The following is a 72089-nucleotide window of genomic DNA, read 5'->3' as shown; positions in this document are numbered from 1 at the left end:
TGAACCAACTGATACATTACAGTATACACTTGGTATTGTTTTTTTTTTTTTTTTTTTTTTTTTACTTCTTGCAACTTGCAACCTGATTGGCTGGGAGATGAAAAAAACACTTAAGGTCAATTAGTGCTTTTCTGAACAGCCAACTTTGGAAGCTCCACTGTGACAATAAATAAATAAATACAGCCATTTAAAGCACCTTTTTTGGTTTTGTTTTTTACTAATGAAATATGAACCCTACCACTATGCCCCAAAAACAATGAGAAACCCCAGAGGTAGAAAAGTTAGCCGTGTCAGCATAAGGTGTGAATTCTGGCTCAGTCTCAGCTGCACCACTCCAGCTCATAATTGGTCTCAACTAGAGATGTATTTTAATCGCAGTCATAAAGTTATCATTTCTGCTTGTACCTGTTCATATTTTTGATGGCTCCAACAGCATTCCAATAATATCTGTATGCATGTACTGTAGAACACATTGTATGTTCCTTATATGATACTGTCATTTATGTATGGTGTAGATGTAAATTCTTCTGAAATATCAGAATTTCCTGTCCATGCACAATTTGCTTTATGTTACTATTGTGATGTTCCAATTGATGTATTAACGTTTTGCCCAGTCCATAAAGACATATTTCTTAAAACTTATATTACTTAAGAATGATGCAGTTGTATTTGAAATCTACATAGATTGTATTTATTTTGATAACAGATCAAATAAAATGTCCTTCCCTTTACACACTCAAAATCCGGGATAAATATTTGCCTCACTCTGCTAACAGCCTTTAGGGGAAAAGGTTGGTGTTTTATTTTATTTTATTTTTTTTTAAAGTTGTTCAATCTATGAAGAGGAGTGTGTAGTTTCAAACTGGATCAAAGTCAAAATTTTCCACTCAAATAATCTGAAATACAAATGACGGGTTTTTAACAAAAAGCATTCTCATAAGAATGTCTCGTTTTAAATATATATTTTTTTAAATAAAAAAATTCATCACAATTATTGACACCCTAGAATACATAAAATGAATACAAATGAATTGTACAGCAACAAAACAAAACAAAACAAAACAAAAAGGTATTTTCAAGTGCTTTCTCCAGAATGTCTATTCCAGTTTCCCTGTGATGTGAGAAATGTGTGGTTTCACACATGTAAAATTTCTTCATCACTCACAAGAGTCAGGGAATGGTTATAACAATACATCCGCAGTTGAAATACATTTAAGTTCAGTCAAAGCCATATATATATATATATATATATATATATATATATATATATATATATATATATATATATATATATATATATATATACAGTGAGGGGAAAAAAGTATTTGATCCCCTGCTGATTTTGTACGTTTGCCCACTGACAAAGAAATGATCAGTCTATGATTTTAATGGTAGATTTATTTGAACAGTGAGAGACAGAATAACAACAAGAAAATCCAGAAAAACGTATGTCAAAAATGTTATAAATTGATTTGCATTTTAATGAGGGAAATAAGTATTTGACCCCTCTGCAAAACATGACTTAGTACTTGGTGGCAAAACCCTTGTTGGCAATCACAGAGGTCAGACGTTTCTTGTAGTTGGCCACCAGGTTTGCACACATCTCAGGAGGGATTTTGTCCCACTCCTCTTTGCAGATCTTCTCCAAGTCATTAAGGTTTCGAGGCTGACGTTTGGCAACTCGAACCTTCAGCTCCCTCCACAGATTTTCTATGGGATTAAGGTCTGGAGACTGGCTCGGCCACTCCAGGACCTTAATGTGCTTCTTCTTGAGCCACTCCTTTGTTGCCTTGGCCGTGTGTTTCGGGTCATTGTCATGCTGGAATACCCATCCATGACCCATTTTCAGTGCCCTGGCTGAGGGAAGGAGGTTCTCACCCAAGAATTGATGGTACATGGCCCCGTCCATCGTCCTTTGATGCGGTGAAGTTGCCTGTCCCCTTAGCAGAAAAACACCCCCAAAGCATAATGTTTCCACCTCCATGTTTGACGGTGGGGATGGTGTTCTTGGGGTCATAGGCAGCATTCCTCCTCCTCCAAACACGGCGAGTTGAGTTGATGCCAAAGAGCTCCATTTTGGTCTCATCTGACCACAACACTTTCACCCAGTTGTCCTCTGAATCATTCAGATGTTCATTGGCAAACTTCAGACGGGCATGTATATGTGCTTTCTTGAGCAGGGGGACCTTGCGGGTGCTGCAGGATTTCAGTCCTTCACGGCGTAGTGTGTTACCAATTGTTTTCTTGGTGACTATGGTCCCAGCTGCCTTGAGATCATTGACAAGATCCTCCCTGTAGTTCTGGGCTGATTCCTCACTGGTCTCATGATCATTGCAACTCTACGAGGTGAGATCTTGCATGGAGCCCCAGGCCGAGGGAGATTGACAGTTCTTTTGTGTTTCTTCCATTTGCGAATAATCGCACCAACTGTTGTCACCTTCTCACCAAGCTGTTTGGCAATGGTCTTGTAGCCCATTCCAGACTTGTGTAGGTCTACAATCTTGTCCCTGACATCCTTGGAGAGCTCTTTGGTCTTGGCCATGGTGGAGAGTTTGGAATCTGATTGATTGATTGCTTCTGTGGACAGGTGTCTTTTATAAAGGTAACAAACTGATATTAGGAGCACTCCCTTTAAGAGTGTGCTCCTAATCTCAGCTCGTTACCTGTATAAATGACACCTGGGAGCCAGAAATCTTTCTGATTGAGAGGGGGTCAAATACTTATTTCCCTCATTAAAATGCAAATCAATTTATAACATTTTTGACATGCGGTTTTCTGGATTTTCTTGTTGTTATTCTGTCTCTCACTGTTCAAATAAACCTACCATTAAAATTATAGACTGGTCATTTCTTTGTCAGTGGGCAAACGTACAAAATCAGTAGGGGATCAAATACTTTTTTCCCTCACTGTATATCTATCTATCTATCTATCTATCTATCTATCTATCTATATATATGTGTATATATGTATATATGTATATATGTATATATATATGTTTTTTTTTAAAAAGCTTTTAAAAACTGAAATAGTTGGAAATTTGCCAGGAAGAGTATGCAATTGGAAAAGTCCCCAAAACCAGTCTAAAACATTGAGGGGGATCAGTAATGCTTTGGGGCTGTATGAATTCTGCCAGGATACCAAGATATTTCTCATTTATTATTATTATTATTATTTACTATAGAATACAATTTTTCTTTTTAAATAAGTATATTTACTATTCTGACTATTAAACACTAATATATATTTTATTTTTTTTTTACTATGAACTATAAATATATTTTTTTCATTATGAGATACCAATATGAAAAACTAATATTCTATAATTTTTTCTACGATAACATACTAATATTTTGTTAATTTTACTATGAAATGCTAATATTGTATTATTTTTTTACTATGAACTATAAATATTTTAGAATTTTTACTATGAAATACTAATATTGTGTTATTGTTTACTATGAAATACCAATATTTTATTATTTTTACTATGAAATATAAAAATGTTATTTTGTACTATGAAATACTAATATTCTATTATTTTCTGCTATAACTTGCTAATATTTTATTAATTTTACTATAAGATACCAATATTGCATTTTTTACCATGTAAAACTAATATTCTATAATTTTCTACTATAACATACTAATATTTTATTAATTTACAATGATTACTAATAGTAATAATAGTATTATGTTTTAGTATGAAATATTAATATTACATTTCATTATTTATATATATTCATATTAATACTTTAATGTTTGTACTATTAAATGCTAACATATTGTTTTTATTATACAAACTACAGGATATTATTTATTATTTTACTATAAAACACTAACCTATTATTATTTTTTTAAAAAAACAAAATACAAATATTTTTTATTATAAAAATATAAAATAAAATACTAATAGATTATTATTTGTATTATAAAATACCAATATATTATACTTTTATTTGCAAAATGAATGACACTTTAATTTCAGACATTTGTGAAGAAGAATAGAGGACATTCTGCACCTGAAGTCTGATTTTGTGTTTATTTTTAAACCATTTATTTCTTTGAGAGTTTATCCTCAGCTTTTCCCTCTAGTGGGGGCAATGCCACGTTCGGCTCCTTTTGCACTCTTTCTTTCTTCTGACAACTCTCACTGCTGTCTGGAATTTCACAGAGCTGCTTCAAAAACACACACACACACACACACACACACACACACACACACACACACACACACACACACACAAAATTACTCAACATCTGGCAAAGGAAAGCGTTCACATGGATTTTACTTGGCAATCCAGCACAAGATCATTCAACATCACATCACACACACCCACACACACCCACACACACCCACACACACCCAAACACACACACACACACACACACACACACACACACACACACACACACACACACACACACACACACACACACACACTCCTAACATAACATGATAATACAAAACAGATCAATATAACAAATACCAAAAGTACAGTGTCACAATGTACAACCCCAATTCCAAAAAAGTTGGGACGCTGTGTAAAATGTAAATAAAAACAAAATGCAGTGATTTGCAAACCTCATAAACCCATAGGCTTTTCACAATAGAACATCGAAAACATATAAAATATTGTAACTTAGGAAATAGTGTTTAACACCCAGAGTCTTTATATGAGTCCAAAGGACTTATATAAACACTGTAGGGTGTGAATTCAACACTGTGGGTGTTATATCAACCCTGGTGATTTTGGTGTGTGAGCTGGTCACAGCTGTAACTTAAAGTTTTTTGGCATCTTCAGGACAAAGGCGTTTACCCTTGGTGGTAAACAGTAGGGCTGCTGTTATACTGGAAATGAAAAAGAAAAAAGCAAAGGGAGAGATGGTCTGAAGGTCTTCAGCGATAAAATAAGAACAGCTCGCCATCTAGTGTTCAGTGCTGTCACTGTTATTCTTATTTCCTTTTCCATCCATCCATCCATCCATCTCTCTATACGAATAGAAATTTCTAGCAGAATCCAAATACTTGGTAAGCAATGAAATATTTACATTGGATGAAGAGGAGATAATGTAGAATAATGATACACTTTTATTGCACTTATTTGCAATTATCAATGCTAAATTGTTTTAGGGCTTAGGTCCCCTTGTGCCACCAAAACAGCTCTAGACCGGTGAGGCATGGACTCCATAAGACGTCTGAAGGTGTGCTGTGGTATCTGGCACAAAGACATTAACAGCAGATCCTTTAAGTCCTGCAAGTTGTGCAGCAGGGTGCATTATCTTGCTGAAAGAGGCCACTGCCTTTAGGGAATACAGTTCCATTTGGTTCGCAACAATGTTTAGGTAGGTGGTACGTGTCAAAGTAACATCCACATGAAAGCCAGGACCCAAGGTTTCCCAGCAGAACATTCCCCAGAGCATCAGACTTCCTCTGCCAGCTCGCCTTCTTCCAATAGTGCATCCTGATGCCATCTCTTCCTCAGGTAAGCGATACACACACGCACCCAGCCGCCCACACGATACAAGAGAAAACATGATTAATCAGACCAGGCCACCTTCTTCCATTGCTCCATGGTTTAGTTCTGATGCTCACATGCCCATTGTAGGCACATTAAGCAATGGACAGGGGTCAGCATGGGCACTCTGACCAGTCTGTGACTATGCAGCAAGCTGCAATGCACTGTGAATCACTGCGTACCAGATCTGGAACACCCCACAAGAACTGCTGACCCAGTTGTCTAGCCATCACAATTTGGCCCGTTTCAAAGTCGCTCAGATCCTTATGCTTGGCCATTTTTCTTGCTTCTGACACCTTATTCCCATCCCTTCACTGCAATAGTTAAAAAGTGTGTGTCACCTGTCAGTGGTTTTAATGTGAACAGATTTGATTTTAAATGGTATAATTGTGATTTTTACCCATTAATCTAAATCAAAAATTGAAATCTCTGGTTCATAAAAGTATTCAGACCATTTATTCAATAATTTGTAGAAGCGCCAATATTTTGAGATACTGGATTTTTGATTTCTGTGAGCTGTAAACTGTAATCATCGAAATTAAAACAAACAAACAAACAAAAAAATCTTGAAATATTTCACATTATGTGTAATGAATCTAGGATATATGTAAGTTTCACTTTTTGAATTGGGAAAAAACGATCTTTTCCACGATATTCCAATTTTTTGAGATGCACCTGTATTTTGTTTTCATCCACACACACACACACACACACACACACACACACACACACACACACAGAATTTGTTATGCAATTTTATAACGGACAAATCCATTTTATGAATCAGATGAACCGTGCACATATAAAGTGAGGGTCTGCTGAATGTTGCGCATATGACGCAGAGCGGAAGGGAGGGTTCTCCTACCACACGCCCCCGCTCCCCAACTCCCTCACCGTTTCCGGTTTCCGCGGCCGGCCGTGGTGCTGAACGGACAGCGGCGCCGGGTGCCGCCGTCCTCTTCCCGAAGCGCACGCGCTCACACCGCGATGGCGATGGGCGCGCACGCCAAGAAATGCGGCTCGAGGAGCGTGGCAGTGGAACGGAAGAACCTGATCACCGTGTGCAGGTGTGTTAATAAACTTTAATTAAAACACCCTACATAGTGCACTATTTCTCTAGCAAGGACGTGATACACCTCTCAGATCCCCAGATTAAAGCACCTACAAAAACAAAACAAAACAAAACAAAACAAAAAAAACCGTCCTGTATTTTTTTCCTCCCTTTTTGCTTTCACGCGACTTCCGGTATCCATTTAGATATATCGAGGCTAGTGATATTGTCATATGGAGGTCAGGAAAACAAACCAAAAGAAATAGGCACAGTGACCACATGACCTGGTCTACAGCATGCTTACGATGATAACTCGAATTCCATAGATATATTGGATATTTTTTAAAATATAGTTTTGTCTAGCTAGGCATTTTTTAAATACTAACAATAGCGTATTTATTATACCTCGGTGACTAGCACCAAACCTCGACGTTAGCCTTAAAAAAAGGCTGAAGGACTAAATATATATAAATATGTATACATATAACGACAGGAACATTTTCACGAGTTTGTTGTTTCGTTTGTTATTTGTATTATGAAAACCAGAAAGAGAAAAAGAGCAAGAGAGAGACGCCTTTTGTGGTGACGCGGTTTATGATTAGTTCCCGGATGAGGTCGTTGCCATGACGACAACCTTCCGTCAGGGTAAAAGGACGCGCGCGGAGCGCTCGGTACCAGCTGAGAGAAAGACTGACGTGGAAGCTGTGGCTTTGTGTAGTGGATTTTTAAGCAGTGTTTTTTTTTATTTATTTATTATTTATTTAAACAAAATCCCTCTGTTTTTTTTATATCTTATTTGTAAATGATTTATAATTCAAAGAAAACAATAATAGTGTTAAGAAAAGTAACAAATCACCGCCCCCCCTTGTGTGTGTGTGTGTGTGTGTGTGTGTGTGTGTGTGTGTGTATATATATATATATATATATATATATATATATATATATATATATATATATATATACACACCCAATGTACATGTACAGTATGTAGGTTCAACAAAACAGACTTCATGTGAAAACTGTATAGTAATGTATTTCCTGGTTACACGATTGTATTACCATGTAGTACACATTTATAGAAGGGATTGAGTTATTTATAATCGCCCTATTCGTTGACACCCAGCTGAGGACGGTTCCCTTTTGAGTCTGGTTCCCCTCGAGGTTTCTTCCTCATGTCGTCACAGGGAGTTTTTCCTCACCCCCATTGCCTCTGGCTTGCTCATTTGGGATAAATTCCTACATTTAAAATCTGAATCCTGCTTTGGGACGATGTCCATTGTTAACAGCGCTATACAAATAAAACAGAATCAAAATTGAATTGACATGTAATGGACATACAGTGTGGTGCAGTATCTAGGGAGTAGGGAGCTCTGAATGGCCCGATATTGAACATATAGTGCATTACGTAAGTTTTTATACCCACATATAGTGTGAGGTGCACTCATCTAGAGAATAGCATGCTGTCAGCGGCTGGGTATTGGCTGGGATTTATTGGACACAGTGCACCAAGGCTGTCATTTCACCCTATGTGAATCATAAAGTGGAAGAGGAAGAAATCATCACTGTTTTATACTGTATCCCATGTGAATCTTAACATACCTTATCTAGTGCAGTTATATACTGTAAGGCCCAGGGAGTCATCTGGGATTTGAGAAAGATTTCTGCTGAGGAAATTAGTTGCTTCTTGCAGATTTGAACGGCTGACTGAACACTGGTTCACAGCTGGTTTGTTTTTCTCATTTGTTACAGTCCTGTGTACCAAGCTCTAGGGGGCATTGTTGTTCCACGAGACAGCTGAAGGTGACACCCGTGCCACTTTCTTTTCCGATTAAGCCATGCCATGAATTGTCATGAATTGGCTTTACAGTATAAGATTGGGTTTTTGTCCCTCATTAAAAACATTTATTCTACATTTTTCTTCCCAATTTGATCACCTACCCATTTCCAACAACAAGGTTTTTTTTTTTTTTTTTTTTTTGGCATATCCCAGCTTGTTAGGAAGCTGGAGTCAGAGCGCAGGATCAGCCATGATAGGGTTAAGGGCCTTGTTCAAGGGCACCATACTGGCAGCTTGGCGGTGCTGAGGCTTGAATCACCAAGCTTCTAATCAGTGACTTTAACCATTGAGCCACCACTGCCAATAATGACAACTACCAACCAGGGAGATTGAAGGCTAGCCCTTCCTTCGGGACACATGAAGCCGGCCAACTTCATTTTTGTGAACTGCTGCTCATGCTGAATCACAGGGCAGTGTAACATACTCGGAGGTAAATGCTAGCATACATGAACTACCACATGCCCATGATTATCTAGTGTCACTGTGATTGTAATTTTCTGTTGTGCCACTCAAGAGCACAGTACAAGATTTCTGTCCTTTTCTCAGTCTCCAGGCCTCCAGCTTTTTTTTTTGTCTTATTAACGTCAAGGGAGAGTAAAAAAAATGAGCGGCTGGTGAGGAAACGATTACAGGAACTTGTTTTTGCAGATATTCTACAATACTATATGTAATTATTAATTGATAAATCGTATGACGTGTCTTTCTTTAAGCACGTCCGAAAGTGTGTGAAATTGTCATGGTGTGTTTGTGCGGCAGGTTTTCGGTGAAGACCCTGCTCGAGAAGTATACGGCGGAACCAATCGACGACTCGTCAGAGGAGTTCATCAATTTCGCCTCTATTCTTGAGCACATCCTCAGCCACTGCTTTAAAGGTAAAAAAAAAACAACCCAAAAAACGACGAAAGCATTTACAATCACAGCACTGGAATCAGTAGGCCTAAGCGTGGAAAAATATTTTTTGTTGTTGTATTTTTTTTCGTTCTGTGACAGGAGCGGGGAGTTGGTTCGATGGCCAGCGCAGTTTCTGGGACTTCATCCGTCTGGCCTGCAGTAAAGTACAGAACAGCTGCATCGGCAGCATCGAGAACATGGAGAACATCAGCTCGTCTCGAGCAAAGGTGAGGGTCAGGAGTTCCTGTGGTAAGTTTCAAAGCTTATTAAAAAAAATAGGTCTCAATCTTATTACTTTTGCGGTTTTATTATTGCTATTATCCTTGTTGTTGTTATATGTAGGGCAGAGCTTGGATAAGAGTTGCACTGATGGAAAAACGTCTGTCCGAATACATCGCCACAGCGCTGAGAGACAGCCGCACTACCAGGTCAGACTCTTTATTCACAGTACACGTGCCTAAATTTGACCAATTCTGGAATAAGCATCAGATACAGTTATAGACAGTTATCAACTTACAAAAATAACAACGTAGAAGAGTATAAAGTAATATCTTGTTGTACTTCACTTCAGAAGCACACTTTCGCAAATTTTCTAAAACAGAACAACCACGTTCCTTGGTATATTTTCAATATAATTCATTTTATGCACCCTTTAGTTATTGAATTATTGAGTGGCGTGTGTGTGTTTATGTGTGTGTGCGTGTGTGCCCACAGGAGGTTCTACGACGAAGGGGCCATCATGTTAAGAGAAGAAGCCAGCGTTCTTACAGGAATGTTAATTGGACTCGGAGCAATTGACTTCAGGTGAGACGAGATCCGCCAGAATGACAGATGTCATCAGATCAAAAGGGGCAGGGTTTATGGTCAATTTGATTAGCCAATCACAGACTGGATTGTATGGCATCAGCGCTAGATTTTCTTCGCTTCTATGGTTCCATGTACATTATATTGATTTTTGTAATAATCATCATATTGATTATTATATTATTTTGCATAACTGCACATCCTGAAGTGTTTTATTTCTTTTATACAACAGCAAATAGCTAACGAGTGCAAATCTGTTTATAGTAATTATAGTAATTACGATTAGTTCCATGTGGAATGTCGGGAAAACAAGTTGATTCTCTTGCATTATAGGAGTGATAAACAGTTTCTCCCTCACCAGCATCTCAAAAAACTTACAGCTTATCTTGTCATAGAGAAACCACAAAGTGTCAACTCTTCTGTCCGGAAGATGTTCCAGCTTTACCTCTGACTCTTGCAAAGTGCTGACAAGTGCATTAATATAAACCCTATGATTTGCGGCTGCACGATTGTCAGATGTGATGTTCTTGTAAATTAATCAACATCTTCTGACGGTGTGTTGAGATCATGTGATGCTGAGTTATGTCGTCTTCTCAGTTTCTGTTTAAAGGGAGAGGCTCTGGATGGAAAAACGGAGGCAGTGATAGACTATACACCATATCTCAAGTTCACTCAGAGGTGAGCTCACGTTTACATCACGACTGCTCCGATGACGTTTTAGGTCATATTTATGCAGATGTATAGAAAATGCTAAAGGGTTCAAAATCATCTTGTTTATAATCAAATGACCATTCAGTATTTATTGTTAATTATTTGGTGGGAATGATGGGGAGAATGTACAATGCATTATACAGAACAAACAGCACTTATTTCTGGAGGTCAATATTAAAGTTCAGTATAACAAACGAGGTTTAAATACATTTACCCATCGTTATTGTTCTTGTTCATAAATCACACAAAGTCATCCGCTACACATACTGTACAGCTCACTTTCGAGCATCGGTCATACTGTTTCTCTGTGACACGTCGATTCATTTATCCGTACAGCTATGACTACCTGAGCGATGACGACGACTGCTGCAGCGTGGACAGCAGCAACAGTGACGACAGCATTCCTGAGCATCCCTACATCCCGCTGATCACGGACGAAGAGAGCTTGAGAAACAAATATCGCAGGATGGATCAGAGGTTCAAGATCGTCAACGCCCAGAAGGTGAGCGGCGAGAGTCGTACTGTTATAGTATACCGCTACCGCTGGAAGTTGATTCTTTTCCTATAACAGCACAACCCAAAGTGTTTTATTCCTGTTATAAAACAGCAATTTGCTGGCGATTACACCGTTTAAAAGTTTCTTCATCTGCACCAACAGCACAGGAGTGTCCTCTTCGGCCATGTTTATGTTTATGTACAACGCTGAAACGTGTGACTTACAATGTCAGTGTATTCGAAATATCTTCACCTGGTCAACAGCGGAATTGCAGTGAGTTGTTAGTGAACCGAAAGAGTTGACTCTTATTGGCAAATCGAGTCTATTGCTTTGTAAATCTCATCATTATGAACGTCGGCCAAACTAACTGGACAAACACTAAAATACATTACACCAGTAGGGGGAGCTGAAGTGCAATTTAAACAAATACCTGCTAAAAATGTTTTGGTACATATTCATGCTTTTTTCCAAGCAGTCTGAATTTGAAGATGCTGTGGAGCGACTTTCAGAGCTCAGGTGTGTGTGTGTGTGTGTGTGTGTGTGTGTGTGTGTGTGTGTGTGTGTGTGTGTGTGTGTGTGTAGGGCTATCTGGAGGAGCTTGTGCGATTGCGGGAGTCGCAGCTGAAAAATCTGGAGATGGAAAACAAGAAACTGAACAAGAAACTGGAGGAGATTCAGCTTCAGAGCCATCAGGAGAAGAGAGAATTGGAGTCGGTCGTACTGGAGCTACAGGAGCAGCTGTAAGACATACACAGTCTTTTTGTCTATATATTCTTATGCCACAGCAAAGTCGAATTCAGGATTCTGATGGACCAGAAGGTGTTGATTACTTTTCTGTAACAGCAGCTCTGACACTAGTGCGGTTTGAGCAGTTGGTATGATATGCTGATTATTACTGCTTTTATTTCTCAGGACAAGTCTGATTCCTGGTGAAGTTCATCCTTTGTCTAAGGATATGTCTATTCCTCTTGTAAACCAGTGGCCATCACTCCACACCTACAACAACCAGGAAGAAAGCCTCTACTGCAGGTCAGATACTGATAATACTGATAACTGATAATAATAAATCCAATGTACCAGTAACTTGCCAGTTTTCCATTTTTACTAGACTTTGTTGTTTGTGTTTAAGCCACAGTGGAAGCTTCCAGAGTCCCGAGCTTCTCTCAGCACACATCAGCTTGGACTCGGATTCCCAGAAGGCCGAAGGGAAGCCAAACGGCCAGCCTTGGTGCAGAGCAGGTAAAACCCTCTATATTCAGATTAGACTGAAATCCCAGCATGAATGAGTTCACTTGGAAATGATAGTTCTCCTGCTTTTTTCGCTTGGCCTGCGGTCTTCATGGGAAGGATTATTAAAAACAAAAGACAAATACAGATTAAACAATTTTGCTCTTATGGTTTTCAAAAACATACTTAACGAAGCATTTATTCGCTACAGCAATAAAAGGATGGCCATTAAAATGAACGGAAATCTGAATGAAATACTTTCCAGTTCCAAATGGTTATTTGTGGATAATTAACATAGACATACCTCGCAGCTTATTAAATTATTTTTCCCCCACAAAAAATAAACCAACATTCAGAAAGTGAAAAGAAAAACTAAGTACACTCTTCCTACTTCTAATGAGTAACTAGCAGCTAGGTGTTCCTAATGAAATGTAGACTTTTCATAACATATTTTGCCCAACGATCGCAGTGTAATGATGTTCATAATGAATGAGTTTTATGGTGACGTTTTCAGCCCTACATGACCCTCAGACTTTTTTTTTTGCTTTATGGATTGTAGTCTGAAACCAATCTAAATATCAAATGAAACAAAAGTCTACATTTTACTCTGACAAATGGACTGATGGGTATAAAAGCAACTGGATGAAGTGCCTTGGATGGGGCAGGAGTGATAACTGTCCTGTTCTTTTCTCTTGTCCTCCACAGATAAAAACTATACGCCCTCCATCTTGGGGCTGTGTGGTTCTCTGAGCTCGTTACCCAGCTGTAAGTCTCTACCCAGCCTGAGGTCCACAGAGTGCCTGGTGAACATTAGCGCAGAGCCAAGTCCTTCACTCACACCCAGCTAGAACCACACACACACACATACACACACAGAAATATATTTTAATCAGCAAAGGCATCCAAAGACACAGCAGCCGATAATTTACCCATGTTTAGTGTTCAATGCAAATGCATTACAGCAAATTTACTTGTGTGGTATATTCCTTAAACCAAGTATTGGCACGGGATTTCACACTTGCTCACCTATTTTCTGCTATTGTCGGTATTTCCTTTCTTATGGTTGACTGTTTGCCGTCGTATCTCTGGGTGTCTTTGCCATACACTTTGCCTCGACCGTGGACTATGCACCGACTGCCTAACCACCTGACGCACACCTCTAGCTAAACAAGTCACATTTTCTCAAATCTTAGCACCTGCCATGTTTTTTGTTTTCCCTTTAATTAATCAAGGAGTCTTCTGCAAATAAATGCACAAGATATCATAATGTATGGTTATGACATCATCTTAAGAAGTGGTGATAAAAAGAAACTAAAACAGCTGCCTTTTTCCTCTTTTAATTAATTCCATTTTGAACTGCCAAAAGATGGGAGCAACCATTTCTGTGCCACGTAAATAAAAGATGCATATATATGTATGTATACCTGTACTATTACAGACCAGTACATATATAATCTACAGTACATGTAACTGCCAGTTTGTCTCTTTGTGTTAGCGTCATCAGAATCTGTTCTAACCTCCTTGTGAATGCTGGGAGAACTCACTGGATTAAAGAGTCTAATTAAACCTTTGTTGTGTGATTGAGGGTGAGATTGTCATTAGACAGTTCTTTCAATCGTAATTTTTAATGTTTATTAATTTTAATGTTGTAAAGTCACGTTTATGACACCAGTGGAAACCCGGCTGTTCCTGTTCTAACTGCAATAAAACAACTGCCTCTTTTTGGACCCTTTTTCCTGTTCCAGGTGTACATTGTTGTCTGTCCTTATTTACAGCTGTTTATACAGTGGCTGGCATAAGTTAGAACATTGTTCACAGTGATGCATGGTGGTGGTAGCATCATTTTATGAGCATGCTTTTCAACAGCATAAACTGGGAAACTGGTCAGGGTCGAGGGCAGGATGGATGGCACCAAACACACGGTAACCTTATAATTTATAATAAGTTGATCCAGTCTGCAAGAGACTTGGGAAGAGGTTCGCCTTACAACAGGACGATAACCCAGTAAGCTTTGGCTTACTGCCAAAGCTATACCTATATGGCCAAAAGTATATAGGACCATTACACCCACATGTGTGCCTTCCCCAAATAGTGCCCTCCACAGTTATTGGCAGCCTTTTAGTCAGTACTTTGTGTTACCTTGCTTTACCAAGATAACAGCTCTGAGTCTTCTATCATGCCTGATGAGGTTGGAGAATACATGGCGAGGGATCTGAGACCATTCCTCCATACAGAACCTCTCCAGATCCTTCACATTTCGAGGTCCACACTGGTGGATTCTCCTCTTCAGTTCACCCCACAGGTTTTCTATGGGGTTCAGGTCAGGGGACTGGGATGGTCATGGCAGGACCTCGATTTTGTGGTCAGTAAACCATGTTTGTGTTGATTTTGATGTATGCTTTGGATCATTGTCCTGCTGGAAGATCCAACTAGGGTCCATTTGAAGCTTTCTGGCAGAGGCAGTCAGGTTTTCATTTAATATCTGTTGATATTTGATAGAGTCCATGATGCCATGTATCCTAACAAAATGTCCAGGTCCTCTGGCAGAAAAACAGCCCCAAAACATTAAAGATACACCATCATATTTAACCGTGTGCATGAGGTACTTTTCCATATGGCTACCTCTCTGTGTGCTCCAAAACCACCTCTGGAGTTTATTACCAAAAAGCTCTATTTTGGTTTCATCTGACCATAGAACCCGATCCCATTTGAAGTTCCAGTAGTGTCTGCACACTGAAGACACTCGAGTTCTGCAATTCTCCAGCTGTGATCCCTGGAGATTTTTGGCCACTCGAATCGTCCTCTTCACAGTGCGTTGATTCGTAACATTTCCAGTTGACTGGAACTTCTTAATTATTGCCTGATGGTGGAAATGGGTGTTTTCAATGCTTGTGCTATTTCCTTATAACCACTTCCCATTTTGTGAAGCTCAACCAGGACCAGATTGGCTAATTGGGAGCATTGGGAGAATTACCGGTGGGCCGGTCTGTTTTTTGGACCGCAAGGGCCAGTGTTGTCATGGCACTGGGTTGAAATACGGATAATGTCCCTAAGCTGCCTGCACTATTTTACCACAGCCCCACTCTTTTTATTTATTATTTTCCTGAAGCCCACTCGAAGAATGCAGCCTGCAGTTTAATGATGACGTAATTATCTTTTGACTCCCCCGACAGCAGCACCTTGCTAAAAAAGATCTTCAAACTGACGCGGCCAAATGTCCAAAACTGGGCAGCTTTTTCACCAGCACACCAAATGAGCACGATGAGACGACCGGTAAACTAACGTTAAGCTAGTTAGGAGCAGTGCAAGATGCTAGCAGCTGTGCAAAACAACATTGTCTGCAAACCATTCATGTTTATGTATCAAACTTTTCCTTGTAGCTCTTCAGCAGCAGCAGCCTCTATTGCTCATTGAGCGAATATAAGAATTAGAAGAATTAATATTAATAAAGAGTATGGTGTAGGCTACACCTGCTCAATAAAGAATGCCCTGAGATAATGAATGATACCAGATGATTCAGCACTACATTAGTGAAACTGACTTGACTTGATCAGAAAGGTTTGTAAAAAGGGGAGATTTGTGGTGAGAAATATGACAGTTTGTAAAATTTGATTTACTGTCAGAAGCAGAGCCAGGACCTAGTTGTAGGCTTATGCAGGAGATTGATGCTCTCACTGTGGAAGACACAGGTAAGTGGTTGTACCACAGTGTGTGAATTAGCAAACATGATCACATTAGTTACAATAGGCCTATAACAATTTTCTATGCCCAAGTGTTAGTGACCCATTATGTTTTTTTTATTTTTTATTTTTTATTTTTGTATTTTTTATCAAAAGATACTAGCCTAAATATACAAAGCCCATGATTGAAGGGAATAGGATAAAAGTCATATGAAATAAGCCTGCATATTCTGCCATTTGGATATTTTAGTAGTTTAAATTAAAACGTACTTTCCATGTCAAATCTGTTAAAGCATACAGAATGCTTTTTATTAGGATTAAGGTGCACTCGAGTCTAGGGATACAGAAGGAAGTGTGAAAGGGAGAGCAGAGTCTACTCAGGGACTGATAACAGAGGCAACAATTCAGCAGCAGAACCCAGAACCACAAGCTATGAATAGGGCAGATGAAGATGATTCTGTTAATAGTTTTGATCACTTTGCTCGACTTCAGTCACAAGATATACATACATTTTTTTTTATTATCATCCTCAACAAACCACAAATGTTCCTATACCAAAGGTTTTCAATAGCAAAGATTGAACAAACTGCAAGTGGCTGACTTACTGTGAAAAAACAATCTCTGTACTGTTCTGTTTGTTTGGCATTTGCACCTTTGATAAATGATGGCCCTTTCATCAAGGGAGGCAAGAAACACTGGAAACACATTCACCAAAGGACTGAAATTCTCATGTCTTTGGACAGTTACACTGATAAACAAAGTTGCAGAGACCAGTGCATTGCTCAGGCGTTTATTAATGTTTTAGGGTTGCCCATTTTTCCTTGAAGCTACATTTCTGCAAAGGAAAAAGAGATGAAGCCGTCATTAGAAAGTTATACTGTGTAAATAATTCTCGCAGAGAACAGTGTTGTGGATAAAAATGACATGAAATAAACATGAGGGAGACCTAGTATCCAGTAAAGGGGAGAAGAAGAAAAGACGGGCACCAAGACACACAGAAGCAGTGTGAGGCGGATATTGACTGATATTGAATATTGAATTGGATTAACACTTTAAAGATCTTAGATCTTTAAGAATAATACACTATGGTTTATAAGTCAAAAAAGTCAAAAAGAAGTATACGAGCTGAGGAGTGCTAAAACACACACACACACACACACACACACACACACTCTCGTACAGTCAAGGGCGGGCATGTAGACATAAGACACGCACACACTCTCTCTCTCTCTCTCTCTCTCTCTCTCTCTCTCTCTCTCTCTCTCACACACACATACTATTATAACTTTATAAGAAAAATAAAAAGGAATATTAAGATATTATAAGGGTAATATCTTATAATAATAATATATATATTCTTTATAAAAAACAGAATAATAGGATATGTAGGACAGTAGAAGGGTAATATAATGATATTATGAAGTAGGAAGTACAGTAAACCGTTTTTCAAGCAGTATAACTATATATAAAATAGAGATATAGAGCAAATATGAAAATAAATTATAAACTAGAAATACAGGGTCGCAAGGAAGGCCTTAATTTTAAGAGAGAACCATGAGGAGCCATTTATAAGGGTGGCTGAGTCAAGCTGCCCCCCCGCGCGAGATAATAGTAAGACCGAGGTCACTCTAGATTGTTTTGTCTCTCCATTTTTGATTTTATGGGTTATTCAAATCCCTTGGTTTTGATTCTCTGGGTTATTAAAATCCCTTGGTTTTGATTTTCTGGGTTATTAGAAATCCCTTGGTTTTGATTTTATGTGTAATTTGAAAACCCCTGGTTTTGATTCTATGTGTAAGTGGAATGGCCCTTTTCTGGAACATAAGAGTAAGGTAAATGAGCTCTTTTTTAACCCTATTGGTAGTGATATCATAGTCTTCTTGAAACCTATGGGTTATTTACTGTGTAAATACAGTATAAATACTGGAGCTTAGGCTCAGGATAGCAGATCACTTCTGAGAATTCTCATCGGTGTGGATCTCGTGTGGTGGAACGGAACCAATAAAGCTGGACCCTTGCTTCTTCTCACTCACGGCTGGTGTCTTTTTTCTATCTCCAACTGGGCTCAGAGGTAGATGTGAGTATTGGCTTCTATGTTGAATTTTAAGTGTTTTTGGGTAATAGGCTAAATTTGAGCCAGCAACAGTGCAATACTTGTTTTATTCTTTATTTGTGTTTAAGGATTGGATATCTGTGAACAATTTTGCACAGAATATATATTCAGATTTTGCAGAAAAGGACATTGTGATGTTTTAAAGAATAGTGTTGGAGATTTACCCTTTAACTAATGTTCTCATATTTGTGTTGAAGTTGTAAAGCAGCCATTTCCTTAACTTATACAAAGGATAAAGAGATGATGGTGTCATTAGAAAGTGCCATACATTTTATTTTATTCTTTATTATTTATTTTTTTGTTTTATATTTGTATTTATTTGATATTTCTCATTTTAAGGTTTAGATATTTATTAACACTATTTATTTATTTATTTATTTATTTATTTTATTTATTTATTTATTTTTTTACAGAAAATAGATTCTGATACTGTTAAACATTGCATTGTGTTGTTGTAAAGAATACTGTTGTTAAATAAATCTTCACTGTGAAGCAACACTTAGGCTACTGTATTTGCACTGAATTGGAAATGATGATATTTTTGAAAAAATACAATGAATTACAAGGCTGTAGAGAACAGTGCACTATTGCAGACTTATACACTGAGGTTTTAATTACATTATCAGTCGTGAACTAAAGTGGGCCGGTCTAAGGCATGAAACTCCAGGACTGAAAATGAGTCCCACTCCGGCCCTGAGCTCAACAACCTTTTGCCGCACATCACAGTTATATTCATTGGTCCTACCCATTGTCATGAATGACTAAGGGAATTTGGCCTGTGTGTTACCTCATATTTATACCCCTGTGAAACAGGAAGTCATGATTGAACAATTTCCTGTTCGTAGTGACCCAGGTGTACTATATATTTTTTTTATATATCAATGGGAATATACTTCCATACGTATGAATTCATAGGGGTGCCAATAATTGTTGCTTACCTATATTTAACACACACACACACACACACACACATATATATATATATATATATATATATATATATATATATATATATATATATATATATATGTATGTATGTATGTGTGTGTGTGTGTGTGTGTGTGTGTGTGTGTGTGTGTTAAATATAGGTAAGCAACAATTATTGGCACCCCTATGAATTCATACGTATGCAAACACAACACAGGTTTATACACACACACACACACACACACACACACACACACACACACACACACACACATGTATATATATATATATATATATATATATATATATATATATATATATATATATATATATATATGTATGTGTGTGTGTGTGTGTGTGTGTGTGTGTGTGTGTGTGTGTGTGTGTATAAACCTGTGTTGTGTTTGCAGTTGTTTGCTATATATATTAGAGCACAGTATTTTTGTGAATTATGTGAACAGTTTTTAAACTCTTAGTCGTTACCCATAAGATTCAGAGAATCGGTTCACTATGAGTCGACTCCCCACTCCCGTAGCAACACACCGGAAAGAGCTCGCGCGCACATCGCAACGCTGAAGACATCTTATAGTATTAGTATACAGGCTAAATATAAATATATTTAGCATAAATTCAGACAGGATGCTAAAACTGGTGGCAAAACAGCTGAGGAGTCACCCGGCTGTAAGTACATTTGATTCTATGCGCTTTTTTTTTTTGTTGTTTTTTTTGTGATATTTAATTCAACCTTCTTGACATTGAAACGTCTCGAGTATTTACAAGTAGTCTTTGATCTGATTGGAAATAATGGATGAAACCAATTTCATTTTCATATTCAATAAATAAATTCGTTAGATTGGACCACGCACATTCATTTTATATTTATTCTCAGGTATATAACGGTATGAGCTGCAATGCGGAATATTTGAGGGCCGTGTCACAAATGCACTCTACACCCTACAGTACATAAGTGCACTACAGGCCTATAAATAGTGGCCTAACTAGTGCACAATTTCTCCAACCTAGACACGTTTTGGATGAAGCTTTATATTCCTCATAATGTGAAGCAGACTGTAAATTGTATGAAATAATTGCTTCTATACCATATTTAGTGCACTATATGGACCTAATAGAGAGATAATTGGGATTGTGCCTCATACCTGTACAGTACACTGTTTTAATAACCGTATATAATGGGCTAATACACACATAAATAGCCTACGTGAATGGTGGTAATGAACGAATGTTGATATTTCTGATATAGAATTCCGTCATTAATATTCCTGAAAGACAAGTTGGTCAAACTCAAAAGGCATTTTCTGTACAGTTTTGAATATTAGTTACAATGGCATAGATTTGCGTATGGACGGTAGGGACATGTCCCTACCAATATTTTGGGAGGGCAGAATTTTAGAATTTAGAATCTTTTAGTCTTTGATCTGTTGCTTTGTATAAATTTGTATTTAAATGTATATACAGATCTTAATGTAAATATAGATGTTATATTTTAATAAACCATTTGGTTGTCAACATTAAACAGTCCTTTTTTTCCGGGGTGGGTGGGTGTCCCTACCAATATTGAGACCAAACCTACGCCCTTGATTAGTTATTTGAGCCAGAACATGCAATAATAGAAAAACAAACAAACAAAAAAAATGCATTTGTTACAGCTACCTACCTATCTACTTTAGCTCTGGAAAAAATGGAAACAATGGCATTAAAAAAAAAAAATTGCTTTGCTAAAGAGCAAAACTTTATGTGCTTAAAACGACAGATTATAGAAAATTAATCCAACGACCAATCAGATTTGATTATATAATTAAATTATAGCCTATCTTGGGATTAAGGCCTGTGAAGCCTGATCTGGTGCCATGTTTTTGGTGTGAAAACGTTCAGAAAAGTAAAGTAAAGTGAACATGCATATGTACTAAAGGATCTATGGAATTTTTCCATGTAAAAAAAAAAAAACGTTAAGAGAACATGAATTATGTAATCACCCTTTACAATGTTGCAGTAATTACATAATTTCAAAAGTTATGCAGATAAAGAGATATATCTGTTATGTATGTGTTTTTGGTTTGTTTCAGTTGATCCCGCTGTTTGTATTCATCGGCGGCGGAGCAACCATGTCGATGCTCTATCTCTGCCGTTTGGCCCTCAAGAACCCAGACTGCTCGTGAGTGCTTTCAAAGTAAAATGAAGGTTGCTTCAAGATATTATAAGATAAAAAATAACAGAATAGCAATGCGATAATAAAGGCTTTGAAATGCCAGGAAAAGACACACTGAACGATAATTTGCAGCGAGTGGAAGTTTGGAGTCAGTTATAAAAGCATAATAGTGGTATTTGGAATTAAGCCAGGGGAGCTGGAACATGTCATCTGGGAGTCTGGAGCAGCCATGCTTGTAGGCTGCGGTGCACCATGGGAAATGGAGTGAATCACTGATTCTGGCATTGACATGACATGAGTAAAATATTTTTTAACTCGGTTTTTATATAAACTAGCACGGTTTACTGTGTATTAAACAATGTTAAAGCTGTATTCAATGAAAAAAATATAAGGTAATGTGAAGTATTTCATCTTCCAAATCACTTAGGCCACGCCTCCTACCTGACACCTGAGTATGACACTGAATTCTATGCCGAGGAAGAATTGGTTTTTGTATTTATGGGATGATTTACACATGGAAATTTTGTGCATGCCGCTAAACTGGAGGCCATAAGCTTTGGTTACGTGTTAGCCTGATTTTCATTTTTACATTTTTGTCTATAATGCTTTATAACATCAAGTTTTTAACCACACAATGTGCACCACAGGTGGGATCGCACCAATAACCCTGAACCCTGGAACAAACTCGGCCCTAACGACCAATACAAGGTAAGGGGTGGAGTGGGGGGAGGGGTAGTTTCAATGTTTCTGTAATGCAGCTTGAGGTCCAATATCAGCAGCGTAAGAAAATGCAAGTTGGTTATCACTTCATGACATAAACGGATTCTTAATGACAGAGCACATGTTACATTTTTCTCCCCACAGTTCTTCACGGTGAACATGGACTACTCCAAGCTGAAGAAGGACAGGCCTGACTTCTGAACCTAAGTCCTGGGTTTATATAAATGGTGCTGTATGAAATCCAAGAACTGCTGAATATGCTCATTGCCATTTCTGAGAAAGGAAAGGAAGCCTTCATGATTCTTCCATACAGATTGAACACATTCATACAGAAACACTCTTGTTTTGTACTTTATAGAGATTCATTTTAAAACTTTAAAGACTTTAGTGCGATTCTTAACCAGAAATGGTTCAGTCAGGAAATATATCAAATATGAATGATTTGTAGAATCATGGAAAATCTATGTTAAAATTATACCGTTTGATTGTGTTTTCCCAAAATGGTTTCATATTTCTTTTCAGTTTGTATTGGCTAGGCTTCCAGACTTAACATGCTATCTCTTAAATAACACCAGAAATAAATAATAATAAAAGAAATATATTTATTGGCCCCAATCATCTTGAAATTTTATTCAGATCCAGATTGCATTCAGTTCATTTTTAACATGTACATTGTACATTTACAATCATATTGTTTTTCATTATTCAAGATATTCAATATTTGCCTTTCCTTCTGTAGTTAACAGCCTAAGAGAAGGGTGTAGCTGAAATAATAAAGAAATAAAGAAAGCCTTTATAAATAAAGGCTCATAAAGGCTGGCATGAATTGCCTGTAAAAAAAAAAAACAAACAAACAAAAAAAAAAACAATTCAAAGTCTCAAAAAAAAAAAAAAAACTGTTGTAGATTATCCAAGATGTTTGAAAAAAACTTAGTAGCCAAGTGTATCTGAGGCTACTCATAAATTTTAAAGGCAAAGGGATGCCACACCAAATACTGATTAGTGTTCTAGTAAGCCAGGCTAGTAAACAGTAATTATGCAAATGGACAGTGATAAACCACCACAGAAATATAACATTATTGGCTGTGTAAGCTCCAGTGTGTAGAAAATTTGCTCTTTTCCTTTTCCCTTTCATTGTTTTAGAGCAGGATTGTCAAGTCTTTGGAAAGGCAGTTGTGCAGGTTTTCATTCTAATCAAGCAGAAGCCTGGTCACAGTGAGGTGGTAGCCCACTGGCATTAGTTTTTCTGTAGATTCCATTACATCATGGTACTTAGTGAGAATTTCCATTGGGGACTTGGTTTCTGGAGGCCATGCACACAGACTGTACCTTGAGACAGTCGGCTAGACAAAGTGATGACCATAGAGCACCTGGCAGATGCCATGCCTCCATGTCACACCACGCCACATTTACCCCTTGTCACGCCACATTTACCCCTTGTCGACCCTGGAAAGCCAGGCCATGGATCAATATACTGAGAAGGCCCTGAAACAGGGGTATATTCACCCCTCAACCTCATCAGCATCCGTCAGCTTCTTCTTTGTAGAAAAGAAAGATTATTGAGGACTGAACCAAGTTACCATCAAGTATTGCTTTCCTCTGTCACTGTGTTGGGAGTCCCTAGTTTAACCTATGCAGTGCCTACAAGTTGGTACATATCCGCTGGGGTGACGAATGGACATGTTGTTCTTTGTTACTGCAGAACTACTGTACTCTCAGTCAGTGCTAACTAGTTAAAACATCATTGGTTTTGCTTTTAAACAGCTAGCTTATAGCTTGCAGACAGCACAGGCTTACTAATAAGTAATAAATATTAGCAATAATCATCTTGATTATCTAAATATATTAGGGTAGACTGCCTGGAATGGGGTTTGTTGTTGGCACAAATTATCAGGGTGTGTGACTTCATTGACTGAACAAGATTTAACTTTTTAGTAACACAAGTCAAACATTCAGATACTGCACACATACAACAGCATCTTTTTGATCTTGGAAGCAAAAATCAGTCCTTGGTGTGCTTAACCGTTAGCATTTTTAAAAGTTGGACAGAAGTCAACCAATCCCAGCCTTCATTGTAAATCCATTATCTAAATAATTTAACCCAGAAAAAATGACAAATGATTGATATTGAAATTGTAATAAACTTACTTTTGTTTAGTTTTTTTCACACTTTGCCTTTTTCTTTTTTCTTTAAAGTTTGACCAAACAAACTTTTCTGAGGTAATAAATGACTAGAGGAACATTAAAAGTGGCTTGGTAATGTTAACCGGATTCGGTGGGGTGGCACACCAAATATGACGATGCTCTAGGTGGCTGCCTATGACGCCTAATGGATTGACCGACCCTGCTTCTGTGAGGTCCTTCCTGTGATTACATTAAGATTCTTCAGAAAAAAAAATGTCCTGTCATGAATATATTGCTGGATTAAAAAGAAAAAGGTAAAAACTTACAAGGTGAAATTTCTCATTATGCTTTAGTTAGAAATTGTTAATTTGTGAAGTCTCCTTGGACTCTGTAGATTTGAGATTTGGCATCTCCAATGAGAGTGTTAGTAAAGTGACTTTCCCATCCCCATTTCACACCTAAGGGTGGCAGTAGTACAGTGCACTCCACTAGTATTGGTACCCTTGGTAAATATGAGCCAATAATGCTGTGAAAAATTGTCTTTATTGTTTAACCTTTTGATCTTTTGTTAAAAAAAAATTCTGCTCTCATTTATATCTAACAATTGCAAACAAAACACAGGCTTATCCAAAAAAAAATCTTTGTTAAATATAGGGGTGCAATAAACACAGCCGCCGGGAAGGGTGTGGCAGGGAAGCAAATGCCACACCACTTCTACCTCGTATTAATGCCACATTAACACATAATGCTTTTGCTTTTTTTAACATAGATTTTTTTGTGTATTGTATATTATTTTATCTGAAGTATTAACAATGCTGCTTAATATACAGATAATTTATAATTTGGCTCAAAATCGAATTAGGCTTTGATAGAGTCTCCTCTTCGTGCATTGATCTGGACTATGCACGTGATACGTGCGTGAACGTCAGTGGGATTCTATCTGCTGCAAGTTGGCATGACACTCACTAGGTAGCTTGCTCAGAACGGACGTGTTTGTGGCGGCGACTAGCCGACAACCGAATGTTAGGAACAGAGACCTAAATGATATAACTAATGTTGGAACAAACTAGTGTTATTTAATCTACTTGAAAAAGACTGTGATAATTCCAATTCCAAGTTTTCTTCAATGGAATGGAAAGTTAGCTAGTAAACTGTTTGCTAGCCAGCTATGTTGTTATCGGCTAGCTAGCTGGTCTAACAAGCTAGCTATCAGAGAGAGAAAGATGAGTTATGATGGTTGAAGGTAACGTACAGCTAGCTAGCTAGTAGCTACCTACCAAGCCAACCACCAGGAATCCAGGCAACCCCCACCCTTCCCACAACCCCCACCCTTCCATCTGTCTCAAATGGTTGTGTAGTAGTTAGGTTGGATAACGCTCATTTTAATGATTTGACTGACACAGGCAGGCGAAAGTGAGAAGTATGAGTACCAGTAAGATAAAACAGATCTCTCTCACGGGAGTCCTGGTGAACCCAAAGAGGTTACAATACATTAATGACTTCATGATGCATATTATAAAGCTGTATTCTGAAATAAATGAAAGCTGTCTAAAAGCAGACGTGCAGAAAAATATTGTGTAGGTCCCCCTCGTACCACACAAACAGCTCTGATCTGTAGAGGAATGGACTCCACAAGACTTCAGAAGAGGTGCTGTGGTTGCTGGCACCAAGACATTAGCAGCGGATCCTTTAAGTATATACATTTTCATGAGGGTGTACCCCCCCGAGACAGGGGCTAGGAAGGTGTTTTCCCAGTGACCATGTCGCTGGATCTTTTGCCCGTTTATTTATATCACTTCTCATATCTCTCATTTATCTCGCTCTTCATTTATTCATTTACCAAACGCTTTTATCCAAAACAACTTACAAAAGAGAAACAAAGCACCGGTGACACAATCACAGGGGGAAACACCTTCCTTGCTCCTACAGCGAAAATGGTTAAGGGTCAAAAAATTGGCACACAAACCAGATGATATCGCATAATTACTCTGATTGATTGAACAATTTTACCTTAAGCACCTCCCTTGTTGACCCAGGAACATGTCTCATTCTGCAAAATTCAAACATGCATCCATATTCACCTTTGACTTTAAAAATCTCAGAACAGTAAGAACATAATGGTGACATGAAACACAGTGTATGTAGTACTTTTCTTTAAAACACACATGAGCTTCTCTTTCATGAGACAACTTCTTATTCGACACTTCATAACATACATAGCTACTCATATCATCCATGCAGGTGGATGAATGTACCAGTAAGTGAGAAGTAAGATGGCATAATGTATTGTAGTGAACTTGATCATGAGTAACTGTTAGACAGGATTCCTACTTTAAAGAGCCAAGTGTGAGCACACTGTTGTTTGTTTGACTTTTCCCCAGAAAGGCTCAGCTATCTATCTATCTATCTATCTATCTATCTATCTATATATATATATATATATATATATATATATATATATATATATATATATATATATATAGTTCTTTAACTTATTCTTCGCCTTCTCTGTTTAAAAAAATATTATTATTATTTATTTTTTTTTTTTTAAACAACACATGATGGTGTCTGTCTTGCAGGTTGATTGGAAGTAATGTACTTTTATATAAGCTCAGCGTCTGCAAAACATGTAAAGAGTTACATACATATTGTGTAGTTTAAATAATATAAGTTAAACATTTGTCAAGAGTAAGTCATACCCAGTCTGAGTCATAGTTGTGATGAATATTTTGTTATGCCTCACCCCACTGGGGCAGTGGTGGCTCAGTGGTTGAAGGCTCTGGGTTACTTATCAGAAGGTCAGGAGTACTGAGGTTACTTTTGGAGTTCCACAGGGTTCTGTTTTAGGCCCACTGCTCTTTACTTTATATATGCTACCCCTAGGTCAAATTATTCGTAAACATGGAATTAGCTTCCACTGTTATGCTGATGATACACAGTTGTATGTTTCAGCGAAGCCAGAGGACAGACATAAGCTTAGTAAAGTTGAGGATTGTGTAAAGGACATTAGACATTGGATGTTAATTAACTTCCTTCTGCTTAATTCTGATAAAACAGAAATACTTTTATTAGGCCCACGTGTAGCTAGAAGTATTCTTTCTGATCACATGGTTACTCTGGGTGGTCTTTCTGTTTCATCATGTGCAGCAGTTAAAGACCTTGGAGTGATTATTGACTCCAGCCTATCATTTGATGCTCATGTAGATAATATTACTAGGATAGCCTTCTTTCATCTCAGAAATATTTCTAAAATAAGAAACATATTGTCACTACATGATGCGGAAATACTAGTTCATGCATTCGTCACCTCTAGATTAGATTATTGTAATGCCATACTGTCTGGATGTTCCAGTAGGAATATAAATAAGCTCCAATTAGTCCAGAATGCAGCTGCTAGAGTCCTAACTAGAACTAGAAGATACGACCATATCACACCGATATTATCAATACTGCATTGGCTCCCAGTAAAATCTCGCATTAATTATAAAATACTCTTATTAACCTATAAAGCACTAAATGGTCTCGCGCCACAATATCTAAGCGACCTTTTGGTTTTATATGATCCGCCACGCCTACTTAGATCAAAAGATGCAGGCTATCTGACGGTACCTCGAATAGTGAAGGCTACAGCAGGGGGAAGAGCTTTCTCTTATAGGGCCCCACAGTTATGGAACAGTCTTCCTATTAGTGTTCGGGACTCAGACACAGTCTCAGTGTTTAAGTCTAAGCTTAAAACGTATTTGTTTACTCAAGCCTACCCTGACTAGATTCTGTTCTACTTTCTCCCTCTCTCCTTTCGCCGAGCCCCACACGAATTTATGGAGATACTAGAGATCCAGATCCTTTCTGCCTCTGGATGGAGCTCAAATCTTCTTTAATTCCAGACTGCTGGGACTACGGCTGCTCTTAACGCCATACAGACTTCATATAAATCCATAATGAACTTTTTCACAATATCTGTTGTTACCCAGATGAGGATGGGTTCCCTTCTGAGTCGGGTTCCTCTCAAGGTTTCTTCCTCTTAAAACATCTTAGGGAGTTTTTCCTTGCCACCGTCGCCACTCAGTGTCTTGCTCAGTTGGGATAAATTCACACCTTTAATATCTGTATACCGTGCTGATATTTCTGTAAAGCTGCTTTGAGACAATGTCTATTGTAAAAAGCGCTATACAAATACAATTGAATTGAATTGAATTGAATTGAGTTCAAGTCCTAGTACCACCAAGCTACCACTCTTGGGCCCTTGAGTAAAACCCTTAACCCTCAATTGCTCAGTTGTATAAATGAGATAAATTTAAGTTGGTCAAGGTAAGGACAAATGCCATTAATGTAAATATAAATGCCCCAGGTTAGGGTTGAGGGTAACAGAATATGTTATTATATTAGATATATATATAGAGAGATGTAGATGTGAGAATAAAGATACAGAAGAAGGCAGAAAAAAATTGTAACTGAATAAATGTACAGTCCCCTTTAAAAGTATTGGAACTGAACAGCAAGGCCAATTCTTTTGTTCTTGCTGTATACTGAAGACATTTGTGTTTGAGATCAAAAGACAAATATGAGACGATCGATCAGAATTTCAGCATTTTCCCCCTGATATTTACATCTAGAGGTGTTTAAACAACTAAGAACATGGCACATTTTGTCTCACCACACCCATTTTTCAAGTCACTTGACTGACAGGTGTTTCTTGTTGCCCAGGTGTGCCCTTTAAGATTGATTGTTTCAACAATTAATAGCTCTGCATGTCTACTCTTTGGTTTGAGCCCTGGGTTTTGCCTGTGAAGACTGGCTTTGTTGTTAAAAATGGATAAATCAACTTGAAGACTGCCATAGAATGTTTTTCAGCAAAAGCACTCCATGAGTCTCGGGATCTTGATATCACAAGGTAGACTTTATTATACAAACAATAAAGTCGAATCAGTCTGCTGAGTTATTGATATAAGCATTTTTGGTATAGGCTTTTATACTATTCTGAAACACTGGTCTCATCTGCTGGATTTTCTTTTACTTTTTTCACCAACAGTCTGTTTTAAAAAATCTGCATTCCAAAGAGTTTAAATACTTTCCCAACACAGACAGGTACCAGTATAGGTACAGGTACCATTTCTTTGATTATAACTTGTTAATCAATCAAACCTTATACATTGGTTATACATGAGTTGGTTATGCATTGATTGAGTAAAATATTTCATAAGACCAGAGAGCTGTCTATGTGAGAAAATGTAGACATTTTGAAGCTAAGAAAAGAGGGACAAGTGAGCAGAGTCATTGCACAAGCACTGGGCATAGCCAACACAACAATCTGGAATGTTCTGTATGAGAAACAGGGTACAAGAACAGTGAGGTATTCCAGAAAGCAGGTTATGCGACTTACCTGGGTAAGTTTACACAGAGGTTAAAATCCAGAAACAGGATAAAGCTTTCATCTTTGATTAAATGACTGTGTTGTGTTTTGAGCCAAGAGCAAATTAGAATTCTGTGCTTGCTCACTCTTTTGTTTAACGTGACAATGGCAATTCAGCAGTAACGATGTGTTCAAGGATATCTCCGATCCGAGTATCTTTATTATTGTCGGGATTAAGTGTAAATACACAACAGCCTGTAATCCAGTAAATCTAAAATAAGAGTCATAAGTTTTAAGGGTCATAAGTTTTCCACCAGTTTTTTGTCCTTTTGGATTAAGATACTCAATCCTTGTTTCATAGTTGGTGACAATGTTTTAGGCTCAATAGATTCTTTTGATGTAGTAAACAACATGTCCTGAATATTGTTCCAGAAAAACTTGTAAAAATTTGTGGTTAAACCATCCTGACCCAGGAATTACCCTAAAGCCATTCCTTTAAGAGTCTAGTCTTTGAAATCCAAGTCAATCTGGGGGATAATTTCTGGGATCTGTGTACGGAAACTAATGAAGAATACAGTGTTTAATAAAATAAAATATATATCTCCCCAGATATTAACTTTTGGTGTGTAATTTCCTAAACAACTGATTATATTGTATTTCTATCTTGTCTCTTCTTTTCTAACTGACAAAAGTAAGCTGTGTTCTTTTTGCCCTCTTCTATCCACTCAGATCTACACCTTACATATTTCCCCAGTGCTTTCTGTAAATAAAAGTCTCATTTGGATTGAAGATGATGTAACTCGACTCAATCTCCTTATGTCATAACTTCTTTATTACAACAATCATTATTTCTTGAATAATCCTCATCTCTCTCTCTCTCTGCCTTTGATTTTTATTCTTTATATTTGTTTATTTTGTTTTTTTATGATAAACTCTTAAACATTTTCCATTTGAAATATCCCCATTTACTCCCATGAGTAACTAAACTTTTATCTTTTTAAATTTCACAACTCAAGCTTTGAATGTCCCTGCATTACAGTACTCCTTATGATTGAACAATTCTACATTACATTTCCAGTAATCTTTTCTGAAGGAAGGTTTCATTGTTGGTTTCAACTGTAACAAGATGAGGCAGTGATCTGTCAACAATAGTTGTATCAAAGATAGTCCCTTATATCTTTATCCCTTATATCTTTGGGCTTTTCCCAAGAGAACTGTCTTTTGTTGGACTGTTTTACTCTCCAAATAGCTATGAATGATTTTGTTCCGCAAAAGTCATGAATAATCTTATTCAAATGGTGGTCAGAATATTTAGATGGATTGAGAATCTACCCAGCCACTCATCAGGTGTCAGATTTAAGTCTCCTCCAAACAGAATAGCCTGTGTCTGATATTTGGTTTTGAGGATTGAAATGACACGGAGATATTTGAGAATTTGTTTTGTCCACTGTTGGTATAACCATAAACATTAACCACAATAATAAACATGCCTTCCAGATTTATCAGTGACTATGTTTACATGGACAGCAGTAATCTAATTATTGACCTTACTCTGAGTAAGATAATAATGTGATTAAGGTGTTTACATGAGTCACTTTTAGAATACTCCTTTCATGCTCCCGTTTTACATGTTATAGAACATAGATCGATTGACAGCACATGTCATTACGTCCCCACACCACGCCGTCCGACGTCCCTCCAGAATTTCACGTACCAACATACAGGTCAACTTTGTTATGGTACCCTATACAGTTTTGGGTGTTTTTATTTTTAATTTTTACGAACGCTTCAAGTGCAGTTCATTATTTGTCGTGCTGTACGTGCAAATAAATGACTGTTTGAAGCCGTGGGCTGCGTCCCAAACCACATACTCACGTACTATATAGTAGCTGAAATACATGCATCTCGCCTATTATATAATAGGTAACTACGTGGTTTGGGACGCAGCTGTGCTCTCTTGTTTGCTGTAAAACAGTTGAGCGCTGCCGTGTGTGTACGTGTCCTGTCGCAAAATGCAGTGAAAACTCCCACACGACGTTAATAGTGTGATTAAGGTGCGTACATTTCTGTAATACACGTGGATAATGCGACTAAAACAGGAATACTCCACATGTCTTAATTCTATTTGTGTTTACTTTGAGTATTTGTGAGTACTTTATTCTGATTAAGGTAATAAAAAAATGCTGTTTACATGCTAGTTTCTTAATCAGAGTATTGTCTTAATCGGGTTAATATTGGATTATTGTTGTCCATGTAAACATACTAACTGCTGCAAACCAATGACCAGTCCCATTGCCCTGAGAAGCATGAATATTATTGAAGCATTTAGTGACCCCAGCTGACCTGTTGGATTCGTGGCTCCAATAAAGCTGTATCTCCCCAAAAAATGCGCTCTCCAAAAAGTGAGTCTCTTGCAGAAAAACAATATGTAACTTCTGCCCTTTACAAAACAAAAATATGCCAGACCTTATTTCAGGAATTTAACCAAAAACCTATTCAAAAAACCCATTTACTTCGGGATGATGAAACCGGAAGTACAAAAATGCTAACTAATTTCCAGGTTTTAGGACTCATTCCTGCACCACACTATAGCCCTTGGACAAATCCATGGGTGAAAAAAAAAATAGCAGCACTCATAACTCCAGGATCTCTGCGAATTGTGGATGTCCACTAAGAAATGAATTGTCCCATCCAGTTTGTGATGGCCAGTGTTATCTCCTCGCTGTGGTTGTACTGGGGAGGCAGGATTGGGACTTGAGGTGCCAACAAACTGAACAAGTTGCTGAGAAAGGCCAGCTCTGTATGTATATGTATGTATATGTACATACGCACAGATCTGTTTTATTATTTCTATTATTTCTATTATATAGGTATTTATGGAAATTATTTTCTTTCTTTCTTTGATGTTACTCATCCTACCATCTTATCTCACTTGGGTACAACACAGCAAGAAATAAAGCTTAAGCAAGCAGTTTTCAGATTAGACTAACTTGCTGAGGTTATTGCTCCAGGATTTTAGCTATTAAATAACTATTATAGATGATTACACTATGCATTGTGCATTTACTTAACCAATAAAATGTCAAACTGATGATTGCATAAGAATTCATTCCAGTTGCTCTGAGACTATAAGCTAACTATGCGGAAAATCATTAGGGGAATGTCTTTTATCCAAACAAAATAACCTCTTGACAAGAACAACAATGAATTACTGTAAGGTTACAATGTTACTGGCAGCACCAAGGTGTCACAAAATACCAAACATACCACAGATGGTTGCATAAATACAAAAGATTCGATTTACTTCACTCGAACCACCATTTCTGAGAGAACTGTTCTCACCAGTACAGCAGCAAATTTCTAACATCGTTCTAAAAAAATCCACCACAAATTTCTCTCTGTGCTTTGACTCATTGTCTTTCTTGTTTTTAGTTTCTGTGTGTTGCCTTTGGTTTGCACCAATCATTATGTTTTGGCTTTAGACCAAATGGCTGAACATTTTTTGAATGACATGGCCTGCCTCAGAGCCCGCTGTCCTCTCTAATGTGAAGAGCTGATGATATTATTGAGGTCTGCTCAAATTTTCCTTTTTGTGTCAGTGAGCTCTGTAAATTCTTCAACGTTGTAGCTGGACTCTTTTTGTATGAGCACTCAGCACCAAAGCAGCGATCTCGGTAGTGTCTGGGTTGTGCCATATATATATTTTCCATTTTTTTTTAAATAATGGATTTCACAGTGCTCCTAAGAAGATCCAAATTTTGTCAAACGTGTCCATATTTTTTCCCCTTTTAGCAAGATCTTGAAGTTTCTGGGGCAGTTCATTGATCTTCATGACAGCAGGACTGATCTGATCTGCTATTTCAGCTATAAAATGGCAGACCTTATCAAAAATCAGAAATATTTATTAAGAAATATTTATTGTGCAAACAGAAAAATGGACACAGGTAGTTCTAAACTGAACAGGTGTACCCTGTTCAACATCCATCCATCCATCTTCTACTGCTTACTCCTTTTCAGGGTCACAGGGAACCTGGAGCCTATCCCAGGGGGCATCGGGCACAAGGCGGGGTACACCCTGGACAGGGTGCCAATCCATTGCAGGGCACAATCACATACACACTCACACACCCATTCATACACTACGGACACTTTAGAAACGCCAATCAGCCTACCATGCATATCTTTGGACTGGGGGAGGAAACATGGAGTCCTGTTCAACATTTAGGATTAAATACTGGTCCTAAAAGAACCAGTGTGACTAATTACCACATGCTGTTTTTATAATTTTTATTTCTTAAATAATTCTGAGAACATCTAGATATATTTCTGCAGAAAGTCAACAACAAAAAAAATCCCATTCTAATATACTTAAGTTTATTCTTCGTCCATCTCGAGGTGATTTAAAAAAAAAAAGAAACATTTCCTCATCAGTTTTTGAGCAGAGGTCTGTTGTTGTGACTATAATTCCAAATGCTATTTATAGTCCTTTTATAAAAGACTGTACAGAGTACTGTTTGACTTTGTTGTTGTTGCATTTGTCATCTTAGTCATGCCAAAAGAACACAATGTTAAACCACAGTTAAGATATTCTTTGTCGGAAGAGAAGCCTGATTGTTTCCCGATAATTAGAACAAGTAAATCTGCTTCATATTTCAGGTTTGTTTCCTGTTATGAGGTCTATATAAGATGCCTGGTGATTCTCTCTTCATGTAGACAGTTCTACTGTGGTTCTGCAGACGCGTTAACAGTTATCTACAGCCTGGTAAGATTTTAATTAATTCACGCATTAATTGGTGAATTGATTTATCTACTTATTAATTAAGTAACTAATCGATTAATAGAGCTATATCTACAAACAAGTAGCAGATATTTAATTAAAAACAATTATTTGTTGTAGTAGGTTCCAAGCAGATGAAGCAAGTACATACAGTAATAAAGCAGCAAAGAACGCATGACTCAACTGCTAACCACAAAATTAAATTTCATAAAATTGATGTTACTGGTTAGATGTAATTTCTATAAAAAAAAATAGTTTGTTACTACATTAAAAATTATATGTAATATTGCTCTTAAAATTACATCCACAGAAGACAAAAATAATATTCAATTAAATATATATATATATATATATATATATATATATATATATATATATATATATATATATATATATATATATATATGTTGTTTTGTTTTGCACATGCAATCAACAAAAACCTTATTTTGCCAATGATAAATAGTAAAAATGAATGTGCATTTTTAAACATTTCCCTTGAATTACTCTTTATTTGACATGGTGAACTAAACTAACAGGTATTCAGATGGCTAATATTCCTGCAGCTGTGCAATTTTTTTAAATTCAGTAGTATTGCACTAATAAAGAGAAATAAATTGACACCACATTTTATCCCACCACAATTGCACAGCCGTCATTCTAGACATTATCAAAATGTTTATCTAAATATGAAAAGCAAAAGGTATTACTTACTCTAATGAAAACATTATGTTCTCATCTCACGTGCGTTTACCTTCTCCTTTGTCAGCGATAATATGCGTGTGCTAAGATGTCTCTTTTTCCCCCATTCCAGTTTCACTGCTACTCATGGGGTGCACAATTCTTCCGTGTATGGCTGCCCTGCTCTTTTTCAGTAAGTCTTTGTTTGTTTGTTTTTTAACATTATAACAGAAAGGTATTGAGGATAATATGTCATGCATCTACACAAAATAGCCCATAACAGACAATAAAACCATGATCATTTGTGATTGCATAAGTATTTTCCCCAACTAGTGAGAAACCCCTAAATTAATTCTGGTGGAACTAGGCACCGTCAGAATCAGGTGAAGAGGAGGTTAGGCAGGAAGTGAAATAACAAATGAGGTTTTGATATGACAGGGTCATAACTCGTAAGACTTGAGAAAGGCAATTGCAATTTGGCAGACGTACGACCGTGTAAACAAAAATGCAAACTGATATACATGTTTACATTTTCACTTAATATTTATGTGTTGCAATTTCACAATTAAGGTGAAAAAGGTCCTGACAGGAATTAACTCAGTTTAATTTTTTTTACACCACAAAAACCTGCCATTTAATAGGGGCATGTAGACTTTTTATATCCACTGTTACTATAGGACTTGTCACTTCAGTGCGATTTTGGACAGAAGGTTAACATTATTTAATAGCTTTATTTAGATTTTTCATAATTCATAAATGTGATCATTTCCGGTCTTTAAATGTGTCGATTTACAATTAAAAAGTCTACAGAAAAAAAAAACGTCAATCAATTCCATATATTAAAATTCATAAAAATGGTTTACTCTGTGCCAATTGAGATGTATACATTATTTTTTATGCCAATTGAGCTCTCAATTAGATTATTACTAGATTTTTGGCTGAACTTCTACTTGAACATTCCTTGTTCCAGCTCATATTAGTGGTTTAGGGAGAGGATGGAGCCTATATGCTGAAAAATCAATCAGATCTTACAGCTACGAAACTTATCGAGTCCTTAAAAAATGCTATCTTCAAATGGCATGATGACCTATGCACTTCAAAAGAGTGAGAAAAGTCTAAATTAGTTTTCATATGAAATCTCAATCTCTCTCTCTCTCTCTCTCTCTCTCTCTCTCTCTCTATTAGGTGGGGTGGTGACAGTACACGCTACAATGACAACAGGTAAAATTTAACTGACAGTGTGTGTATAAATATATAAACATGTGAACACTAACGCCACCCATAATCCCATTCCTTCAACATTCGAGATCTGATATGTTTTTAAATGAACATTAATACATTTTATAATAATGTGGAAGTGAATCATTCATTTGTATCGTTGTTTCTCCCTCTCTGTTCTTTTCGATCTCTACCACAAAATGACAGAAGAGCCAACAACAACAGCAATAGGTAAACTTAAACTGAAAGTATCATAACTAATAATACATGACAATACATACCTAACTAGCCAATAACTTTATTAAACTGTGACGTTCAATATTAATGAATATTAATGTTTTTTAAATTAATATCAATAAATATCATTCATTATCTCACTTGTTTCATTTTTCTCTTTCTAATACAGCTACAACAACAATTCAAACAACAGGTAAAGTTTCACTGACAGTGTGTGTATAAATAAACATGTAAACATGACCTCCACCCATTATCCCCTTCCTTTGACATATTGGATCTGATACATTTTTAAATACAAATCAGTATATTTTATAATAATGTGGATGTGAATCATTCATTTGTGTCCTTCTTTCTCCCTCTCTGTTCTTCTCTTTCTCTTCCTCAAAATGACAGTAGAGACAACAGCAGGTAAAGTTTCACTGACAGTGTGGGTATATATGAACATGTGAACATTAACTCCAACCATTATCCCATTCCTTCAACTTATGAGATCTGATACATTTTTAAAAGGAACCCTGACACTGAAGACTTGTTGGCCTTAACACGCAGTAATTGCCCTCTCCTACTAAAATAAGTTGTTAGAAGCACATGCAATATGTTAATTACTTTAAAAATGCTTTATATTTAATACATATTTTAACCTGCCGAGGCCACCATTACATGACATGCGCAGTGCGCTCTGAGTCCATGACGTAAAATGTTTGAGCACTCAAAAGAATTAGCTACTAGCCCCAGCAACATGAAAATAATGCCACACTGTGCTGCTTTTGGCTGTAATTTTCTAGGTCTTGTGTGCTGTGATAAAGGGAATATCTGTAAATATAATCAAACCCGGGCACACGTGGCACACGGTGGTTAGCACGTTCGCCTCACACCTCCAGGGTTGGGGGTTCGATTCCCACCATGGCCCTGTGTGTGTGGAGTCTGCATGTTCTCCCCGTGCTGCGGGGGTTCCTCCGGGTATTCCTGTTTCCTGCCCCAGTCCCAAAACATGCATGGTAGGCTGATTGTCCAAAAGTCTCCGTGGTGTATGAATGGGTGCGTGAGTATGTATGTGATTGTGCCCTGCAATGGATTGGCAATCTGTCCAGGGTGTACCCCACCTTGTGCCCAATGCTCCCTGGGATAGGCTCCAGGTTTCATCGTGACCCTGAAAAGGATAAGCGGTATAGAAGATGGATGGATGGATAATCAAATCCGTAAGCATCTTGTTAGTGTGCATTTTCTCATAAAGTAAAGCTCCTGTAAAATGAGCCTAAAACATTTAGCCAAGGCATTCCCAAAGTCAAATAAATCAAATAAAGCTGTTCTTGAATCATTTGGAGTACATGCATGGTTTTGGTCTCTTTTCAAAGCTGGACTAAATATTTTGACATAATTGGATTGTTTGGACCTTTGCCAGTGTAACAGGACTGTTTTTGTCAGGATCTTATGGATCAGTGGATTACTATGAGGCTTAGGTGAGTTGCCTCCATGTTGTAAATGTTTGTTTGTATGTTGGTGCTCTGACAGAGACGTTGATTGTATCTGCTGTTGTGATTGTATCTCAAAACGGTTTATATCAATCGAATCAAAAGAATCTTAGATTTCCAAAGATATGAATAGCTTTGTACATAGAGAAGCTGTGTAGCTAGCATAGATTTGCTCATAACATGGCGACAGCACGCTGGCGGGCCATAAGAATTTTAACAGGATAAAGTAAATGACGGCGAGATGGCTGATAATCTCTAAAAATGATTGATATTAGAATCCATTTCATCATAAAACGATAGTTTAATCCATATGCTCACCTTGAACAACAAACGCTCTCGGTTAGCATAGACGTGCAGTTGCTGCACAAACACCATGGATTTTGCCTCACTCTTGCCTCCTCACTTCTCTAATCATCTTCAATTTAATGTACGTTTTGAGTAATGTCTTCTATTTTAGCCTCCCCGCTTATGTTACGCTCAGGTTCAAATTGAAAAGGCTGAAGACATGTTTATATCGCTGTAGGGTTGCAGGAGGATCACAACTATTGCAACCATTTGACGTCACTACTCAGAATACATTGCAATGTAAACAGCAATGGTGGCCTATGAGAGTGCAAGGATTTCTGTTATTTAATAAAAACCCTGACATCTAGAGTCTTTTTGTAAAGAGGATTTATATAGCAGATGTCAGCCTTAATCTAATAAACCATACAAGTCTTCATAGACTGGGTTCCATTTAAATACACATCAGTATATTTTATCATAATGTGGATGTGCATCATTCATTTGTATCGTTCTTTCTCCCTCTCTGTTTTTCTCTGTCTCTATCACAAAATGACAGAAGAGACAACAACAGGTAAAGTTTCACTGATACTATGTGTATATGTCACATAATGCGGGTTAGGACGGAAGCAAGTGCAGGTATGGCAGTTTAATAAAATAACAAGTCCAAGGGATCAGGCAGAAATCAATAAACAAAGACAGGCAGAGCTCAGGCATTCAGGCAAACAGTCCAAACAAGGCAAGGCAAAAAGATGCGATCAAAAACAAGAACAAAGTCAAAACCAGAATAAACAAACATGGTCTCAAGGCTTGGTAACGGCAGAGACAAAATGTAACTGAGCGTATTGCTTCACAAAGACATTGTGTATGAGAGTCTCTTTTATGTGTGGTGTGATTGTGAGTATAATTGGGAACAGGTGTCTCTGATTAGTCCTCAGGAAAAGGTGACGTGTCTGTGTGTAGTTTTGTGAGTTGTAGTCGTTGGCCATGATTGTAGTGTGCAATGCATTCTGAAAAATGGAGTCATGAGTTTACCATGATATGACAGTATATATAAATATGTGAGCACTGCATCCACCCATTATCCCATTCGTTCGACATATAGGATCTGATACGTTTTTAAATACACATCAGTATATTTTATCACAATGTGGATGTGAATCATTCATTTGTATCGTTCTTTCTCCCTCTCTGTTCTTCTTTGTCTCTACCACAAAATGACAGAAGAGACAACAACAACAGCAATAGGTAAACTTAAACTGAAAGTATCATAACTAATAATACATGACAATAAATACCTAACTAGCCAATAACTTTATTAAACTGTGACGTTCAATATTAATGAATATTAATGTTTTTTAAATTAATATCAATAAATATAATTCATTATCTCACTTGTTTCATTTTTCTCTTTCTAATACAGCTACAACAACAATTCCAACAACAGGTAAAGTTTCACTGACAGTGTGTGTATAAATAAACATGTAAACATGACCTCCACCCATTATCCCATTCCTTCGACATATTGGATCTGATACATTTTTAAATACACATCAGTATATTTTATAATAATGTGGATGTGAATCATTCATTTGTGTCCTTCTTTCTCCCTCTCTGTTCTTCTCTTTCTCTTCCTCAAAATGACAGTAGAGACAACAGCAGGTAAAGTTTCACTGACAGTGTGGGTATATATGAACATGTGAACATTAACTCCACCCATTATCCCATTCCTTCAACTTATGAGATCTGATACATTTTTAAAAGGAACCCTGACACTGAAGAATTGTTGGCCTTAACACGCAGTAATTGCCCTCTCCTACTAAAATAAGTTGTTAGAAGCACATGCAATATGTTAATTACTTTAAAAATCCTTTATATTTAATACATATTTTAACCTGCCGAGGCCACCATTACATGACATGCACAGTGCGCTCTGAGTCCATGACGTAAAATGTTTGAGCACTCAAAAGAATTAGCTACTAGCCCCAGCAACATGAAAATAATGCCACACTGTGCTGCTTTTGGCTGTAATTTTCTAGGTCTTGTGTGCTGTGATAAAGGGAATATCTGTAAATATAATCAAACCCGGGCACACGGTGGCACACGGTGGTTAGCACGTTCGCCTCACACCTCCAGGGTTGGGGGTTCGATTCCCACCATGGCCCTGTGTGTGCGGAGTTTGCATGTTCTCCCTGTGCTGCGGGGGTTCCTACGGGTATTCCTGTTTCCTGCCCCAGTCCCAAAACATGCATGGTAGGTTGATTGTCCAAAAGTCTCCGTGGTGTATGAATGGGTGCGTGAGTATGTATGTGATTGTGCCCTGCAATGGATTGGCAACCTGTCCAGGGTGTACCCCACCTTGTGCCCAATGCTCCCTGGGAAAGGCTCCAGGTTTCACCGTGACCCTGAAAAGGATAAGCGGTATAGAAGATGGATGGATGGATAATCAAATCTGTAAGCATCTTGTTAGTGTGCATTTTCTCATAAAGTAAAGCTCCTGTAAAATGAGCCTAAAACATTTAGCTAAGGCAGTCCCAAAGTCAAATTAAAGCTGTTCTTGAACCATTTGGAGTACATGCATGGTTTTGGTCTCCTTTCAAAGCTGGACTAAATATTTTGACATAATTGGATTGTTTGGACCTTTGCCAGTGTAACAGGACTGTTTTTGTCAGTATGTTATGGATCAGTGGATTACTATGAGGCTTAGGTGAGTTGCCTACATGTTGTAAATGTTTGTTTGTATGTTGGTGGTCTGACAGAGACGTTGATTGTATCTGCTGTTGTGATTGTATCTCAAAACGGTTTATATCAATCGAATCAAAAGAATCTTAGCTTTCCAAAGATATGAATAGCTTTGTACATAGAGAAGCTGTGTAGCTAGCATAGATTTGCTCATAACATGGCGACAGCACGCTGGCGGGCCATAAGAATTTTAACAGGATAAAGTAAATGACGGCGAGATGGCTGATAATCTCTAAAAATGATTGATATTAGAATCCATTTCATCATAAAACGATAGTTTAATCCATATGCTTACCTTGAACAACAAACGCTCTCGGTTAGCATAGACGTGCAGTTGCTGCACAAACACCATGGATTTTGCCTCACTCTTGCCTCCTCACTTCTCTAATCATCTTCAATTTAACGTACGTTTTGAGTAATGTCTTCTATTTTAGCCTCCCCGCTTATGTTACGCTCAGGTTCAAATTGAAAAGGCTGAAGACATGTTTATATCGCTGTAGGGTTGCAGGAGGATCACAACTATTGCAACCATTTGACGTCACTACTCAGAATACATTGCAATGTAAACAGCAATGGTGGCCTATGAGAGTGCAAGGATTTCTGTTATTTAATAAAAACCCTGACATCTAGAGTCTTTTTGTAAAGAGGATTTATATAGCAGATGTCAGCCTTAATCTAATAAACCATACAAGTCTTCATAGACTGGGTTCCATTTAAATACACATCAGTATATTTTATCATAATGTGGATGTGCATCATTCATTTGTATCGTTCTTTCTCCCTCTCTGTTTTTCTCTGTCTCTACCACAAAATGACAGAAGAGACAACAACAGGTAAAGTTTCACTGACACTATGTGTATATGTCACATAATGCGGGTTAGGACGGAAGCAAGTGCAGGTATGGCAGTTTAATAAAATAACAAGTCCAAGGGATCAGGCAGAAATCAATAAACAAAGACAGGCAAAGCTCAGGCATTCAGGCAAACAGTCCAAACAAGGCAAGGCAAAAAGATGCGATCAAAAACAAGAACAAAGTCAAAACCAGAATAAACAAACATGGTCTCAATGCTTGGTAACGGCAGAGACAAAATGTAACTGAGCGTATTGCTTCACAAAGACATTGTGTATGAGAGTCTCTTTTATGTGTGGTGTGATTGTGAGTATAATTGGGAACAGGTGTCTCTGATTAGTCCTCAGGAAAAGGTGACGTGTCTGTGTGTAGTTTTGTGAGTTGTAGTCGTTGGCCATGATTGTAGTGTGCAATGCATTCTGAAAAATGGAGTCATGAGTTTACCATGATATGACAGTATATATAAATATGTGAGCACTGCATCCACCCATTATCCCATTCGTTCGACATATAGGATCTGATACGTTTTTAAATACACATCAGTATATTTTATCACAATGTGGATGTGAATCATTCATTTGTATCGTTCTTTCTCCCTCTCTGTTCTTCTTTGTCTCTACCACAAAATGACAGAAGAGACAACAACAACAGCAATAGGTAAACTTAAACTGAAAGTATCATAACTAATAATACATGACAATAAATACCTAACTAGCCAATAACTTTATTAAACTGTGACGTTCAATATTAATGAATATTAATGTTTTTTAAATTAATATCAATAAATATAATTCATTATCTCACTTGTTTCATTTTTCTCTTTCTAATACAGCTACAACAACAATTCCAACAACAGGTAAAGTTTCACTGACAGTGTGTGTATAAATAAACATGTAAACATGACCTCCACCCATTATCCCATTCCTTCGACATATTGGATCTGATACATTTTTAAATACACATCAGTATATTTTATAATAATGTGGATGTGAATCATTCATTTGTGTCCTTCTTTCTCCCTCTCTGTTCTTCTCTTTCTCTTCCTCAAAATGACAGTAGAGACAACAGCAGGTAAAGTTTCACTGACAGTGTGGGTATATATGAACATGTGAACATTAACTCCACCCATTATCCCATTCCTTCAACTTATGAGATCTGATACATTTTTAAAAGGAACCCTGACACTGAAGAATTGTTGGCCTTAACACGCAGTAATTGCCCTCTCCTACTAAAATAAGTTGTTAGAAGCACATGCAATATGTTAATTACTTTAAAAATCCTTTATATTTAATACATATTTTAACCTGCCGAGGCCACCATTACATGACATGCACAGTGCGCTCTGAGTCCATGACGTAAAATGTTTGAGCACTCAAAAGAATTAGCTACTAGCCCCAGCAACATGAAAATAATGCCACACTGTGCTGCTTTTGGCTGTAATTTTCTAGGTCTTGTGTGCTGTGATAAAGGGAATATCTGTAAATATAATCAAACCCGGGCACACGGTGGCACACGGTGGTTAGCACGTTCGCCTCACACCTCCAGGGTTGGGGGTTCGATTCCCACCATGGCCCTGTGTGTGCGGAGTTTGCATGTTCTCCCTGTGCTGCGGGGGTTCCTACGGGTATTCCTGTTTCCTGCCCCAGTCCCAAAACATGCATGGTAGGTTGATTGTCCAAAAGTCTCCGTGGTGTATGAATGGGTGCGTGAGTATGTATGTGATTGTGCCCTGCAATGGATTGGCAACCTGTCCAGGGTGTACCCCACCTTGTGCCCAATGCTCCCTGGGAAAGGCTCCAGGTTTCACCGTGACCCTGAAAAGGATAAGCGGTATAGAAGATGGATGGATGGATAATCAAATCTGTAAGCATCTTGTTAGTGTGCATTTTCTCATAAAGTAAAGCTCCTGTAAAATGAGCCTAAAACATTTAGCTAAGGCAGTCCCAAAGTCAAATTAAAGCTGTTCTTGAACCATTTGGAGTACATGCATGGTTTTGGTCTCCTTTCAAAGCTGGACTAAATATTTTGACATAATTGGATTGTTTGGACCTTTGCCAGTGTAACAGGACTGTTTTTGTCAGTATGTTATGGATCAGTGGATTACTATGAGGCTTAGGTGAGTTGCCTACATGTTGTAAATGTTTGTTTGTATGTTGGTGGTCTGACAGAGACGTTGATTGTATCTGCTGTTGTGATTGTATCTCAAAACGGTTTATATCAATCGAATCAAAAGAATCTTAGCTTTCCAAAGATATGAATAGCTTTGTACATAGAGAAGCTGTGTAGCTAGCATAGATTTGCTCATAACATGGCGACAGCACGCTGGCGGGCCATAAGAATTTTAACAGGATAAAGTAAATGACGGCGAGATGGCTGATAATCTCTAAAAATGATTGATATTAGAATCCATTTCATCATAAAACGATAGTTTAATCCATATGCTTACCTTGAACAACAAACGCTCTCGGTTAGCATAGACGTGCAGTTGCTGCACAAACACCATGGATTTTGCCTCACTCTTGCCTCCTCACTTCTCTAATCATCTTCAATTTAACGTACGTTTTGAGTAATGTCTTCTATTTTAGCCTCCCCGCTTATGTTACGCTCAGGTTCAAATTGAAAAGGCTGAAGACATGTTTATATCGCTGTAGGGTTGCAGGAGGATCACAACTATTGCAACCATTTGACGTCACTACTCAGAATACATTGCAATGTAAACAGCAATGGTGGCCTATGAGAGTGCAAGGATTTCTGTTATTTAATAAAAACCCTGACATCTAGAGTCTTTTTGTAAAGAGGATTTATATAGCAGATGTCAGCCTTAATCTAATAAACCATACAAGTCTTCATAGACTGGGTTCCATTTAAATACACATCAGTATATTTTATCATAATGTGGATGTGCATCATTCATTTGTATCGTTCTTTCTCCCTCTCTGTTTTTCTCTGTCTCTACCACAAAATGACAGAAGAGACAACAACAGGTAAAGTTTCACTGACACTATGTGTATATGTCACATAATGCGGGTTAGGACGGAAGCAAGTGCAGGTATGGCAGTTTAATAAAATAACAAGTCCAAGGGATCAGGCAGAAATCAATAAACAAAGACAGGCAAAGCTCAGGCATTCAGGCAAACAGTCCAAACAAGGCAAGGCAAAAAGATGCGATCAAAAACAAGAACAAAGTCAAAACCAGAATAAACAAACATGGTCTCAATGCTTGGTAACGGCAGAGACAAAATGTAACTGAGCGTATTGCTTCACAAAGACATTGTGTATGAGACTCTCTTTTATGTGTGGTGTGATTGTGAGTATAATTGGGAACAGGTGTCTCTGATTAGTCCTCAGGAAAAGGTGACGTGTCTGTGTGTAGTTTTGTGAGTTGTAGTCGTTGGCCATGATTGTAGTGTGCAATGCATTCTGAAAAATGGAGTCATGAGTTTACCATGATATGACAGTATATATAAATATGTGAGCATTGCATCCACCCATTATCCAATTGGTTCGACATATAGGATCTGATACGTTTTTAAATACACATCAGTATATTTTATCACAATGTGGATGTGAATCATTCATTTGTATCGTTCTTTCTCCCTCTCTGTTCTTCTCTGTCTCTACCACAAAATGACAGAAGAGACAACAACAGGTAAAGTTTCACTGACAGTGTGTGTATATATAATCCTGTGAACATTACATCCACCCATTATCCCATTCCTTCGACGTATTGGATCTAATACATTTTTAAATACACATCAGTATATTTTATAATAATGTGGATGTGAATCATTCATTTGTATCGTTCTTTCTCCCTCTCTGTTCTTCTCTGTCTCTTCCTCAAAATGACAGAAGAGACAACAATAACAACAACAACAATGGGTAAACTTAATCTGAAAGTGTCATAACTAATAACACATGACAATACATACCTAATGAGCCAACACCTTTATTAAACTGTGACATACATTATTAATGAATATTAATGTTTTTTAAATTAATATCAATAATTATCATTAATTATCTCACTCCTTTCATTTTTCTCTTTCTAATACAGCTACAACAACATTGCCACCCACAACAGGTAAAGTTTCACCGACAGTGTGTGTATAAATAAACATGTGAACATGACCTCCACCCATTATCCCATTCCTTCAACGTATTGGATCTAATACGTTTTTAAATACACATCAGTATATTTTATAATAATGTGGATGTGAATCACTCATTTGTATTGTTCTTTCTCCCTCTCTGTTCTTCTCTGTCTGTTCCTCAAAATGACAGAAGAGACAACAACAGGTAAAGTTTCACTGACAGTGTGGGTATATATGAACATGTGAACATTAACTCCACCCATTATCCTATTCCTTCGACGTATAGGATCTAATACGTTTTTAAATACACATCGGTATATTTTATCACAATGTGTGTATATATAATCCAGTGAACATTACATCCAAGCATTATCCCATTCCTTCGGCGTATTGGATCTAATACGTTTTTAAATACACATCAGTATATTTTATAATAATGTGGATGTGAATCATTCATTTGTATGGTTCTTTCTACCTCTCTGTTCTTCTCTTTCTCTTCCTCAAAATGACAGAAGAGACAACAACAGGTAAAGTTTCACTGACAGTGTGTATGTATAAACGTGTGAACATTAACTCCACCCATTATCCCATTCCTTCAACTTATGAGATCTGATACATTTTTAAAAGGAACCCTGACACTGAAGACTTGTTGGCCTTAACACGCAGTAATTGCCCTCTCCTACTAAAATAAGTTGTTAGAAGCACATGCAATATGTTAATTACTTTAAAAATCCTTTATATTTAATACATATTTTAACCTGCCGAGGCCACCATTACATGACATGCACAGTGCGCTCTGAGTCCATGACGTAAAATGTTTGAGCACTCAAAAGAATTAGCTACTAGCCCCAGCAACATGAAAATAATGCCACACTGTGCTGCTTTTGGCTGTAATTTTCTAGGTCTTGTGTGCTGTGATAAAGGGAATATCTGTAAATATAATCAAACCCGGGCACACGGTGGCACACGGTGGTTAGCACGTTCGCCTCACACCTCCAGGGTTGGGGGTTCGATTCCCACCATGGCCCTGTGTGTGCGGAGTTTGCATGTTCTCCCTGTGCTGCGGGGGTTCCTCTGGGTATTCCTGTTTCCTGCCCCAGTCCCAAAACATGCATGGTAGGCTGATTGTCCAAAAGTCTCCGTGGTGTATGAATGGGTGCGTGAGTATGTATGTGATTGTGCCCTGCAATGGATTGGCAACCTGTCCAGGGTGTACCCCACCTTGTGCCCAATGCTCCCTGGGAAAGGCTCCAGGTTTCACCGTGACCCTGAAAAGGATAAGCGGTATAGAAGATGGATGGATGGATAATCAAATCTGTAAGCATCTTGTTAGTGTGCATTTTCTCATAAAGTAAAGCTCCTGTAAAATGAGCCTAAAACATTTAGCTAAGGCAGTCCCAAAGTCAAATTAAAGCTGTTCTTGAACCATTTGGAGTACATGCATGGTTTTGGTCTCTTTTCAAAGCTGGACTAAATATTTTGACATAATTGGATTGTTTGGACCTTTGCCAGTGTAGCAGGACTGTTTTTGTCAGGATGTTATGGATCAGTGGATTACTATGAGGCTTAGGTGAGTTGCCTACATGTTGTAAATGTTTGTTTGTATGTTGGTCGTCTGACAGAGACGTTGATTGTATCTGCTGTTGTGATTGTATCTCAAAACGGTTTATATCAATCGAATCAGAAGAATCTTAGCTTTCCAAAGATATGAATAGCTTTGTACATAGAGAAGCTGTGTAGCTAGCATAGATTTGCTCATAACATGGCGACAGCATGCTGGCGGGCCATAAGAATTTTAACAGGATAAAGTATACGACGGCGAGATGGCTGATAATCTCTAAAAATGATTGATATTAGAATCCATTTCATCATGAAACGATAGTTTAATCCCTATGCTTACCTTGAACAACAAACGCTCTCGGTTAGCATAGACGTGCAGTTGCTGCACAAACACCATAGATTTTGCCTCACTCTTGCCTCCTCACTTCTCTAATCATCTTCAATTTAATGTACGTTTTGAGTAATGTCTTCTATTTTAGCCTCCCCGCTTATGTTACGCTCAGGTTCAAATTGAAAAGGCTGAAGACATGTTTATATCGCTGTAGGGTTGCAGGAGGATCACAACTATTGCAACCATTTGACGTCACTACTCAGAATACATTGCAATGTAAACAGCAATGGTGGCCTACGAGTGCAAGGATTTCTGTTATTTAATAAAAACCCTGACATCTAGAGTCTTTTTGTAAAGAGGATTTATATAGCAGATGTCAGCCTTAATCTAATAAACCATACAAGTCTTCATAGACTGGGTTCCATTTAAATACACATCAGTATATTTTATCATAATGTGGATGCGAATCATTCATTTGTATCGTTCTTTCTCCCTCTCTGTTTTTCTCTGTCTCTACCACAAAATGACAGAAGAGACAACAACAGGTAAAGTTTCACTGACACTATGTGTATATGTCACATAATGCGGGTTAGGACGGAAGCAAATTCAGGTATGGCAGTTTAATAAAATAACAAGTCCAAGGGATCAGGCAGAAATCAATAAACAAAGACAGGCAGAGCTCAGGCATTCAGGCAAACAGTTCAAACAAGGCAAGGCAAAAAGATGCGATCAAAAACAAGAACAAAGTCAAAACCAGAATAAACAAACATGGTCTCAATGCTTGGTAACGGCAGAGACAAAATGTAACTGAGCGTATTGCTTCACAAAGACATTGTGTATGAGAGTCTCTTTTATGTGTGGTGTGATTGTGAGTATAATTGGGAACAGGTGTCTCTGATTAGTCCTCAGGAAAAGGTGACGTGTCTGTGTGTAGTTTTGTGAGTTGTAGTCGTTGGCCATGATTGTAGTGTGCAATGCATTCTGAAAAATGGAGTCATGAGTTTACCATGATATGACAGTATATATAAATATGTGAGCACTGCATCCACCCATTATCCCATTCGTTCGACATATAGGATCTGATACGTTTTTAAATACACATCAGTATATTTTATCACAATGTGGATGTGAATCATTCATTTGTATCGTTCTTTCTCCCTCTCTGTTCTTCTCTGTCTCTACCACAAAATGACAGAAGAGACAACAACAGGTAAAGTTTCACTGACAGTGTGTGTATATATAATCCTGTGAACATTACATCCACCCATTATCCCATTCCTTCGACGTATTGGATCTAATACATTTTTAAATACACATCAGTATATTTTATAATAATGTGGATGTGAATCATTCATTTGTATCGTTCTTTCTCCCTCTCTGTTCTTCTCTGTCTCTTCCTCAAAATGACAGAAGAGACAACAATAACAACAACAACAATGGGTAAACTTAATCTGAAAGTGTCATAACTAATAACACATGACAATACATACCTAATGAGCCAACACCTTTATTAAACTGTGACATACATTATTAATGAATATTAATGTTTTTTAAATTAATATCAATAATTATCATTAATTATCTCACTCGTTTAATTTTTCTCTTTCTAATACAGCTACAACAACAGTGCCACCCACAACAGGTAAAGTTTCACCGACAGTGTGTGTATAAATAAACATGTGAACATGACCTCCACCCATTATCCCATTCCTTCGATGTATTGGATCTAATACGTTTTTAAATACACATCAGTATATTTTATAATAATGTGGATGTGAATCACTCATTTGTATTGTTCTTTCTCCCTCTCTGTTCTTCTCTGTCTGTTTCTCAAAATGACAGAAGAGACAACAACAGGTAAAGTTTCACTGACAGTGTGGGTATATATGAACATGTGAACATTAACTCCACCCATTATCCTATTCCTTCGACGTATAGGATCTAATACGTTTTTAAATACACATCGGTATATTTTATCACAATGTGTGTATATATAATCCTGTGAAAATTACATCCACCCATTATCCCATTCCTTCGACGTATTGGATCTAATACGTTTTTAAATACACATCAGTATATTTTATAATAATGTGGATGTGAATCATTCATTTGTATGGTTCTTTCTCCCTCTCTGTTCTTCTCTTTCTCTTCCTCAAAATGACAGAAGAGACAACAACAGGTAAAGTTTCACTGACAGTGTGTATGTATAAACGTGTGAACATTACCTCCACCCATTATCCCATTCCTTCGACGTATTGGATCGAATACGTTTTTAAATACACATCAGTATATTTTATAATAATGTGGAGGTGAATCATTCATTTGTGTCCTTCTTTCTACCTCTCTGTTCTTCTTTTTCTCTTCCTCAAAATGACAGTAGAGACAACAGCAGGTAAAGTTTCACTGACAGTGTGGGTATATATGAACATGTGAACATTAACTCCACCCATTATCCCATTCCTTCAACTTATGAGATCTGATACATTTTTAAAAGGAACCCTGACACTGAAGACTTGTTGGCCTTAACACGCAGTAATTGCCCTCTCCTACTAAAATAAGTTGTTAGAAGCACATGCAATATGTTAATTACTTTAAAAATCCTTTATATTTAATACATATTTTAACCTGCCGAGGCCACCATTACATGACATGCGCAGTGCGCTCTGAGTCCATGACGTAAAATGTTTGAGCACTCAAAAGAATTAGCTACTAGCCCCAGCAACATGAAAATAATGCCACACTGTGCTGCTTTTGGCTGTAATTTTCTAGGTCTTGTGTGCTGTGATAAAGGGAATATCTGTAAATATAATCAAACCCGGGCACATGGTGGCACACGGTGGTTAGCACGTTCGCCTCACACCTCCAGGGTTGGGGGTTCGATTCCCACCATGGCCCTGTGTGTGCGGAGTTTGCATGTTCTCCCCGTGCTGCGGGGGTTCCTCCGGGTATTCCTGTTTCCTGCCCCAGTCCCAAAACATGCATGGTAGGCTGATTGTCCAAAAGTCTCCGTGGTGTATGAATGGGTGCGTGAGTATGTATGTGATTGTGCCCTGCAATGGATTGGCAACCTGTCCAGGGTGTACCCCGCCTTGTGCCCAGTGCTCCCTGGGATAGGCTCCAGGTTTCACCGTGACCCTGAAAAGGATAAGCGGTATAGAAGATGGATGGATGGATAATCAAATCCGTAAGCATCTTGTTAGTGTGCATTTTCTCATAAAGTAAAGCTCCTGTAAAATGAGCCTAAAACATTTAGCCAAGGCATTCCCAAAGTCAAATTAAAGCTGTTCTTGAATCATTTGGAGTACATGCATGGTTTTGGTCTCTTTTCAAAGCTGGACTAAATATTTTGACATAATTGGATTGGTTGGACCTTTGCCAGTGTAACAGGACTGTTTTTGTCAGGATGTTATGGATCAGTGGATTACTATGAGGCTTAGGTGAGTTGCCTCCATGTTGTAAATGTTTGTTTGTATGTTGGTGGTCTGACAGAGACGTTGATTGTAGCTGCTGTTGTGATTGTATCTCAAAACGGTTTATGTCAATCGAATCAGAAGAATCTTAGCTTTCCAAAGATATGAATAGCTTTGTACATAGAGAAGCTGTGTAGCTAGCATAGATTTGCTCATAACATGGCGACAGCACGCTGGCGGGCCATAAGAATTTTAACAGGATAAAGTAAACGACGGTGAGATGGCTGATAATCTCTAAAAATGATTGATATTAGAATACGTTTCATCATAAAACGATAGTTTAATCCATATGCTCACCTTGAACAACAAACGCTCTCGGTTAGCATAGACGTGCAGTTGCTGCACAAACACCATGGATTTTGCCTCACTCTTGCCTCCTCACTTCTCTAATCATCTTCAATTTAATGTACGTTTTGAGTAATGTCTTCTATTTTAGCCTCCCCGCTTATGTTACGCTCAGGTTCAAATTGAAAAGGCTGAAGACATGTTTATATCGCTGTAGGGTTGCAGGAGGATCACAACTATTGCAACCATTTGACGTCACTACTCAGAATACATTGCAATGTAAACAGCAATGGTGGCCTACAAGTGCAAGGATTTCTGTTATTTAATAAAAACCCTGACATCTAGAGTGTTTTTGTAAAGAGGATTTATATAGCAGATGTCAGCCTTAATCTAATAAACCATACAAGTCTTCATAGACTGGGTTCCATTTAAATACACATCAGTATATTTTATCATAATGTGGATGTGAATCATTCATTTGTATGGTTCTTTCTCCCTCTCTGTTCTTCTCTGTCTCTACCACAAAATGACAGAAGAGACAACAACAGGTAAAGTTTCACTGACACTATGTGTATATGTCACATAATGCGGGTTAGGACGGAAGCAAGTGCAGGTATGGCAGTTTAATAAAATAACAAGTCCAAGGGATCAGGCAGAAATCAATAAACAAAGACAGGCAGAGCTCAGGCATTCAGGCAAATAGTCTAAACAAGGCAAGGCAAAAAGATGCGATCAAAAACAAGAACAAAGTCAAAACCAGAATAAACAAACATGGTCTCAATGCTTGGTAACGGCAGAGACAAAATGTAACTGAGCGTATTACTTCACAAAGACATTGTGTATGAGTGTCTCTTTTATGTGTGGTGTGATTGTGAGTATAATTGGGAACAGGTGTCTCTGATTAGTCCTCAGGAAAAGGTGCCGTGTCTGTGTGTAGTTTTGTGAGTTGTAGTCGTTGGCCATGATTGTAGTGTGCAATGCATTCTGAAAAATGGAGTCATGAGTTTACCATGATATGACAGTATATATAAATATGTGAGCATTGCATCCACCCATTATCCCATTCGTCCCATTATCCCATTATCCCATTCTGATACATTTTTAAATACACATCAGTATATTTTATAATAATGTGGATGTGAATCATTCATTTGTGTCGTTCTTTCTCCCTCTCTGTTCTTCTCTTTCTGTTCCTCAAAATGACAGTAGAGACAACAGCAGGTAAAGTTTCACTGACAGTGTGGATATACATGAACATGTGAACATTAACTCCACCCATTATCCCATTACTTCGACGTATAGGATCTAATACATTTTTAAATACACATCGGTATATTTTATCACAATGTGTGTATATGTAATCCTGTGAACATTAACTCCACCCATTACCCCATTCCTTCGACGTATAGGATCTAAAATGTTTTTAAATACACATCAGTATATTTTATAATAATCTCAAGGTGAATCATTCATTTGTATGGTTCTTTCTCCCTCTCTGTTCTTCTCTGTCTCTTCCTCAACATGACAGAAGAGACAACAACAGGTAAAGTTTCACTGACAGTGTGTATGTATAAACGTGTGAACATTAACTCCACCCATTATGACATTCCTTTGACGTATTGGATCTAATACGTTTTTACATACATATCAGTATATTTTATAATAATGTGGATGTGAATCATTCATTTGTATGGTTCTTTCTCCCTATCTGTTCTTCTCTGTCTCTTCCTCAAAATGACAGAAGAGTCAACAACAGGTAAAGTTTCAGTGACAGTGTGGGTATATATGAACATGTGAACATTAACTCCACCCGTTATCCTATTCCTTTGACGTATAGGATCTAATATGTTTATAAATACATATCAGTATATTTTATAATAATCTCGTGGTGAATCACTCATTTGTATGGTTCTTTCTCCCTCTCTGTTCTTCTCTGTCTCTTCCTCAAAATGACAGAAGAGACAACGACAGGTAAAGTTTCACTGACAGTGTGTATGTATAAACGTGTGAACATTAACTCCACCCATTATCCCATTCCTTTGACGTATAGGATCTAATATGTTTTTAAATACACATCGGTATATTTTATCACAATGTGGATGTGAATCATTCATTTGTATCGTTCTTTCTCCCTCTCTGTTCTTCTCCGTCTCTTCCTCAAAATGACAGAAGAGACAACAACACCAGGTAATCTTATACTGACAGTGCCATAACTAATAACACATGACAATTCAGAACTGTGTGTGTGTGTGTGTGTGAATATTCAGGGCTCTTTTGAAAGAACTAAATCAGCTTTGTTTCAGATGCATCTGAACTGAAAATTGACTGTCTTTGTTTCATTTTTTTGTACTGCTTTTTGTAACAAATCAGCAATCAGCTGTGTTTATATTGTCCTGACTATGTTTTTCTTATAATTATGACAACATGATCATGAACATCACAAATACACAGACAGCAATAAGTATACCATATTAGCTGAAAATGTATTCATCTGATGTATTTGAACACCCAAAAGAAGGAGAAGAGAGAGAAATTAAAAATAAAAAAATTAATTAGAACTGTGGCAGACAGTCAGCCAAGTCATCTAGTATACTCAGTTATCAAGTCACTTGTAGCACATCACTTGATCTTACTGTTGCCATGGGAACTGGACGAGAGAGCATGGAATTATATCTTCACAGCTGACGGACACGACAATCCACCAATTACAGCCCAAAAGTCCCACCCAAAACAATCTGTTACAGGAAAATAATCCACCTTGTTATTTTTTTTTGTACTTATTACAGTTAAACTATAGAATTGAGTAAGAGTGCTTGGTTGGTTAGTTTATAATGTAATAAAACTGGTTTAATTATCTTTCTTCTTGTCTCTCTTTATAGCACCCTGTCAGACCCTGAACTGCGCTTCAGATGAAGTCTGTAGGCAGATAAATGGAGTCTATGGCTGTGGATGTGGATACTTTACAACGCACAGCCCGAATATTTATGGTAAATTTCTTATTTTACTATTGTTTGTCCCCAACATCAGTGGAGCATGCTAATGGAGCATCCTATGTAGAAGCCTAAATGTACTATGCAGTTTTTGGCAATATACAAAGTACAGTTCAACATAAAACCAGGTAAAAATGACTGTCAAAAATAAGACCCCAGCATACTTAATGTCATTGGAAAGGGTTGTGTGAAGATAACTGCACCTTCACAAGCTATTATGATAAGTCATCCATCTTTGGTATGAATTGGTTTGGACACACCTTGTCCGTCGCATAACGTGTTTGTCTGCAGAGTTTGCGTCTCTGTGTGAAATATACTAAGGCTTTTAGTGGCTAGATGGTGGCACAAGCTTTAGAGTATAGAATATTTAATGAAATAACATAACCTTCATCTATTACCTATCTTTCAATTACTACAGTTATTCTTGAGTTTACGAACCAGAGAGTTTAACCAGTGTTACAGTTATTATTATTATTTTTTTTTTTACATGATCCTTTTCCTTTCATGCATTTCTAATTAGAACTCATTAGAAATGTTCTGACTGTTGGCTCCATTTCCCCCTCAGACGCCATTGAGACATGTTCAGGAAGTGCTGCATTACTTTCTCTGTCTCGCTGTGAGCTCTTTGAAGCTGGATATTCTGCTGATGTTCTCCACCTTAACGACCCAAACTGCAAAGGGGAGCTCCAAAATAACAGGCTGGTGTTCAGCTTTGACAGTAATGTCAACATGTGTGGCACAACTCTGGAGGTACAAAACCAGCGGTCTTTTATATTTACTTTCAACTTTACACAGCTGTATATTTAGTGCTATAGAATAGATGCTATACCATAAGTGACAACAGGAACTGATTTGTTGCGTTGATTTCCATAAAATTAAATGTAACATTAAACAATTACAAAGTGTGCCATTCATTAATAAATTAAACACTGCACTTGGTCAAATCACTGTTGGTATAAGAGGAATAACACAATGTCTTATTTACAATTTAATTATTTCAACAAATTTTGAGATTATCTTGTAAGAGCATAAACGTAAAGCATTTGTAATAAAGTGCAAGACTAACTGACAACACCTTTGATATTCTTTGATATTAGCCCTGACTGTAAATAAGTAAATAAGTGGATGTTTTTCAACTGATTTCTGAGTTTACGAGTAAACTGAGTTTACGTTTCCCTTATGCACAAAAGAATGCACAAATTAACTTTACAGAAAAGTCACATAAACTTAAATATGTATGTTTTCTGCATCAATTGATCACGTGGTAGTAACACAGTACTCACATTGTCACGTGAGCTGTACATGATTTGTGCACATGACCAAAATAGCAACATAAGATTGAAAATTATGTTTTCATGGAAATAGAGCTCTTATTGTGTTAATTTGTGGACTCTTATTGTATTATTTGCATTTTTAGCAGAATTATTATAGTCTGTTACATTGCAGACATCAAACGTCAGATTTAAAAATAAATTAAGGCTTTATGATGTAATTATGCAATCCAGACTCTCAAGGCTGAGTTCTATAATTCTGTTAATTTTGCCTGTTTCTTTAGAATAACAGCACGCACATCGTTTTCAAGAACAGCGTTGGGACAACTGACTTGACGGGTGTGATTAGTCGCACTGGTGGGCTCAACATCACCTTTTCCTGTGTGTATCCACTCATCCAGAGCATCTCCATGCCCACGGCTATCGAAGGCATAGGAGGGTAAGTCTAGCAGCAGTGTCACAATTTAAGCAGACATACTTTGCTATGCTAATCTTCAGCAGTTTTCAAAAGCAGCTTAAAACATTGTTTTACTTGAGCTTTTCTCTAATTTTAACTCTGTTGTACCATTTGACATTTTATAATTGCTAATAATTAATAATGAAATTAATACATGATAGGTGCCATAAAAATATAGCTAATCTTAAAACAAAGGCAACCTGAATAAACACAAAATGCAGTTTTAAATGAGAGTTATTTATTGAAGCAAAAAACGTTATCCAATACCAGCTGGGCCTGTGTGAAAATGTATTTGCCCCCTAGTTACTAATTCCCCAAATCCATGAAACTGCATTCATAATGGGGTTCAGCTGGACTAGACACAACCAGGCCTGATTACTGCAAACCCTGTTCAATCACATCAACACTTAAATAGTACATGAAAGGTACCATAAAAATCTAGCTAATCTTCTTATCATCATCATCATTACTATCATTATTATCATCATCATTATCATTATTATTTTAGAAGTTAAATGCATTTATTTCTGCTCACAGTGTAATCAGCAAGCATCTGTCTACTGAGGGCTCGTACCAGATCAGCATGATCCCGTATACCAGTGATACATTCCAGGTTCCACTCTTTGGCAATGTGACCCTAGAAGTGAACCATCAGATGTATATAGCTGTGCAAGTGGATCAGTTCGACAGCACTCAAATCGGGCTTGTGCTGGACAGCTGCTGGGCCACGCCCGTCAACCAGATCGACTATTACATCCGCTGGGACCTGATCAGTAACGAGTAGGTGAAAAAAAAAGAGACTAAAAATGTCATTATACACATCAGATAACTTACGTAAAGGTAATTTCTTTAATTCTTTTTGCAGGTGTCCGAACCCCAATGACGGCACGGTGGCGGTGTTGCAGAATGGTGTCTCCACGACCAGCTACTTCTCATTCAGGATGTTCACATTCACCGGCTTCTCCAACAAGATCTACCTGCACTGCCAGGTCCATCTCTGTCTGCTGCAGACAGGCAACTGTGCACAGGTATGTTTTCCATAAGACAAGTTAAGAAAGATGTTTTAGAATATTAGGAATTCCATTTGCATTTGCAATTCATGCATTTATTTTCTCATTTCCTCTCTCAGATGTGCACTGAAAATCCTTCCAGAAGACGCCGAGCTGTAGATTTCTACGATTCAGCTGCCATTACCATGGAATTCTGATTTGTTTGCTTGAAACTTACACTGCTATCAATTTTTTTAAATCTTTGTTTTATGTTTAATCATTAACTATTGCTTTGCTTTAATCATAAAAGCAAATTATATCAAAATTCAGCTTTTTTTAATTCATAACATCTTGTAAGTGATTGTACTCATCTGTGCTGGCTTAATCATCATCATTAGTCATAATAAATCTTTCAAGCATTTTATTCTTGTTGCTTTTATTCTCTTTAAACCTCAAATACTGTAAAAAGTTGTGTATATTTAATATTGAATAATTGAAAAATATCACTGAAATCATTAATAATTAAAAACATTAATTAAGCAAACAAATGACAAGAACTTAAGAACAATTACAACACAAATATATTAAATGAAAACATAAAAATAAAATACACTGTTACGGCCCAGTCTAGGTTAGGCCGCACAGAGTAACCAGCTCGGGATTTAATGGAATTGACCTTTAAAAATGAAGGAGCCAAAGAACATGCAGATCGCCTCAATTTTGGCAGTTAACGGTGTAACCACGCCTTGTCCTACCTGTTTACCCAAATAGGAGACAACTCCTTTTCCAAATTCACATTTATGCAAGTTTAACACGACAGAGGCATCTGAGAGACGAGTAAAAACCACCTCTAGTAGCTCAAGCTGTTGCTTCCAGGTATTTGAGTAGACTATCACATCATCAAGATATGCAGCGCAGTTCGGAACATCCCCTAATACCCGATTCATAAGCCGTTGGAAAGTCACTGGAGCGTTACGAAGACCAAAAGCCATGTCTGTATACTGGAGGAAGTTGTTTGGTGTAGCGAAAGCAGAGATCTCAGTTGCTCATGGGGTAAGGGGGAACTTGCCAATAACCCTTAAGAAGGTCCAGTTTGAAAGTGAACTTAGCCGCACCAACAGAATCAACACAATCCTGCATTCTGGGAAGAGGAAATGAATCAGGTTGTCACATCATTAACCTTTCTGTAATCTGTGGAAAAACAAAAAGAACCATCATATTTTGGCACCAAAAGACACAGGGAGCACCATGGACTCGCACTCGGAACAGCTAACCCATTTTTCAATAAATACTCAGTTTCCTGTTTCATAATTGCCCGTTTAGGAAACCTAAATAGATTAGGAAACCTACTTAGATTAGATTAGGAAACCTACTTATTAATGTTTTAATGTCTTGCTGAGATGATGGAGACAACCCTTCCAACTTCTCTGGCATCCGCTTTACGGCTTCAGAATTGGCTAAGTGGAGACAAGACACGCAGTTTCTTCCAAGATATAGATCATCAACCTCTGGGGAATATTCAGAAGGAGAACTTTGCCCTTCTACAGGAAGTGTAACAACTGCTGATCACAGCAGGAACAGGCTTGGACTCAGACAGTGAAGGACGAGCATGATACTTTTTCAACAGATTGATATGACACATGCAGGTTTTATGTCTATGACAAGGCGTACTGAGAACATAGTTAGTAAGACTCAATTTTTGTTTAACCTCATATGGCACATATATCCTCATCATAGCACAGAGACAGCGTTAGTTAAAGTAGTAAATGACCTTCTACTGACTTACGATCAGGGTTGTGTCTCGCTGCTTGTGTTACTCGACCTTAGTGCAGCTTTTGATACTATAGATCACACTATTCTACTTGATAGATTAGAAAATGTTGTTGGTATTAAGGGAACAGTCCTCTCCTGGCTCAGGTCTTATCTGAGCGATCGTTATCAGTTCGTAGATGTAAATGGTGATTTCTCCATGCGTACTGAGGTTACTTTTGGAGTTCCACAGGGTTCTGTTTTAGGCCCACTGCTCTTTACTTTATATATGCAACCCCTAGGTCAAATTATTCGTAAACATGGAATTAGCTTCCACTGTTATGCTGATGATACACAGTTGTATGTTTCAGCGAAGCCAGAGGACAGACAGAAGCTTAGTAAAGTTGAGGATTGTGTAAAGGACATTAGACATTGGATGTTAATTAACTTCCTTCTACTTAATTCTGATAAAACAGAAATACTTTTATTAGGCCCACGTGTAGCTAGAAGTATTCTTTCTGATCACATGGTTACTCTGGATGGTCTTTCTGTTTCATCATGTACAGCAGTTAAAGACCTTGGAGTGATTATTGACTCCAGCCTATCATTTGATGCTCATGTAGATAATATTACTAGGATAGCCTTCTTTCATCTCAGAAATATTTCTAAAATAAGAAACATATTGTCACTACATGATGCGGAAATACTAGTTCATGCATTCGTCACCTCTAGATTAGATTACTGTAATGCCATACTGTCTGGATGTTCCAGTAGGAATATAAATAAGCTCCAGTTAGTCCAGAATGCAGCTGCTAGGGTCCTAACAAGAACTAGAAGATACGACCATATCACACCGATATTATCAATACTGCATTGGCTCCCAATAAAATCTCGCATTAATTATAAAATACTTTTATTAACCTATAAAGCACTAAATGGTCTCGCGCCACAATATCTAAGCGACCTTTTGGTTTTATATGATCCGCCACGCCTACTTAGGTCAAAAGATGCAGGCTATTTGACGGTACCTGGAATAGTGAAGGCTACAGCAGGGGGAAGAGCTTTCTCTTATAGAGCCCCACAGTTATGGAACAGTCTTCCTATTAGTGTTCGGGTCTCAGACACAGTCTCAGTGTTTAAGTCTAAGCTTAAAACGTATTTGTGTACTCAAGCCTACCCTGACTAGATTCTGTTCTACTACTTCGCAGTCATAATTATCTTTTTTCTCCCTCTCTCCTTTCGCCGAGCCCCACACGAATTTATGGAGATACTAGAGATCCAGATCCTTTCTGCCTCTGGATGGAGCTCAAATCTTCTTTAATTCCAGACTGCTGGGACTACGGCTGCTCCTAATGCCATACAGACTTCATATAAATCCATAATGAACTTTTTCACACTAACTGTTGTTACCCAGATGAGGATGGGTTCCCTTCTGAGTCGGGTTCCTCTCAAGGTTTCTTCCTCTTAAAACATCTTAGGGAGTTTTTCCTCACCACCGTCGCCACTCAGTGGCTTGCTCAGTTGGGATAAATTTGCACCTTTAATATCTGTATACCATGTTGATATTTCTGTAAAGCTGCTTTGAGACAATGTCTATTGTAAAAAGCGCTATACAAATAAAATTGAATTGAATTGAATTGAATATGGTCCAGCAAACCGGGTCGAGAGAGAGGATCCTGGTACAGGCAATAATGCTAATACTAGGTCACCAACACAAAAGGATCGAGAGACCGCCTTATGGTCATACCTCTCCTTCATAGACTCTTGGGCAGAACGCAATGCTAGAGCTGCCATTTCTCTCGCTAACCCCAACCTCCCACGAAGAACTTGAACCTCTTTCAAAATAGTCTTTCCCGAAGGGGGAGAAGACTTTGCCAACCACAGTTCTTGTAGGGCCTTCAAGGGGCCTCTCACAGTTTGACCAAACACCAGATCCGATGGTCTAAAGCCAAGAGACTCTTGCACAGCATCATGTACAGCAAATAATAAAAGGGTCACCCCGTCATCCCAATCCTTCCCCATTTCTACACAGAATGTGCGCAGCATAGTTTTAAAAGTTTGGTGAAAGCGCTACAAGGCACCTTGCGACTCAGCATGATAGGCACTGGAAACTTGGTGGGAAATTAGCAATTCATGCATTACTTGTGAAAATAATGAACAGGAGGAAGAGGAACAACCTGATTAGGTTTACCCACTAACTGGCAAGGATTGCAAGTCCTGCAGTATCTTGCGACGTTACTTTTCATACTGGGCCGATAAAAATAACGTAAGGCACGCTGGTAAGTCTTACAGACCCCAGTGCTTCCAGAACAAGGATGATCATGAGCTAAGGTCAGAACATAGCTTCTCATTGGGTTAGGAACTACTACCTTAAATGTTTCCAACCAATCATCACTGGAACTAGGAGGAGACCATTTCCTCATTGACACCCCATCTTCAATAAAATATAATGACTGACAAGGTTCAGATTCACGTTGACCATTTACAGATTCAAAACACTGTGCTAATGATGTGGGTAATTTCTGACTAGCCCCTAACTGGTCACGAGAGACAGGTAGATCCATCTCAGGGACAGGACGGACCTCTACTTCATGTGGCACTTCACAGGCACTATCAAGTTCCTTAAGTCGCTCCTCTCTGTAGATAGAATGAATACCAATAAATCAACTACATCAGGCAAATTCTTTTGTTGGGCCCGAGTTAACACACAAACAGGAAACACAGAGGAGTGCTAGTCACCAGGCTGAAAGTTAGCATTCACAGGTTCTGAAACTACTTCAGGTAAGGAAAAGACTTTATTACCAGCTATCATTCCCTAGAATGACCGAAACCCCACTGATGGGCAAAGCTGGACGAACAGCCACCTTCACCAGATCTGAGAAACCCTCGGTTTCCAAATATACCGTGTGGAGAGGCACACGAATTACAGCCAGTTCAATGCCTTGAATTAACACATCACTGCCTGCGTGAAAGAAGCCTTAGAGAAGGGTAACACCTTTTAGAGCACAAACGACTGAGCAGCCCCAGTGTCTCTCAGCACACATACAGGCTTCTTTAACTTGTTAGGACCCAAGGACACATATCCCGAATATACAAAAGGTTCAAATTCTGGCTCAATTTGACAAAGACCTTCAGAAATGTTCTGTGAAGCCGCAGCTGCATTAACTATTTTTAACCTCCATTTGCTGCCTCGCTTGCTTTCTCTTTAATACTGGGCAATTTGCGATGATATGACCTGGCTCGTGACAATAAAAACAGTCATAAAACCCAGGGTTTAGAAAAGGTACAGGTTTTACCCACAGGCTTCGATGAACGTGCTGACGCATCTTTCCGAGACAGAGAAGGACTGAACACAATTTTTGTGTTTTATGAGTGAAAACAAACTCATCTGTGAAAATAGAAGGTTTGGACAGTGTATTAATTCTCTGCTCATTCAAATGCACCACCAATGATTCTGGCAAACATGACTTAAATTCCTCTAACAACATCAGTTCCCTAAACTGATCAAAATTCCTTACACCACTAGCTGAACACCATTTATCACATAGCATGGCTTTCTCACAGGGGAATTCCACATAGGTTTGGTGCACAGACATAACAGGGTTCCTAAAATTTTGCCGGGAAGCTTCTGGCACATGCTCATATGCTCGGAGAACCGTAGCCTTAACAGTATCATACTCCACACTCTGTTCTAAGGTGAGAGCGGAACATGCTTCTTGTGCTTTACCAGATAGCTTGCACTGCAATAACAACATCCACAAACTTTTTGGCCAACTTAATGTTGTGGCTATTCTCTCGAAAACAGCAAAATAAGCATCTGCTCCATCTTCTCTAAATACAGGCACTAGCCCAGTGTGTTGGCTAACATCAAAGTTAGTGGACTCACCGATGAGGACGGTACTGGAGTCAGCTGCAGGCTGGAGTGCTCTGCGTCAACGGAATACAGGGAGGTTGCTCTCGGGGAGTTCCATGGCAGCGGCACCGGCTTCCGCTGCTGAGCTGCCAGGTCGAGCCTTCTCCCTTCAGTGTCCAGCTCCCACTCCCGAACTCACAATAGCTGTGTCTGGTACTCTTGCCACTTAATTTACAAATCGAGCTCTTTTAGTGCTAGTTGCCAACCGGGGTCCACTGCACCTGCCTCAGGACAGTACTGCAACAACCTTATCCTCCGGCTCAGTCACGGCCTCTGCCCTGCTGGTAACCGGAAGAGGCTGGGTAGGCTGAGTAGGCTGCGTGGTGACACCCGGAAGCTTCGCGCTCAGGTAGGACCTGTTGAGTCATGAGTGCCTCAAACAATGTCACTTTAACTACCTTTTTGCTAGCCATACAGGGAAGTGCCATATGAAAAAAGTCTCCAATAAGGAGCAGATCATCTTTCCTACACCTATCAAAGTCCTCTAACGAAGGACACAACATAAACGTAATCAATTAAAAAGCCATAATTACAAAAGGCACAATACACCAACACAACCTTACTCACCACACACAAAAAATAAAGAATCAATCCTGGATAAGCCCCCAAATCTGTTACAGCCCAGTCTAAGTTAGGCCACACAGAGTAACCAGCTCAGGATTCAATGGAATTGACCTTTAAAAATGAGGGAGCCAGGAATAACAAAACAACCAGGTTTGTGTTAAAAAGTAGTGGTATATTGTAACACACAAAATTATATACATATAACTGTACAAGGAACCAAACCAGGCATAACTTCAGGGTGGGTCAAGGTCAAAATAATAGAGAAAAGAATTCTATTAGGTAGCTAACTTACCTAAAAGGAAGATACAAGGATACTTCCCTAACTACCTAAGCAAAAAATACAGAGACAAAAGGACCCGCTCCCAAAAGAAATGGCAACCACGCCCCTACTGCCAGTGAACCAAGTGAACATATATACAATGGTGGATAGAATGCACATAAACAGATACAGAGACAACCAAATTCAAAGTCAAAAAACAGGCAAAAGTCAAAACCAGAACAGCAGTCAGAATATAGAATTTGATAGCCACAAGAGCGGGCGGGCGGGCGGGCAAACAGCCCAACCCAACCCCCTAACAACAAATCACACATAACCACCTCCAACATCCCACACCATTCTTGCTCCTTTTCCTCTTTAAATATGGTCGTCAATCAGTGACGTCATCCTGGGAGGCAGGAGCAAGGCAGGCTAGGGCGGGCTGGAAACTCTGGGAGGGTGTTGGACCTGCACACAAAATATGGCAGAGCACACACACACAAAAACTTCCCATCCCAAAGGGTTGTAGCACACAAAAAAATAAACATTGTTCATTTAATAAATAAATTTAATTAATGGTTAACCACATGTAAGACATTAATATGACAGCATTAAGATAGATGACAATGGTTTAATCTCCACGTGTGCAACTGATATTAAATTACTGTGATCAACAACAGTGTGGAGCAGTTTGTTAGACTTACATCGACAGGTAGGTACAAAGATGTTAGGAGAGGATGAGACAGCAAAACTGCGCCTCAAACCCCAATGGACATATGGTTTAGGATGTAGCAATCCGGCGTCTAGACAGAGTTTGTAAGAGTCTTTGGCTAGACAATAAAATCTGTTTTAAATTCAGAAGCTGGCATATAGTGTACCTCAAGGCCACGTTCAGTGAGTTCACACTCACAGCCGGGCCAAGGCGTTTATATTCCGGAGCGTACTGTGCGCACAAAGTCGTATAATCCACAAACGCAGCCGGACCGAGGCATTGATTCCCTGTTGGACGCTGCAGGTTATTCCAGGTGGAACACAGAAGGAAAAACGACAGTCCAAACTATATAAAATGGCACCACCACATCACAACTGTAAGGGCACTGAAAACAATATAACAAATAACTCATTGTTATTTAAAAAATATGACTTAAATAAACAAATGAAAACAAGCATAAACGGTGACAGGAGCGGCAGCAAAATGCGCCAGCATACCCTGTCAACCGGAAGTTTAATACTTCATACACAAAGCCTTTGCTACAGCATCTGAGCTGATAAAATCCGGGACTCCAAACCATGGAATAACTTCCCTAAACAGAAGCTTAGCCACTGTTCATGTCTCCTGATCGGCCGTTGCAACATCTACCCAACAACTGAAGCGGTCTTCTACCACCAACCGGTATGGGTGCAGGTTTTCATTACAACCAAGCAGAAGCCACACCTGAGTCTATTGAAAGCCAAGATCAATTGATTAAACAGGTGGAATCAGGTGTGACTCCTGCTTTCTTGAATGAAAACCTGCACCCACACTGGCCCTTTGCGGACAAGATTGGACACCCCTGGTCTACAACATGTGTATCTTTTATAAGCAGCGGTAAGAGACTCTGTGGGGCCACACACAAGCCATCTGCACTCCGTCACAACTCTTGTGCCCCATTCTGTCTTGGCCCCTCTAGCTATCTATTTAACCATTTGTGCCTCACTGGCCTCGTTTTGTATTTCCACATTATTTTGCTGGTTCCGGACGTCTTCCTCTCTCGGATTTATCAAGGCCAAAATTGGTGCTGTTCCTAAAGCAGCTTTCTTTGCTGCCTCATCTACTGTCATGTTACCACTAGTAACAGAAATTGATGAGGATAAACATCAGTCTTGTGAGCCGGATATTTCAAAATCGCTAGTTCGGCTGGCAAAGTCATAGTATACATCAAGTCTGATATAGCTGCTTCAAGAGTAATTTTGGACTTCTCTTCCTGCTGAAATCTCCTCTGTGCCCATATAGGCCCAAATACATGACATATTCCATATGCGTATGCTGAGTCAGTTTAACTTGCACAGCTTTTACCGCTCCCTAGTTCACACGCAGCAGTCAGAGCTCTGATTTCTGCCAAATTGTGCTGAGCAGGGTTTGGGTAAAGAGGCCTCCATTACTGTATTAAATTAAAGTGGATCCAACCTAGCCTCTACGACAGCAAAAGCGATTATTCACCCAGTCGAACAGTAACTGGTAAGTGTTTCTTTCTGGATTTTTTTAGTTGAAACTAGTTTTAGCATCGATTGTCAGACAGAAGCTGTAACTGTTCTGTAACTGTAGCTGTTCCTTGTTGCTATGAGCTGTTTATACATTGCTAGATTAAAGATAATTCCGGTATTCATATTCAGTTTCGGTCGGGAGTTGCTCATTCATGCGACCACACTTTGTTTTGCTAATTAAAGAGGCGTGCTCAGCTGTGAAACCCCACCACAGTACTTAAGAACTAAGAAACTCTGGATCCATAATGAGAATACTGCCACACCCGCTATCCTAGCCTCCAACTTCAACTTCTCCCATACCTTGCGTCCCAACAGACGAGTGGGTGGTACAGGTTTGCTTCTCTCCAAAACATGGAAACTTACTTGTCTTTCTCCTGCTTGCTCCTACACTTCCTTTGAATTTCATGCTGTTATAGTCACTGACCCTGCCAAAATGTACTTTCTTGTTGTTTACCGTCCTCCAGGTCAACTGGTGAAGTTCAATGATGAATTTGACACGCTACTGTCCACCATCCCAGAGCATGGAACTCCTCTTGTGGTCCTTGGTGACATCAACATTCATCTAGACAACCCACATACAGCTCGCCACATGAGCAACTCACAAAGCCGGCAAACAGTTCGACCTCATCCTCACATGTAACTGCTCAACACACAATCTTCTCATTACTCCTCTCCACACCTCTGACCATTTCTTTACCCAGTTTTCTATTTCTCTTCCCTCATCCCTTCACTGTTTCCACCCTTTATCTCCTTTCATTGCAATCTTCGCTCCCTTTCCCCCTCACACTTCTCCTCTGTTGTCACAACCTTACTTCTCTCTGATGAACTTAAACACTGCAACTGACATGCTATGTTACACTCTAACATCTTCTCTTGACAGAATCTGCCCCCTAACCTCCACACCTGCTCGCATATCACCCCGTAGCCCTTGGCTCTCAGAAGCTGTGCATAACGACCAGGCCAAACTAAGAGTATCTGAAAGGAAATAGTGTAAATCTAATGATCCGACTGACCTAACCAATTACCAAACTCTTCTCTCCTCTTTTTCCAATAGCATCTCCACTGCTAAAGCCACATACTGCCAAAAGAAGATTGGCAGTTATCCCAACACCCACACTCTCTTCAAAACCTTTTCTTCTCTTCTTTGTCCCCCTCCAACCCGCTTCCCCTACCTCTCTCACTGCAGACTTTGCCACTTTCTTTTCCAACAAGGTTACATCAATCAGGAAACAGTTCTCAACCCCAGACATGCATAGACCGGCTCCTCCTCCATGTAACTCCCAACTGGCTTCCTTCTCTCCCCTCTCAGAGACTGTTGTTTCTAAACTCCTCTCTATTCATCCCACAACCTGTCCTCTTGACCCTATCCCTTCTCACCTTCTTCAATACATCTCTCCCACACTATTACCTGCACTCACACACATCTTTAACACATCCCTCTCTACTGGCCCATACCCTACCGCATTTAAACAGGCCCAGGTTACCCCTTTGCTTAAAAAAAAGTCTCTTAACCCTGCTGTGGTCGACAACTACAGACATATTTCCCTGCTTCATTTTCTTTCCAAAACCCTTCAAAGAGTTGTTTTTAATCAACTCTCCAATTTTCTCACACAGAACAACCTCCTGGACACCAAGCAGTCTGGCTTAAGAGCAATCACTCCACTGACACAGCTCTGCTTTCTGTCATTGAAGCCTTACAACTAGCAAGAGCAACCTCTAGATCATCTGTTCTCATCCTACTCGACGTCTCTGCTGCTTTTGACACTGTGACTCATCCGATCCTCCTGTCAACTCTCTCCAGTTCTGCACTGGGTGGAATCCTATCTCTCAGACACATCCTTTAAGGTATTGTGGAGTGGAGGTATTTATGAAACTCAGCAACTCACAACTGGCATTCCTCAGAGGTCACTTCTGGGTCCACTGCTCTTTTCTATCTACACTACATCTCTGGGGCAGGTGATTGAGTCTCATGGCTTCTCATACCATTGCTATGCTGATGACATCCAGCTCTATTTGTCCTTCCAGCCTGACGATCCATCTATCTCTGCACAAATCTCTGCTTGCCTGTCAGACATCTCGGTCTGGATGAGGGAACACCATCTTAAGCTCAACCTGGTGAAATCTGAGCTTCCCGTCATCCCAGCCTGCCCCTCAATCAACCACAACATCACTATACATCTTGGCTCAACCACACTCATGCCAACCAGAATGGCCAGGAACCTTGGGGTGATTCTTGTTGACCACTTGAACTTTACAGACCACATCTCAACAACTGCATGGTCCTGTAGGTTCATCATGTACAACATCAAGAAAATTGGATCGTACCTCACTGAACAGGCTACACAGCTACTTGTATCAATACAGCAGATGCAAAGCCCCATTTTTCTGAAATATACATGTGAAAGGGTTTACCATAATCAGAGTTTGCCAGTGCAGGTGCTAACATCAATTACTGAGTGGGCGCACGGTGGCTTAGTCGTTAGCACGTTTGCCTTACACCTCCAGGGTCCGGGGTTTGAGTCCCGCTGTGGCCATGTGTCTGCGGAGCTTGCATGTTCTCCCTGTGTTTCCTCCTCCCCCAGTCCAAAGACATGCATGGTAGGCTGATTGGCATGTCTAAAGTGTCCATAGTGTATGAATGGGTGTGTGAGTGTGTATGTGATTGTGCCCTGTGATGGACTGGCACCCTGTCCAGGGTGTACCCTGCCTTGTTCCCGATGCTCCCTGGGATAGGCTACAGGTTCCCCGTGACCCTGAAAAGGAGTAAGTGGTAAAAGATGGATGGATGACTGATTACTGAGTGTGAAGTTAAAGAGTCCTTCAGCGTGGGGCCAACTAGGCTGAGAATGGACTTTTCGCATTATTCAACAGCAGTGATGTCTAATGTTTTAGATAAATCCCGTCAGTGGTACCGTAAAGCGGCTTGTTTGCTTGTCAGGATGTTAATGTATAAAAGACTGCAGCCGTATGACAGTAGCCTGTACACCTGTTGGTTTTGTTGAAACTTCCTCATGACTTGAACATTATTCAAGACTTTTTCAAGAAACACTTTGAGAACAAAAACACAAAGAAAACAAAAGCCACATACCTTACCTCTGTGAACATCACATACAGGAATCAAAGGACTTGCAAGGAAATTCCAGATTAAACAGGTTGTTCTGCACATTAGGTACACAACCATATCTTCAGTTATCATGTGTCACAAATTCATGTTAGTCTCTTTGAAGAAATTCTGACCTTTGATTTGATTATTCTCCCTCAGCCTGTGCATTCATGAAGGCTTCATGTCTTTCAGCTACAGCATAGGAATAAACTGCAAAATAAATAAAATTAAACAGTAACTGTCTTAAATTCAAATAAAAATCTGACCACTGTTCAGTAAATATCTGCTAACTTGCAAGATATTAAGTAGCTGCATAAGCTAGGTACCTAAACTGAGGCTGTGCTAGCTTGGACTGAGTTCTGACAATCTACACAAGTCACTCATATGTCTTTTAAAAATTAGAAGGAGTGATTTACATCCATTTGTAGACAAAATCCGCTGTTGGACTGACAGCTTGTTCCACCATGTTTTTGTCCAAATTTAAAACTCAACAGGAGGAGTAAAATGTAAAATGCAAAAAGGTTGAAAAGTTCAAGGGGGTCAATACTTATCCAAGGCACTGTACCTGTAATTACATAGTTGACATTATATAGTTTATGCTGTAGTAGTCTATAATAATTGTTTAGCAAGTAAAATACCTGAATACAAAATTTATATATCGTATAGACATTATAGACATGATTACTATAAATATACAGTATGTACTACACTAGGGGTTTCCAAGTTCTTTGCTATCTTGAACCCCAGCTAAAAAAAAAAAAAAAACCAACCCAAAATTATCTGCTTTAAGCACCTCTTGATAATTTATGCAGACTTTATTTATTCATCAGCTTTTGCTGCTGTTTCAAACTATGCAACTTTACCTTGAAACATACAGTATGACTATTTTTTTTAATGAAAGTTTACTATTCACATATACAAAAGTTGTGTGTCACCTAACCATTTAATTTCTAAAATGTAAAAACTTTTGGCTTACTAAATCAATTAAATGTTAATTTACAAACATTTATGACCACTTTTATGTATTTACGTGCTAACATGAATCGTTGCTAATACAATGACAGTTTGAAAAATAGATTATTTGAAGGAAAACCACTGAGTTTCCATTACTCTAAAATCTCTGAGCTGGAAGTAGCTCCCCCCAAAGTGCAAAAAGCACCATTTACATTATATAGTCAGGTCCATAAGTATTTGGACAGTGACAATTTTAATAATTTTGCCTCTACACCACCACAGTGGATGCGAAATGAAGGAATCAGATGTAGCAGGTGTGATTGTAGTGTAGATTTTCAGCTTTAATTCAAGGTGTTTAACAAAAAATAATGGGTTAACCATTTAGGAATTACAGGTATTTATTACAAAGTCTCTCCATTTTCACAGGATCAAAAGTAATTGGACAATTGCCTGATAAGCAGTTTCATGGCCAGTTTTGGACTGCTTCCTCATTATTTCATGACAAATGAAGGATATAAAAGGTCTGGCCTTGATTCCAAGTGCTGAATTTGCATTTGGTAGCTGTTTCACTCTTTCACTCATGCCTCCACTACTTCCCAAACACTGGTCACCTCATTGACATGTCAGAGAAACTCATGGACAATCTCTTCCCATGCTTCTGTCACTTTTGGGCATATTGCAATATTTCTAAAGACACTATTACCACTTTTCTGCCACTACGAAATGAGTCCTGTCTCTGTGCAATAGACAACATATTTATTACATACTACATGTCATGTAATGTAGGCTGAGATGGAAGCAAGTGCAGGTTGGGTAGTTTAATACAAGAAGTACAACACCAAAGGATCAGGCAGAAATCAATAAACAAAGACAGGCAGAGGTCAGGCATTCAGGCAAACAGTCCAAACAAGGCAAGGCAAAAAGATGAGGTCGAAAACAAGAACAAAGTCAAAACCAGAGTCAACAAACAAAGTATCAAGACTTGGTAATGGCAGAAACAAAATGTAACCCAACGTATACTTCACAAAAGACAAGTGGTTGAGCAGTCTCTGATATGTGTGGTGTGATTGTGAGTGTAACTTGGATGCAGGAGTGTGTGATTAGAATGAAGGTGAGTGTTCTGGGAATTGCGGTCCATGGTGGCCATGTTTGTAGGCCACAGTGAAGGATGGGAAACTGGTTTGCTGTGATATAACAGAACAGCTGAGCTGGAAGGCAGAACGATGTCCTCAGCTGAGCCGGAAGGCAGAGCGACATCCTCCGCTGAGCAGGAAGGCGGAGCGACATCCTCAGTATCATGGGAAAATTGAGGAGCATCTATATAGAACCCTGCCATAGTGGCATCAACGGCAGCGTAGGGAAGCAAATTGGCTTGGCTGCAACGGGAGGCGGAGAAGCTTCCTCAGCTGAACAGGGATGCTAAGCAGCATCCTCAGTCACGCAGAGAGTCTGAGCATCTTTCTCCATTGACTTTGCAGGTTGAGCTTGGTTGGCTGTGTTGTTGGGCATGAGCAGAACTTCGTTGTCTGTGTCGTCAGTCTTGGGCATGAGTAGAACTTGGTTGTCCTTGTCATCAGTCTCGGGCATGAGCAGAACCTGGTAGGTCGTGACGTTGGTTTCAGGCATGAAGAGAACTTGGTTGGTCATCTCTACAGCCTCGTCAATCCCGGACTGGAGCTTGACATGGGAGGTCGCCTCGTCAACCTCTGACAGAAACTTGACTTGAGAGGCTATTTCTATCAATAGTCCCTCAAACTGAGTTACATTGTGAAGACCCTTGGATTCCGTACGGGCCAGACGCTCCACCCACTGGTGGGATTGGCCAACAAGCCAGGTGAGTATGACCCAAAGCCACTGCCTCTGGTCAGGCTTGGGGTGCATCAGGCTCAAAAAATATAATTGGCAGTCAAACAAAATACTCAGGGTAACTGAAAAATCCACCGTGAGGCTCTGGGGTATCCATGGCAACCCACTGAGGAAGCTTGATAGAGT

The 72089-nt window shown here is 38.6% G+C and overlaps 3 protein-coding genes across 8 annotated transcripts; all 3 read left to right on the top strand.

Moving 5' to 3' along the window:
* Positions 1-6419: 6419 nt before the first annotated feature.
* Positions 6420-14259, top strand: rundc3ab (RUN domain containing 3Ab). Of its 2 annotated transcripts, none has more exons than XM_017482763.3 (11): positions 6420-6583; positions 9161-9276; positions 9395-9522; positions 9638-9723; positions 10010-10099; positions 10697-10777; positions 11147-11312; positions 11889-12046; positions 12219-12335; positions 12442-12545; positions 13239-14259. In XM_017482763.3, the coding sequence occupies exons 1-11, from the start codon at positions 6504-6506 to the stop codon at positions 13379-13381; spliced, it is 1269 nt and encodes a 422-aa protein (XP_017338252.1). In that variant the 5' UTR covers positions 6420-6503; the 3' UTR covers positions 13382-14259. The 2 variants fall into 2 exon arrangements, with proteins under 2 accessions (XP_017338252.1, XP_053541269.1); XM_053685294.1 differs by having other exon boundaries at positions 12436-12545.
* Positions 14260-19802: 5543 nt separating this feature from the next.
* Positions 19803-22750, top strand: ndufa4b (NDUFA4 mitochondrial complex associated b; the record flags this gene model as incomplete). Its single annotated transcript, NM_001200588.1, is given in 4 exon segments — positions 19803-19934; positions 21338-21426; positions 22068-22128; positions 22285-22750. Coding segments are annotated over 4 exon segments (249 nt in total). The 3' UTR covers positions 22342-22750.
* An 11532-nt stretch (positions 22751-34282) lies between these two features.
* LOC108273577 (pancreatic secretory granule membrane major glycoprotein GP2) lies at positions 34283-57735 on the top strand. Of its 5 annotated transcripts, XM_053685425.1 has the most exons (27): positions 34283-34376; positions 35203-35262; positions 36255-36290; positions 36495-36518; positions 39702-39725; positions 39926-39940; positions 41839-41853; positions 42504-42527; positions 42703-42726; positions 42927-42941; positions 44840-44854; positions 48383-48397; positions 49263-49292; positions 49468-49494; positions 49695-49709; positions 52141-52155; positions 52814-52828; positions 53136-53150; positions 53349-53363; positions 53564-53578; positions 53777-53794; positions 54487-54594; positions 55163-55347; positions 56153-56307; positions 56863-57105; positions 57191-57353; positions 57455-57735. In XM_053685425.1, exons 2-27 carry the CDS (start codon positions 35217-35219, stop codon positions 57530-57532), a joined length of 1350 nt encoding a protein of 449 aa, XP_053541400.1. In that variant the 5' UTR covers positions 34283-34376; positions 35203-35216; the 3' UTR covers positions 57533-57735. The 5 variants fall into 5 exon arrangements, with proteins under 5 accessions (XP_053541400.1, XP_053541402.1, XP_053541401.1 ...); XM_053685427.1 differs by lacking the exons at positions 39702-39725; positions 39926-39940; positions 41839-41853; ... (5 more) ...; positions 49468-49494; positions 52141-52155 and having other exon boundaries at positions 34286-34376; XM_053685426.1 differs by lacking the exons at positions 39702-39725; positions 39926-39940; positions 41839-41853; ... (5 more) ...; positions 49695-49709; positions 52141-52155 and having other exon boundaries at positions 34286-34376.
* The last annotated feature ends 14354 nt before the right edge of the window (positions 57736-72089 follow it).

Source organism: Ictalurus punctatus, chromosome 13, assembly GCF_001660625.3.
Source record: "Ictalurus punctatus breed USDA103 chromosome 13, Coco_2.0, whole genome shotgun sequence".
In the NCBI taxonomy this organism is placed as follows: domain Eukaryota; kingdom Metazoa; phylum Chordata; class Actinopteri; order Siluriformes; family Ictaluridae; genus Ictalurus; species Ictalurus punctatus.
The sequence above is the reverse complement of the archived record's forward strand: the minus strand, read 5'-3'. Positions and strand labels throughout refer to the sequence as shown.

Bases quoted from the DNA above. Each gene is read 5' to 3' on its own strand.
- rundc3ab (XM_053685294.1), top strand. From the start codon at position 6,504: ATGGCGATGGGCGCGCACGCCAAGAAATGCGGCTCGAGGAGCGTGGCA. The intron at 9,277-9,394 runs GTAAAAAAAAAA...GTTCTGTGACAG, and splicing joins CCTCAGCCACTGCTTTAAAG to GAGCGGGGAGTTGGTTCGAT. The intron at 11,313-11,888 runs GTGAGCGGCGAG...GTGTGTGTGTAG, and splicing joins AGATCGTCAACGCCCAGAAG to GGCTATCTGGAGGAGCTTGT.
- LOC108273577 (XM_053685425.1), top strand. From the start codon at position 35,217: ATGGGGTGCACAATTCTTCCGTGTATGGCTGCCCTGCTCTTTTTCA. The intron at 35,263-36,254 runs GTAAGTCTTTGT...TCTCTCTATTAG, and splicing joins GGCTGCCCTGCTCTTTTTCA to GTGGGGTGGTGACAGTACAC. The intron at 49,293-49,467 runs GTAAACTTAATC...TTTCTAATACAG, and splicing joins AATAACAACAACAACAATGG to CTACAACAACAGTGCCACCC.